The sequence below is a fragment of the Salmo salar genome, chromosome 07, assembly GCF_965601325.2.
Source record: "Salmo salar chromosome 07, fSalSal1, whole genome shotgun sequence".
Classification (NCBI taxonomy): Eukaryota; Metazoa; Chordata; class Actinopteri; order Salmoniformes; family Salmonidae; genus Salmo; species Salmo salar.
The window spans coordinates 37,937,915-38,010,003 of NC_138297.1; the positions used below are offsets into that span (position 1 = coordinate 37,937,915).

The window sequence follows — 72,089 nt, forward strand, 5'->3', positions numbered from 1 at the left end:
TGCAATCAATTTAAAACATTTGGCTGGGGATGAATGGAATATTTTACATCAATATATGAAAGAAAATAAACTAGAATATGACCATGTTAATATATATATATATATATATATATATATATATTGCCTTTAGTGTTGCTTTTTCAAGTGGCTAATGATGAATGAAGACATGTATTGATTTAAAGGTCAAATTATAAATGTTATTATGTCTGAAGAGTGATAAGAAGGAAGGCTTGAAAGAATTTTCACTCCTAATGTTGGTGAATCATATCAAATACAAATAATGATTAACATAAGAGTATTTCACGGATAAACATAACTCATTCAGAATGGACAAGTAAATGGGCACCTATGGATTTAGATGGCTGATAAGCTAGAGCTAATGTAGAGAGAAAAATATGATGAAATATAGCCTAAGAAGAGATGCTGTTCTACAGAAATACATTACCAAATGAAATAACATTATTTGTTCAATTGATTAGAAAATAAAAAAGAAAGAAATAAGATATTATATGAATCATATTTATATTTATATTCATTTGCCAAAAGCTTTTATCAATAATGAATTTCTGTACTTAAAAATATCCAAAATGCTCCCTGTGGCTCAGTTGGTAGAGCATGGTGTTTGCAACGCCAGGGTTGTGGGTTCGATTCCCACGGGGGGCCAGTACGGAGGAAAAACAAAATGTATGAAAATGTATGCATTCACTACTGTAAGTCGCTCTGGATAAGAGCGTCTGCTATATGACAAATGTAAATGTCTATCAGGCGTCAGGTAGTATTGTTAAAACTAGCCTTCCCTGTAGCTCAGTTGGTAGAGCATGGTGTTTGCAACGCCAGGGTTGTGGGTTCGATTCCCACGGGGGGCCAGCAAAAAAAATGTATGAATTGTATGAAATGTATGCATTCACTACTGTAAGTCGCTCTGGATAAGAGCGTCTGCTAAATGACTAAAATGTAAAATGTAAAAATGTATTTACTCAAATTTAGGTTGATACAACCTAAGATGTTTTGGTTTAATTTAGATAGCAAAATCAAAGATCAGAAAAATCTGCATGAAATGTGAATGGTAAAAGTTTTTCCTTAACACATTCTGTAATATGAAGTGAACTGTCTATTACAGAGTCAGACCTTTGTTGTAGCAGAAGTGAAGTGCTAACTTTTAATGAACTAATGTTGCTTTTCCTAAGTGGGAAAACAAAGTCTTACATTTGTTGGTTTTGGAAAAACAAAATTCTAAGTCTGATCATGATATTAAAAAGATACAAATATGTTGGAGGCAAATATAACTATATTACCTTAAATGGCTTATTTTCGACACTAGTTTACGTAAACTACCATTTAGGAACAAAAATGTATACCATATTATACATCTTTATTATTTTAATGTATTTAATTATTCAGGATTAGACATGTATTTTATAACACATACATGTGATATACACACTGGATATGAAGAAGTTGGAAGTAGTTGGAGACAAAAAAATGGCATTCGTGTGTAAATGGTTTTAATAAAATGTATAATTCATAAAAATTGTTATCACTATTTAAAATGAAGAAGAATAAACAGCATAAATAAAAAAGTATATTTGACCGTTTTTATAAAATTAACTAAAATGAAAAATGGTATAGCCTTTTACATAGAGTTATTAATTACATTCTTTTCAATTATTTGGTTTCAAAATCTTCTAAACTGCTGTTTAATTTTTTTTATGTCACTTTCAAAAACATGAAGGAGTCAACTTCTGCTCTTCTTTTTTTACTGAACATTTCTATAGTAAATTGAAAATCTGTGAAATCTGACCAAAATAGTTTTGCTGGTGCCGGAATACAATATACGTGTATTCTATAATACTTGTAACTATTTTATCACTTTTAAGCAACACAATTCTAATATCAAATAGTTGTATTATGTTTTGTTCACTACAAATTCAAGTAAATAATGTTGTGTCTTTCTATTGGTTAATTTTTTTGCACTTTGAAGATCAAACAATGAATGTTGGTGAAAGAAATAAATGGTGAATGACTTAAAGGAGAGTTTAGCAATAAGAAATAAATTATCTTGAAAGAAAACAATAGCTTGAGACTAAAACCACATACTAAAAAAGGTAAGTACAAAACGTGAAAGGTATAACTTTGTGATTCAGTCTGTTCTCTTTGATAATCAAATAACTCACCTTCAAAAACAGAAGTTTTACTTCTGTGAGAGCTCACTTGGCTGCTAAACAGAGCAAATGTTAACAAGGTAGAGGCTGGGACAGAATTGAACTGCTCTGAGCTGGAAATACAGGAAGTGTCCAGGACAGGACCGCCACACTTTAACCAGACAGACTGATCCAAACAACATTATTATTGGCCTCCTCACATATCTTTTCTTAGAACTCTTCTAATTAAAAGAAGATGCAAAATAATCGGCCTATACTTTGAATTTAACCATGCGACTACCATATTACATTATTTTCCACTTAGTGTTTTATTAGCACAAAACACTTACACTTGTATTCGTTTTTAAATTAGGAAAGCAAATTGTCTAGGACATAAATAAAATAAAAACCTTACCCATCACACAAAGATGTGCAGCTCTAATCCTTAGTAACGCTTCATGGAGGACATAAGATTAAATTGCTCATTATCGTGACTCCATATTTCATGTTGATACAAGCATAATATTGTAAGATAGAAAAAATTACAAGATAGGTTTGAATAGAAATATATATATATATTTTATCTGAACTACCTCTGAATTACTTGTGTCAAGGTAAAACATTTGAGAGATTCATGATTGTAATATATTCATAGTATTTGGAATGTGTGATTAACCGAAAGTGATAACTAATACATTGTCAATCATAGCAGAAACAGTTACGAACTCCACACATGGGAATTATTTTAACCCACTTATATCAAATGTAACTAATTTGAACTAATCACAGTCTTGTACAATCTGACAACATACCCCCACAACCCCATATCTTTGTTACCTGTAATTCTTACTGGGCTTATATCTTCTCTTGGTCAACCTCGAGTCTCGAAAAAAGCCCCAGAAAAACAGCAATGATTTCTTCCTCTTTTAGTACATTGTGTGCAAGCCAGGCAGGCGGGTCTAGGGGAGTGTGGGTCTAGGGGAGAAGTTCCCTCGGTTGTCCTTCTTAAAGACTCATGCCGTCCGTTGGTTCTGACACGTGCCACATCACGGCTATTCCAGCGCAGACAGGCCTGTGAGGAGAGGACTCGGCCCAGTCGAGCCCTCCACACCTCTACACCCCACACCCTCTACCTGTACTACACACCAGAACTACCCAGGGGGGCTCAGAGAGAGACACGGGCCCTTATTGACGAATTTTAAAAATTCATATTTCCTTCCTTCCTTCATCTGTTCCTTGAAGTGATAACTGATCTAACATCATGACTGAATAGGTGATGACTGGATTGGTGAAAACTAGTAACTGTATCCTAACTTGAACTTGTATCCTTACTTGAATTTATTCCACTTAACCCAACTTGTGTTAGGTCATTGATTACCTCAAGGAAGGAAGGAAGGGAGCATTTTTCAGAGGCCAATAGATTTAAACTTGACCCACACCCACGTTCTGGGGTAGCCAAATCCGAAGCGTAGGGCTCTAATTCATATCATAGAATGGAAACTTTCTCTCCTTTGACTATATCATAAGAAATCAATTATCTTGAAAGAAAACAATAGCTTGAGACCAAAACCACATACTAAAAAAGGTAAGTACAAAACATGAAAGGTATAACTTTGTGATTCAGTCTGTTCTCTTTGATAATCAAACAACTCACCTTCAAAAACAGAAGTTTTACTTCTGTGAGAGCTCACTTGGCTGCTAAACAGAGCAAATGTTAACAAGATAGAGGCTGGGACAGAATTTAACTGCTCTGAGCTGGAAATACAGGAAGTGTCCAGGACAGGACCGCCACACTTTAACCAGACAGACTGATCCAAACAACATTATTATTGGCCTCCTCGCATATCTTTTCTTAGAACTCTTCTAATTAAAAGAAGATGCGAAATAATCGGCCTATACTTTGAATTTAACCATGCGACTACCATTTTACATTATTTTCCAGTTAGTGTTTTATTAGCACAAAACACTTACACTTACTGTGTGTACACACTCTACGTAAATGTGGTTGTTAAAATGGGGTTGAAGAGCCAGCTAAGTATTCTTCCACAGTACAGATTATAAATAAACGGGATTGTGGTAAACCATATTTGAGAGAGCAATATGTTGTAACAAAATCATATATTTTGTTACAACATATTGTCACTTTCTATATAATTGGTTGATGATATGTGTTTAACAAGAAAAAGACAACTAAACACAATGAATGTGTTGCTCATAATAGCATCACCATTTCTTATCAGGACTTACCTAGCTGGTCAAGGGCATATCCTAAAATTTAAAAATTAAACAAATAGGTCAAAGTGTCTCTAGACAGCATCTAGTCTTTCTGTAGTATATTAGTTATTTGTCTTTAATTGGATTTTAGTGAGGGATCACCCTATGGAAATCAAGCATCTCATGAATGCCTATAAGATATTCTAAATCTTATATTTTTACTGTAGCTTGAGGCAAATTAACACTGTAATTAGAATGACTAAAACATTAAAACATGGGATTAACTGATTTTATTTCTATTCCACTTGGTCCTCTCTACCTATTCTACAGTATATGTGTAATGTACAATGCACATGCATATACGTTCATATGCATTTAAAATATATTTGAATGTATTTGTTTAATTTCTTCTGATTAAACATAATCAATACGAATCCAATTTAACCCCAAATTAAACAGTCAAGAGCCTACCTTTAATAGTTTTTTGTTTTGTTGTTAATTTGCTAATATGTTCAAATGTACATTTTTCTTATTGAAGTGGTGCATAATGATATAGCATGTTTTGTTGTTGTTGAGAAAAAGATATATTGTTCGAGTCATGATTGTAGCTCAGAATGTTTTTACGTAGTCTTAAAAATATATAAAAGGTCTGTCTTTTTGCTTTTAATTAGTATCCTAATGAACTTTCTACATAAATTATTTGTTTTGATGATGTAACTGTAGTCTATACCCAGTAGCGGTGCGTTGGTAAAATCACCCGGAAAGCCAATCCAGAAAAAAATGCCATATCACAACCTATGTGTTGTGATAATTGCATTGTTTGCTCTATAACCTGTTAGTGTCTTGACACCGTGATATATAGGCCTAAGACTGAGACAATAAGAAGACAGTGGCCAAATAAATTCAACAACACATTTGTTTCATTTCGAAACCGGAGAGCAACATCTTTCCTGTGAAGTCCACAAAACATATTGCATGTAACAAACAGTTACATGTCCTACAGCATAATCAAGCAAAGTAATGTTGCCGATATTTTCGGACTACTAAACAACTATTGATGTAGCACCATGGAGAGATAACACAAGTCGCAAAGAAAACAGGAGATGGATCCACTATTCCAGCACCATTTCAACTTCAACATTTCAACATCATCTAATCACCTATGCTTAGTCTAGTACAGTGACAACTAAACGATACCAAAAACTATTTAGTCCAATCAACATAAGCTAAATATGATGTGGCTGCCCGTGGGACTGATTTATGTGTGTGTGCATGTGAGCATACAAGTAGAAAAAACATGTTGACTCACCCTACTTGTAGAGAAATGCCAATGCCATCCTACTCTTTCATGCCTAAACGGTCTATGACTATGTAACAGTACACGCTATTAGTTTTTGTTGTCCTATACTACCTGGCTAAAATACTTGCTCGCTAGCCTAACTTCCTTTCATGGTCAACGATATGCCAGCCCAGCTAGTTAACCTTAGCATAACATTAGTTAATATTAGCATACTATTTCCATACTATTAAGTAAAACCACAAGTCCAAATCCCTATCTGTATAAAGGTTAAATAAATAAAAAATAATAAAAGTTTAGCTGATTGGCTATTATTTTATACTTTTTTATCAAGGGAGGCCAAATGCTCGCTGGCTTCCCTTGCATTCAATGTTATGGGCGGCAACAATGTCATACTCTTTCTGACCAGACAGCATCAGATAGATCTCTGCATGCAGAATTCTGCAAAAATATCCTCCGTGTACAACATAGAACACCAAATAATGCATGCAGAGAAGAATTAGGCCGATACCCGCTAATTATCAAAACAAATTCTACAACCACCTAAAAGGAAGCGATTCCCAAACCTTCCATAAGAAAGCCATAACCTACAGAGAGATGAACCTGGAGAAGAGTCCCCTAAGCAAGCTGGTTCTGCGGCTCTGTTCACAAACACAAACACACCCCACAGAGCCCCAGGACAGCAACACAATTAGACCCAACCAAATCATGAGAAAACAAAAAGATAATTACTTGACACATTGGAAAGAATTAACTCAAAAAACAGAGCAAACTAGAATGCTATTTGGCCCCAAACAGAGAGTACACAGTGGCAGAATACCTGACCACTGTGACTGACCCAAACTTAAGGAAAGCTTTGACTATGTACAGACTCAGTGAGCAAAGCCTTGCTATTGAGAAAGGCCGCTGTAGGCAGACATTCCTCTCAAGAGAAGACAGGCTATGTGCACACTGCCCACAAAATGAGGTAGAAACTGAGCTGCACTTCCTAACCTCCTACCCAATGTATGACCATATTAGAGACACATATTTCCCTCAGATTACACAGATCCACAAAGAATTCAAAAACAAACCCGATTATGATAAAGTCCCATATCTACTGAGTGAAATACCACAGTGTGCCATCACCACAGCAAAATTTGTGACCTGTTTCCACAAGAAAAGGTCAACCAGTGAAGAACAAACACCATTGTAAATACAACCCATATTTATGCTTATTTATTTTCCCTTTTGTACATTAACCATTTCAACATCGTTACAACACTGTATATATACATAATATGACATTTGTAATGTCTTTATTTGTTTGTAACTTCTGTATGTGTAATGTTTACTGTTAATTTTTATTGTTTATTTCACTTTTGTATATTATCTACCTCACTTGCTTTGGCAATGTTAACATATGTTTCCCATGCCAATAAAGCCCCTTAAATTGAAATTGAATAGATCTGCTACACATACTGAGACAGAGGGGCACTGTTTCGTTCGCTTGGATGCTTTCTCCGGTGAGGCATGCAGTCTCTTCCGAATTGAAGAAAATGTATGAAACACAGAGAGATGAAAGATTCATTATTTTCTATGTTTTTTTCTCTTTTTTTCCTGGGTATTTTTTTGTTGAGAAACCTGACTTCCCTTGTCACCCATGAATACACATCACAGTCTACACTGTCTTTTCAAAGAGGTGGGGTGGCTCAAAGGGGTTAAGATGCTAACAGTCATGTGCACGCCCCCAGCAACAAATGGTCCCCTATGTTGGGTGCATACAGATAAAGGAGCATCCTTTGTGTGCTGTGTTTCACATAACACAGGTCCGGCATAGGATGCATGCCAGGTCTGGGTCTGTCTGTCGACCCCTCTGACTGGAGAAACAGAGATTCACACACACATACACACACACAAAGGACAGGACAGACATATACTTCCTTACTGTGGCCACTCATACAACACATAGGAAATGCTTTCACGGATATGGATTAAGCTATGTATTCCTGGTTCAAAATGTAATAACTCTAACCCTAATTCAAACTAGTAAAATATCCTCATAAGGCTTGTATATTCGAAAAGAAAATATATCCATGACGATAAAACGTCTATTTCACAGATAGTGCTTCCAAAACCAACGATAGGCTAGGTATTGACAAGAAATAAAAGGTACTCACTACATATTTTGCTGGGATATTGCTATAAAATACTAAGTCTAAATGTCAGTGGTGATATTTGAGCTAATAATTTTGCAATAATTTCCTCCTAGTCTTTAATAAGCATAATAACATTCATCATGTTTGTAGCAAATCCATTTTGGAGAATTAGTAACCTCAAATTGCCCAGCGTTGTTCGCTGTTATTATATAAATTGTAATAAAACAATCGCAGGTTCAGGAAATTAGGTTTACAGCATCAATAGTTGCTGGGGGGGGTGTGGGGGTGGTAGGTAATCGTATTAAGATGCTTATCTACACAACACATACATGTCCATGCACAGAGCCCATTCCTTTGCTCCTATGTCTCTTATGTATGTTAATTCAACTTTTGTAAATACTGCTTCGGGATTACCATATCCTCATAAGGGCCCCCTTCCGACTACCGTATCGCAAATGGCACTAAATATGTTCATTTTCTCACACACCCAAGAAGAATACACACACAAAATAAGAGCAGAAGAGCCATGCCTGACCACCACACCACAGAGGGTAAAAAAAGTATATAAAGAGTCCCAACGAGTTCCTGGGCATGTTAGTTTGCTTCCAGGCAGTCCCTATTGACCTGTAAACCTTTGTGACTGCAACAAATGCAAATGGTGCTGACTTGCTCACACAGAAACACTAAAGGCCTATTCAAATGAGGGCATACCAACAATGCAGCAGCAGCGCTGGTGCCCGGCCTGCAGTACAGCCCCAGACTGGGGACTCAAAGGCCCAGGAGGTATTCCAAATGGCACCCTATTCCCTATAATTATGAACTATTTTTGTCCATGGCCCATTGTGGTAGTGCACTATATAGGGAATAGGGTGCTATTTGGGACACACATCTAGCCTCCCAGGAGCCTCACAGGCACATGGTTCACTCCTCCAGTTCAAGTTCCAGCCGTCTGGCACAGAGAAGAGGGACCATCCACTTCATTAATTCTCCTCCATGACTTCATATAAACACACCCATCTGAGCAGCTAACTCTGGCTGTGGAACTCTCTCTTAATAAGCAAACTGATAGTTAAAATTTGATATAATTCTTCTAAACGTAATTAATTACTTCCTGTCACAACTCCCACCGAAGTCAGTCCCTCTCCTTGTTCGAGCGGCGTTCGGCGGTCGAAGTCACCGGTCTTCTAGCCATCGCCGTTCCACCTTTCATTTTCCATTTGTTTTGTCTTGTTTTCCCGCACACCTGGTTTACATCCCCTCATTACTATACGTGTATATTATCCTCTGTTCCCCCCCATGTCTGTGTGTGGTATTTAGGGATCCCTACTGTTCCAGTGGTTAGGCCCTTCCCAGTTCACGCTCTGGACAGCCGACCATTAGGGTCCGGGTTGATTAGGGAGGCCACCACTCCCCTGGGCATGGTGACGCAGGGGGGTCACGAGGAAATAATCAGTCTCTTCCTCATTGACTCTCCTGCGTGGTGCTCTCCTGCGTGGTGCATTTCCCGTGGTGCTAGGCCTTCCCTGGTTAGCTTGTCATGACCCCACTATTTCATGGCAACAGAGGGCTCTCACGGGGTGGTCGTGAGAGTGCTCGGGGAGGTGTTTAGGAGTGTTCCGTTGGTGCTACTACGGTGGAAAGTCCAGACCAGGTCTCCACCGTGCTCATTCCCCCCAAATATTCCGATTTGTCTCTCGCCTTCTCTAAGAAGAGGGCGACTCAATTACCACCCCATCATCGAGGGGATGGTGCGATAAACCTCCTGGTAGACACCGCACTTCCCAGGAGTCACGTGTATCCCCTCTCACAGGCGGAGACGGAGGCTATGGAAACATATGTCTCCGAATCCCTGCATCAGGGGTACATTTGGTCATCCACTTCACCCACCTCCTCGAGTTTCTTTTTTGTGAAGAAGAAGGAGGGAGGCATGTGCCCGTGTATTGACTATCGAGCCCTAAACCAGATCACTGTGAAGTACAGCTACCCGCTACCTCTCATAGCCACAGCGATTGAGTCAATGCACGGGGCGCGCTTCTTCACCAAACTAGATCTCAGGAGCACGTACAACCTGGTGCATATCCGGGAGGGAGACGAGTGGAAGACGGAGTTCAGTACTACCTCAGGGAAGTATGAGTACCTCGTCATGCCGTACGCGTTGATGAATGCTCCATCAGTCTTCCAAGCCTTTGTAGGCAAGATTTTCAGGGAACTGCACAGGCAGGGTGTAGTGGTGTATATTGATGACGTTCTGATATACTCCGCTGCACGCGCCGAGCATGTGTCCCTGGTGCGCAGGGTGCTTGGTCGACTGTTGGAGCATGACCTGTATGTCAAGGCTGAGAAATGCCTGTTCTTCCAGCAGTCCATCTCCTTCCTAGGGTACCGCATTTCCACCTCAAGGGTGGAGATGGAGAGTGACCGCATTTCAGCCATGCGTAATTGGCCGACTCCCACCACGGTAAAGGAGGTGCGGCGGTTTCTAGGGTTTGCCAATTACTACCAGAGGTTTATCCGGGGTTTTGGTCAGGTAGCGGCTCCCATTACCTCACTGCTGAAGGAGGGCCCAGTACGTTTGCAGTGGTCGGCTAAGGCGGAAAGGGCTTTTGGTCACCTAAGGGCTCTGTTTACCTCGGCTCCCGTGCTGGCCCATCCGGATCCCTCTTTGGCGTTCACAGTGGAGGTGGACGTGTCCGAGGCTGGGATAGGAGCCATGCTCTCTCATTGCTCGGGAACGCCACCGAAGCTCCACCCATGTGCCTTTTTCTCGAGGAAGCTCAGCCCGGTGGATCGAAACTATGATGTGGGGGACCGGGAGTTGTTGGCTGTTGTCAAGGCGTTGAAGGCGTGGAGACATTGGCTTGAGGGGGCTAAACACCCTTTTCTCATCTGGACTGACCACCGCAACCTGGAGTACATCCGGGCAGCGAGGAGACTGAATCCTCGTCAGGCCAGGTGGGCCATGTTTTTTACCCGTTTTGTTTTCACCCTTTCCTACAGACCAGGTTCCCAGAATGTGAAGGCAGACGCACTGTACCGGCTGTATGACATAGAGGAGTGGCCCATGGATCCTACCCCCATACTCCCGGCCTCCTGCCTGGTGGCGCCGGTAGTGTGGGAGCTGGACGCGGACATTGAGCAGGCGTTATGTGCAGAGCCGGCTCCCCCCCAGTGTCCCGCTGGGCGTCTGTATGTTCCGTCTGCTGTCCGTGACCGGTTGATCTATTGGGTCCACATCACCCTCCTCTGGTCATCCAGGCATCGGTCAGACGGTGCGCTGTTTGAGTGAGAAGTACTGGTGGCCTACCTTGGCCAAGGACGTGAGGGTGTATGTTTCCTCCTGCTCGGTGTGCACCCAGTGTAAGGCTCCTAGGCACCTGCCCAGAGGGAAGCTACACCCCTTACCCGTTCCACAACGGCCATGGTCGCACCTGTCTGTGGATCCTGGTCGATGTGGATCATTTCTCTAAGTCCTGCTGTCTCCTCCCTCTGCCCGGTCTCCCTACGGCCCTACAGACTGTGGAGGCCTTGTTTACGCACGTCTTCTGGCACTACGGGGTGCCTGAGGATATAGTGTCTGATCGGGGTCCCCAGTTCACGTCGAGGGTCTGCAGGACGTTCATGGAACGTTTGGGGGGTTTTCACCCTGAGAGTAATGGGCAGGTGGAGAGAGTGAATCAGGATGTGGGTAGGTTTCTGCGGTCCTACTGCCAGGACCGGCCGGGGGAGTGGGCGGCGTTCGTGCCCTGGGCCGAGATGGCTCAGAACTCGCTCCGCCACTCCTCTACTAACCTCTCCCCCTTCCAGTGTGTACTGGGGTACCAGCCGGTTCTGGTGCCTTGGCATCCTGCGGTGGACGACTGGTTCAGGCGCATGGAGGAGACATGGGACACCGCCCATGTTCACCTTCAGCGGGTCGTGCTGCGCCAGAAAGCCAGCGCAGACCGTCACCACAGTGAGGCCCCGGTGTTCGCAGCGAGAGACCGGGTCTGGCTCTCGACCTGAAACCTGCCCCTCCACCTGCCCTGCCGGAAGCTGGGGCCGCTGTTTGTGGGGCCGTTTAAAGTCCTGAGGAGACTGAACGAGGTTAGTTACAGCTTCCCCCCGATTACAGTATTAATCCCTCGTTCCATGTGTCTCTCCTCAGGCCGGTGGTGGCTCTGGACATCGAGGGGGTCCCGGCGTATTCCGTTCGCTCCATACTGGATTCGAGGCGTCAGGCGAGGGGCCTTCAGTACCTCGTGGAGTGGGAGGGTAGAGGACGTGTTGGACCCTTCACTGCTGCAGGAGTTCCACCGTCGCCGTCAGGATCGCCCTGCACCTTGCCCTCCGGGTCGTCCCCGAGGCCGGTGTCGGCGCGGTGCTGGAGTTGTGCGTCAAGGGGGGCTACTGTCACGACTCCCACCGAAGTCGGTCCCACTCCTTGTTTGGGCGGCGTTCGGCGGTCAACATCACCGGTCTTCTAGCCATCGTCGTTACACCTTTCATTTTCCATTTGTTTTGTCTTGTTTTCCCGCACACCTGGTTTATATCCCCTCATTACTATACGTGTATATTATCCTCTGTTCACCCCATGTCTGTGTGAGGTATTGTTTGTTTCGTTACGTGTGTGACGCTTCAGGCTGGTTGTGCGCCGGGTTTTATTTGTAACCCGTGGTTTTGGTATTTGTACCATTCTGTGTAATTTTGTGCGCTATCACTTTTGTCCTTGGGCCGGAGTATTGTGACGCAGTTGCGTCCGGCTGTTTTCCTCTGCCTGATTAAAGTGTGCCTGTTCACTCATCTCTGCTCTCCTGCACCTGACTTCCTTCGACCTGTTGCGCACACTCTGACACTTCCACTGTTTTCGACTTCAAATAAATGTTCAGTATAATTGTAATAAACTTGCAAACTGCTAGTTGAAAAAACTTGCAATAAACTGAAAACTGAAAATGTATTTACTACACAAACATGATGAAAATGTGTATAAATTACAATATAACGTTAATATAATAGATGATCATTTCCAACACATTTGTGATGATGTGTACATTTCCAGCAGTAGGGATTTAATGGTGGACAGGGATCTGAAGTGATGAGTCAGCCACATCTGTAGAACACCTGCAACAAACAGCCACATGCCCCTAAAAGAACCGCCCAGGGGGGAGGAGGAGAGAGAGAGGAGGAGAGAAAGAAAAGGAAGTGGGGAGTGAGAGAGGAGAAAGGAGAAAAAGGATGTTGAGTCAATAAATCAAATCAAATTTTATTTGTCACATGCGCCAAATACATCACCTTACAATGAAATGCTTATTTACAAGCCCTTAACCACAAATGCTTCAATAAGTTTTAAGAAAAAAAAGTAAAAATAACAATAGCGAGGCTTATATACAGGGGGTACCACTACAGAGTCAATGTGCGGGAGCACCAATTAGTCAAGGTAATTGAGGTAATATGTACATGTAGGTAGAGTTAAAGTGACTATGCATAGATAATTAACAGAGTAGCAGCAGCGTAAAGGAGGGGTATGGGTAGCCCTTTGATTAGCTGTTCAGGAGTCATGGCTTGAGGGTAGAAGCTGTCAAGAAGCCTTTTGGACCTAGACTTGACACTGCGGTACCGCTTGCCGTGCAGTAGCGGAGAGAACAGTCTATGACTAGGGTGGCTGGAGTCTTAACAATTTTTCAGGCCTTCCTCTGACACCACCTGGTATAGAGGTCCTGGATGGCAGGAAGCTTGGCCCCAGTGATGTACATACCCACTACCCTCTGTAGTACCTTGCAGTCGGAGGCTGAGCAGTTGCCATACCAGGCAGTGATGCAACCAGTCAGGATGCTCTCGATGGTGCAGATGTAGAACCTTTTGAGGATCTGAGCACACATGCCAAATCTTTTCAGTCTCCTGAGGGGCAATAGGCTTTGTCGTGTCCTCTTCACGACTGTCTTAGTGTGTTTGGACCATGATAGTTTGTTGGTGATGTGGACACCAAGGAACTTAAAGCTCTCAACCTGCTCCACTACAGCCCCGTCGATGAGAATGGGGGCATGCTCTGTCCTCCTTTTCCTGTGGTCCACAATCATCTCCTTTGTCTTGATCATGTTGAGGGAGAGGTTGATGTCCTGGCACCACACGACCTCCTCCCTATAGGCTGTCTCATCGTTGCTGGTGATCAGGCCTACCACTGTTTTTTCAACTGCAAACTTGATGATGGTGTTGGAGTCATGCGTGGCCATGCAGTCATGAGTGAACAGGGTGTACAGGAGGGGACTGAGCACTCATCCCTGAGTGGCCCCCGTGTTGAGGATCAGTGTGGTGGATTTCTTGATACCTACCCTTATCGCCTGGGGGTGGCGGCCCGTCAGGAAGTCCATAATCCAGTTGCAGAGGGAGGTGTTTAGTCCCAGGGTCCTTAGCTTAGTGATGAGCTTTGAGAGCACTATGGCGTTGAACGCTGAACTGTAGTCAATGAATAGCATTCTCACATAAGTGTTCCTTTTGTCCAGGTGGGAAAGGGCAGTGTTGAGTGCAATAGAGATTGCATCATCTGTGGATCTGTTGGGACAGTATGCAAATTGGAGTGGGTGTAGGGTTTCTGGGATAATGATGTTGATGTGAGCCATGACCAGCCTTTCAAAGCACTTCATGGCTACAGATGTGAGTGCTACGGGTTGGTAGTCATTTAGGCAGGTTACCATAGTGTTCTTGGGCACAGGGACTATGGTGGTCTGCTTGAAACATGTTGGTATTACAGACTCAGTCAGTGACAGGTTGAAAATGTCAGTCAAGACACTTGCCAGTTGGTCAGCACATGCTCAGAGTACACGTCCTGGTAATCCGTCTGGCCCTGCGGCCTTGTGAATGTTGACCTGTTTGAAGGTCTTACTCACATCGGCTACGGAGAGTGTGATCACACAGTCATCCGGAGCAGCTGATGCTCTCATGCATGTTTCAGTGTTATTTGCCTCGAAGCGAGCACAGAAGTAATTTAGCTCGTCTGGTAGGCTCGTGTCACTGGGCAGCTCGCGGCTGTGCTTCCCTTTGTAGTCTGTAATAGTTTGCAAGCCCTGCCACATCCGACGAGCATCGGTGTCAGTGTAGTACGATTTAATCTTAGTCCTGAATTGATGCTTCGCTTGTTTGATGGTTTGTCAGAGGGCATAGCAGGATTTCTTATAAGCTTCCGGGTTAGAATCCCGCTCCTTGAAAGCGCCAGCTTTACCCTTTAGCTCAGTGCGGATGTTGCCTATATACGCTGACTCGGTGAGTGAGTTTATAAGGAAGTGCATTGGAGATGTTGTACACACTGTGGCTATTAAAACCTACCCTAACCAAAAAACATGGATGGATGGCAGCATTCGCGCAAAACTGAAAGTGCGAACCACAGCATATAACCATGGAAATATGACCGGGAATATGGCTGAATAAAAACAGTGTAGTTATTCCCTCCTCAAGGCAATCAAACAAGCGAAATGTCGGTATAGGGACAAAGTGGAGTCTCAATTCAACGTCTCAGACACGAGACGTATGTTTCAGGGTCCACAGGCAATTACGCACTACAAGCCACGTCACAGACACCGACATATTGCTTCCAGACAAACTAAACACCTTCTTTGCCCGCTTTGAGGATAATACAGTGCCACCAACGCGGCCCGCTAACAAGGACTGCGGGCCCCCCCTTTCCTTCTCTGTGGTCGACGTGAATAAGACATTTAAACATGTTAACACTCGCAATGTTGCTGGCCCAGACGGCATCCTAGCCGCGTCCTCAGAGCATGCGCAGACCATGGCTGGTGTGTTTATGGACATTTCAATCGCTCCCTATCCCAATCTGCTGTCCCCACATGCTTCAAGATGGCCACCATTGTTCCCATACCCAAGAAGGTAAAGCTAACTGAACTAAATGACTATTGACCCATAGCACTCACCTCTGTCATCATGAAGTGCTTTGAGAGACTAGTCAAGGATCATATCACCTCCACCTTACCTACCACAATAGACCCACTTCAGTTTGCATACTGCCCCAACAGGTCCACAGACGATGCAATCGCCATCACACTGCCCACTGCCCTATCCAATCTGGATAAGAGGAATACCTATGTAAGAATGCTGTTCATTGATTACAGCTCAGCATTCAACACCATAGTACCCTCCAAGCTCATCATTAAGCTGGAGGCCCTGGGTCTCAACCCCGCCCTGTACAATTGGGTCCTGGACTTTCTGACGGGCCGCCCTGAGGTGGTGAAGGTAGGAAACAACACCTACATTTCACTGACCCTCAACACTGGGGCACCACATGGGTGTGAGCTCAGCCCCTTCCTGTACTCCCTGTTCACCCATGATTTCGTGGCCATGCACGCCTACAACTCAATCATCAAGTTTGCAGATGACACAACAGTAGTGGGCTTGATTACCAACAACGACAAGACAGCCTAAAGGGAGGAGGTGAGGGCACTCGGAGTGTGGTGTCAGGAAAACAACCTCTCACTCAATGTCAACAAAATAAAGGAGATGATCGTGGACTTCAGGAAACAGCAGAGGGAGCACCCCCTTATCCACATCGAAGGGACAATAGTGGAGAAGGTGGAAAGTTTTAAGTTCCTCGGTATACACATCACCGACAAACTGATATGGTCCACCCACACAGACAGTGTGGTGAAGAAGGCACATCAGCGCCTTTTCAACCTCAGGAGGCTGAAGAAATTTGGCTTGTCACCTAAAACCCTCACAAACTTTTACAGATGCACAATTGAGAGCATCCTGTCGGGCTGTATCACCACCTGGTACCGCAACTGTTCCGTCCTCAACCGCAAGGCTCTCCAGGGGAAAACGCATCACCAGGGGAAAACGACCTGCCCTCCAGGACACCTACAGCACCCGATGACACAGGAAGGCCAAAAAGAAAATCAAGGACAACAACCACCCGAGCCACTGCCTGTTCACCCCGCTACCATGCAGAAGGCGAGGACAGTACAGGTGTATCAAAGTTGGGACTGAGAGACTGAAAAACAGCTTCTATCTCAAGGCCATCAGACTGCTAAACAGCAATCACTAACTCAGAGAGGCTGCTGCCTACATAGACACTCACTAGTCACTTTAAACAATGCCACTTCAATGTTTACATATCTTACATTACTCATATCATATGTATATACTGCATCTTGCCTATGACGCTTGGCTACCGCTCATCCATATATCTATATGTACATATTCTTATTACATCCTTTTAGATTTGTGTGTATTAGGTAGTTGTTGGGGAATTGTTAGATTACTTGTTAGATATTACTGCACTGTAGGAACTAGAAGCACAAGCATGTGATCAATAAAATTTGATTTGATCCATGGCTTCTGGTTGGGGTATGTACATACGGTCACTGTGGGGACGACGTCATCGATGCACTTATTGATGAAGCCAGTGACTGATGTGGTGTACTCCTCAATACAATTGAAAGAATCCTGGAACATATTCCAGTCTGTGCTAGCAAAACAGTCCTGTAGCTTAGCATGTGCTTCATTTGACCACTTTCTTATTGACCGAGTCACTGGTGCTTCCTGCTTTAGTTTATGCATGTAAGCAGGAGTCAGGAGGATAGAATTATGGTCAGATTTGCCAAAAGGAGGGCAAAGGAGAGCTTTGTACGGGTCTCTGTGTGTGGAGTAAAGGTGGTCTAGTCTTTTTCCCTCTGGTTGCACATTTAACATGCTGGTAGAATTGAGGTAAAATGGATTTGAGTTTCCCTGCATTAAAGTCTCTGGCCACTAGGAGCACCGCCTCTGGATGAGCGCTTTCCTGTTTGCTTATGGCCGTATACAGCTCATTGAGTGCAGTCTTAGTGCCAGCATCCGTTTGTGGTGGTATATAGACAGCTACAACAAATACAGATCTCTCTTAGTAAATAGTGTGGTCTACAGCTTATCATGAGATACTCTACCTCAGGCGAGCAAAACCTCGAGACTTCCTTAGATTCGTGCACCAGCTGTTTATATACATAGGCCTACAACCCTTGTCTTACCAGAGGCCGCTGTTCTATCCTGCCGAAAAAAGCTTAAAACCCGCCAGCTGTATGTTATTCTTGTCGTCCTACAGCCATGACTCTGTGAAACATAAGATATTACAGTTTTTAATGTCTTGTTGGTAGGATATACGTGGTCGTAGTTTGTCTATTTTATTATCAATTGACGTTGGCTAATATGATCGTTGGTAAAGGTAGATTACCCTCTCAGCGTCGGATCCTTAGAAGGCACCCGGACCTTCGTCCCCGATTCCTCCGTCTCTTTCTCCTGCGAATAACGGGATGAGGGTCTAGTCGGGCGTCTGAAGTAAACCCTTGCCGTCCGACTCGTTGAAGAAAAATTATTCCTCCAGTACGGGGTGAGTAATCGCTGTCCTGATATCTAGAAGCTATTTTCGGTGATAAGACATGGTGGCAGAAACATTATGTACAAAATAAGTTACAGATAACGCGAAAAAACATACACAATAGCACAATTGGTTACGGGATCGTAAAATGGCAGCCATCTCCTTTGGCGCCATTCTTCTCCATAAGGACTGAGTCTCAGACAGAAAGAAGGGACAAGAAATAGGGGAGAGAGAGAGAGATACACAGACTCAATGATCATAGCTTTGCGATTGAGAGAGGCCGCCATAGGCAGACCTGGCTCTCGAGAGAAGAAAGGCTATGCACCCACTGCCCACAAAATGAGGTGGAAACTGAGCTGCACTTCCTTACCTCCTGCCAAAGGTCTTGAACATTATTATAGAGACATACAGTGCATTCTGAGAGTATTCAGACCCCTTGACTTTTTCCACATCTTGTTACATTACAGACTTATTCTAACATGGATTAAATTGTTTTTTTATTTCATCCATCTCCACACAGCACCCCATAATGACAAAGCAAAAACAGGTTTGTAGAAATGTATTAACAATTAAAAACAGAAATATCACATTTACACAAGTATTCAGACCCTTTACTCAGTACTTTGTTGAATCATCTTTGGCAGCGATTACAGCCTCGAGTCTTCTTGGGTATGACGCTACAAGTTTGGCACACCAGTATTTGGGGAGTTTCTCCCATTCCTCTCTGCAGATCCTCTCAAGCTCTGTCAGGTTGGATGGGGAGCATTGCTCCACAGTTATTTTCAAGTCTCTTCAGAGATGTTCGATCAGGTTTAGTCCGGGTCTGGCTGGGCCACTCAATGACATTCAGGGACTTGTCCCGAAGGTGAACCTTCACCTCAGTCTGATGTCCTGAGCGCTTTGGAGCAGGTTTTCATCAAGGATCTCTCTGAACATTGCTCCGTTCCTCTTTGCCTCGATCCTGACTAGTCTCCCAGTCCCTGTCGCTGAAAAACATCCCCACAGGTTGATGCTGCCACCACCATGCTTCACCGTAGGGATGGTGCCAGGTTTCCTCCAGATGTGACACTTGGCAGTCTTAGGTGCCTTTTGGCAAACTCCAAGCATGCTGTCATGTGCCTTTTACTGAGGAGTGGCTTCTGTCTGGCCACTCTACCATAAAGGGCTGAATGGTGGAGTGCTGCAGAGATGGTTGTCTTTCTGGAAGGTTCTCGCATCTCCACAAAGGAACTCTAGAGTTCTGTCAGAGTGACCACCGGGTTCTTGGTCACCTTCCTGACCAAGGCCCTTACCCCCCGATTGCGCAGTTTGGCCGGGCGGCTAGCTCTAGGAAGAGTCTTGGTGGTTTCAAACTTCTTCGATTTAAGAATGATTTGAGGCCACTGTGTTCTTGGGGACCTTCAGTGCTGCAGAAATGTTTTGGTACCCTTCCCCAGATCTGTGCCTCGACACAATCATGTCTCGGAGATCAATGGACAATTTGGTTTTTGCTCTGACATGCACTGTCAACTGTGAGACCTTACATAGACAGGTGTGTGCCTTTTCAAATCATGTCCAGTCAATTGAATTTACCACAGGTGGACTCCAATCAAGTTGTAGAAACATCCCAAGGATGATCAATGGAAACAGGATGCACCTGAGCTCAATTTCGAGTCTCATAGCAAAAGGTCTGAATGCTTATGTAAATAAAGTATTTCATTTATATTTTAAATTTTTTATAAAAATCTGTTTTCAATTTGTCCTTATGGGGTATTGTGTTTAGATTGCTGAGGGGAAAAAGTTCGAATAAGGCTGTAACGTAACAAAATGTGGAAAAAGTCAAGGGGTCTGAATACTTTCCGAAGGCACTATATTTCCCACAGATCACACAGACTCCAAAATTATTTTAAAAGAAATCAAACATTGATAAACTCCCATATCTGTTAAGTGAAATAACACAATATGCAATCGGAGCTTAAAGATTTGTGACCCGTTGCCATGACAACAGGGCAACCAGTGGAGCACAAACAACATTGTAAATACATCCCATATTCATCTGTTTACTTAACTTCCTCTACTATTCGTGCTACAACTATTTACACATTGTTAAAAACACTGTACCAAGCTCATAATATAACATTTTAAACTTCTTTACCCTTTTGAAACCTTAATGAGTGCAAAGTTTACTGTATATTTTTTTGTTGATGTTGTTTTTTGTTTCTTCTCACTTTTGTTTATTGTTTATTTTACTTGCTTTGGCAATGTAAACATATGTTTCCCATGCCAATAAAGCCCCTTTGAATTAAATTGAGAGAGAGAGAAAGGGAGGAGGAGAAAAAGGATGGTGCGGCGGCGATAAGGACTGATTCTCAGACAGTGTAACGCTTTAGGTTTGGAGACGTAGCGGAGTCAGGCGCAGGACACAGGTTGAGTTCAAAACAGTCTCGTTTACTCAAAAACCAAAGTCAAAATCTCCAACAGCAAAATAACAGGGTGAGGAGAAACACCTCCAACAACCACTGACAAAGAACAATCACGGACAAAACAGAAATGGAAGCCAGAGGGTTAAATAGGGAACATAATAAGGGAATTGAAAACAGGTGTGTATAATTAAGACAAAACAAAACGAACAAGGAAACATGGATCGGTGGCGACTAGTAAGCCGGTGACGTCGACCGCTGAACGCCGCCAGAACAAGGAGAGGGGCCGACTTCGGCGGAAGTCGTGACAGACAGAAAGAAGAGGGAGAAAGAGAGCGAGATAAATAGTGAGATAAATAAATAGCAAGATAAATAGATAAATGATGGGGACTCAAGAGGACTCAAAAGTCTGAAAAAAGGTTATATTAACCAGTCGTATTCCCTCAGTATACCTGGCCCCCTTTGCCTGAAAAATGTCCTTCTCCTAAAATATGCCATAACTGCCTTCTGTCTGTCCTTCACAGGAGCATGCTCACATTCATTTTTAAAGGACACTGACTTGTCCTTGATGTCATCCAACTGGCCCCAACTGAAACCCCATTTAATGTTATTCCAGTGTGCAGCTCTTAACTGGAATCCCTAAAGCTTTGGTTCCCAAGTTCCCAAAATGCCAATGATACATTCAGAGAAAGACAAAAACCACTCCCCGGAAAACCAACTTCAATTTCAAGGGTAAGACATAACTTTTTGATTAATGTTTTGAATTGAACATTGTCAGGCTGTAATAATCATCTACAGAGAAAATATATTACAACCAACCATCATCATCTCAGTTCTGCCTTGAGTTTCTGTCTCGGCTAAATCCACCATGCTCAAATCCCCTCCTAACTCTCACGCACTAAAGGCATTCTAAAACCAGAGGGGCCTATTTGGTCGCAGTTCTAATAAATGCTGAAGGCAGTTCAGAGTGTACAGTAGTACTAACAAAAAATCAGCTTGATCAAAGGTAACAATTTAAATAGCTCTACATGTCAATTATAGTATACACTGAGTGTACAAAACATTAGGAACACCTTCCCTTTTCATGACATAGACTGACCAGGTAGATCAAGATGAAAGCTTTGATCCCTCATTGATGTTAAATCCACTTCTATCAGTGTAGATAAAGGGAACGAGACAGTTTAAAGAAGGATTTTTAATCCTTGTGACAATTGAGACATGGATTGTGTATCTGTGCCATTCAGATGGTGAATAGGCAAGATACAATATTTAAGTGCCTTTGAACAGGGTATGGTAGTAGGTGCCAGGCACACTGGTTTCAGTGTGTCAAGAACTGCAACGCTGCTGGGTTTTTCACGCTCAACAGTTTCTCGTGTGTATCAAGAATGGTCCACCACCCAAAGAACATCCAGCCAACTTGGCACAACTGTGGGAAGCATTGGAGTCAACATGGGCCAGCTTCCCTGTGGAACGGTTTCGACACCTTGTAGAGTCCATGCCCTGACGAATTGAGGCTGTTCTAAAGGCAAAAGGGGGTGCAACTCAATTTTAGGGAGTTGTTCCTAATGTTTTGTACCCTCCGTAGTAGTAAAGGAATAAAATTCCCAGAGTTTTTTTTTTTTAAACACTGAAGCTGAAGCTAAAGTTGCTTCAGTACAGGGGGAGTGGACAGTCCGGCCAAAGTTGCTTCAGTACCGGGGAGTGTACAGTCTTGCCACCTTCAATGCATACATGGTTGTATATTGGTATACCTGCATTGCACTGGAGTGGGTATGTCTTCCTTGTGGTCTGGTCTGTCTCCATAAATGGCCTCTGTTGTGCTGAGAAATACAATGCAGGGAAAATATCAAAATTGTAAACATCTAAACCATTCCGCAATTGACTATACAAACTCCTAGCACTGTATCACTCATCATCGCTCTTTCCAAAGCTCAGCCACCTCTATTGTGAGAGAATTGTAGAGAATACAAAAAATGTCACAGAGTATTTTATGCACTTCTCCATGTACTATAGTGTTTTAACATGCCAGATTTTCATCCATGTCAGTTTCCTTACAGGTATTTTTATATACACAAAGACATTCTCTAAAGATTGACCACATGGTCTAGATATCATAAACATGCATAAAGTCATACAGAGAGTGTGTTATTTTTTCCAGTGTGTAACTATGGGTCAAAGATCTCTCTGGAATTGAGAACCAAACTGGAAGAACATGCAGTGCTCCCCACGGAGATGTGTTTAATTTGCTTACAGGATTCATGAACTCTGCTTTTGACTCAGGAACTCAACTCTGCTCTCACTCACTATATCCTATCCTATAAAAAAAAGTTTTCTTGGCAAGAATAAGGGGAAAAAAACTTTGCAAACTCAGCCAAAATAGAAAATAAAGCAGTATAGGGGAGAAGAGAAAAACATGCCAGATTGCAGAGGGTTGATACAGTGCAAGGCAGCAAAGCCTTTCTCTCCCAAATGATTCACAGTGGAAAGAAAAGCCCTTTCCCTGTCCTCGCATGAACTTGAACATGAGCTTCCTGTTATATGCTGGGAGGAGGAAACACCCAGAGCAGAGAGCGAGTGGAGAGAGGCAGAGAGCAGGGTCATATTCACTAGGCACCAAATGGAAGAAAACAGACTCAAACAGGGAGGGACTATACCTATACGTGTCCAAAAAGAAACACATGTTTTCGTTTTCCATTGCAAAACCTTTCGCTACGGTGTCCACTATAAATACGACCCAAAGCTGAACAGAGCGGAGCGAGAGCAGAGAGCTCAGTCACACTGGTTGACAGAGGCAGGCCTTCTGTGTTTCGCCCCCTCCCTGGAAGAAAACTAACATGCCAAGGATCTCTCTCTCTCTGCTGCCTGAACTCTTCACCGAACGCCTAAGAAATTAGGTCAAAGCTGGAATCCGTTTGCAAAATTACAACAACAAAGAAGTTACCGCATTGCAAGTGTGATAAAAGAGAATTGCACGCTGCCCTATGTTTGCAACATACTTCAGTCTGAGACTGCCATCATTGAAGTCGTTTGTGGTGACGTCAAAATGAGGGGTTGCTGCTTTACCCACAGGTGTTCTGGCTCTGGCCCAACCCATCGGTTTCTGGGACCAATCAAATCCAAAAAGAAATCAAATTAAATGTTATTGGTCACATACACATGGTTAGCAGATGCTATTGCATCAAATGCTTGTGCTTCCAGTTCCGACAGTGCAGCAAAATCTAACATGTAATCTAACAATTCCACAACAACTACCTAATACACACAAATCTAGTAAAGGAATAGAATAAAAATACATCTAAATATATGGATGAGTAATGACAGAACAGCATAGGCAAAATGCAATAAATGGTATATATAACAGTATATAAATATGAGACGAGTGATTAAAGTGGCATTATTAAAGTGACTAGCGATCCATTTAATAAAGTGGCCAATGATTTAAATTCTGTATGTAGGCAGCAGCCTCTCTGTGTTAGTGATGGCTATTTAACAGACTGATGGCCTTGAGATAGAAGCTGTTTTTCAGTCTCTCAGTCCCAGCTTTGATGCACCTACACTGACCTCACCTACTGGATGGTTGTGGGGTGAACAGGCAGTGGTTCGGGTGGTTGTTGTCCTTGATGATCTTTTTGGCCTTCCTGTGACATTGGGTGCTGTAGGTGTCCTAGGGGGCAGGTAGTTTGCCACCGGCGATGCGTTGCGCAGACCGCACAACCCTTTGGAGAGCCTTGCAGTTGTGGGCGGTGCAGTTGCCGTACCAGGCGGTGATACAGGCCAACAGGATGCTCTCAATTGTGCATCTGTAAAAGTTTGTAAGGTGACAAGCCAAATTTCTTCAGCCTCTTGAGGTTGTAGAGGCGCTGCTGCGCCTTCTTCACCACACTATCTGTGCGGGTGGACCATTTCAGTTAGTCCGTGATGTGTACGCCGAGGAACTTAAAACTTTCCACCTTCTCCACTGTTGTCCTGTCGATGTGGATGGGGGGTGCTCCCTCTGCTGTTTCCTGAAGTCCACGATCATCTCCTTTATTTTGTTGACGTGAGAGGTTGTTTTCCTGACACCACACTCGGAGTGCCCTCACCTCCTCCCTTTAGGCTGTCTTGTCGTTGGTAATCAAGCCCACTACTGTTGTGTTGTCTGCAAACTTACTGATTGAGTTGGAGGTGTGCATAGCCACGCAGTCATGGGTGAACAGGGAGTACAGGAGGGGGCTGAGCACGCACCGTTGTGGGGCCCCAGTGTTGAGGATCAGCGAAGTGAAGGTGTTGTTTCCTACCTTCACCATCTGGGGGTGGCTCGTCAGGAAGTCCAGGACCCAATTGTACAGGGTGGGGTTGAGACCCAGTGCCTCAAGCTTAATGATGAGCTTGGAAGGTACTATGGTGTTGAATGCTGAACAGCATTCTTACATAGGTAGTCCTCTTATCCAGATGGGATATGGCAATGTACAGTGTGATGGCGATTGCATCATCTGTGGACCTATTGGGGTGGTAAGCAAATTGAAGTGGGTCTAGGGTGACAGGTAAGGCGGAGGTGATATGATCCTTGACTAGTCTCTCAAAGCACTTCATGATGACAGAAGTCAGTGCTACGGGGCAATAGTCATTTAGTTCAGTTACCTTTGCCTTCTTGGGTACAGGAACAATGGTGGCCATCTTGAAGCATGTGGGGACAGCAGACTGGGCTAGGGAGAGATTAAATATGTCTGTAAACACACCAGCCAGCTGGTCTGCGCAGGACGTGGCTAGGGATGCCGTCTGGGCTGGCAGCCTTGCGAGTGTTAACACGTTTAAATGTCTTACTCACGTCGGCCACGGAGAAGGAAAGCCCACAGTCCTTGGTAGTGGGCTGCGTCGGTGGCACTGTATTATTCTCAAAGCAGACAAAGAAGGTGTTTAGGGTTGGGTTTAGGGGTGGTGTCTGTGACGTGGCTGGTTTTTCTTTTGTAGTCCGTGATTGTCTGAAGACCATGCCACATACGTCTCGTGTCTGAGCCGTTGAATTGTGACTCCTCTTTGTCTCTATATCGACATATCACTTGTTTGATTGCCTTGCGGAAGGAATAACTACACTGTTTGTATTCTGCCATATTCCCAGTCACCTTTCGATGGTTAAATGTGGTGGCTCATACTTTCAGTTTTGCGTGAATGCCGCCATCTATCCACGGTGTCTGGTTAGGGTAGGTTTTAATAGTCACAGTAGGTACATCTCCAATACACTTCCTTATAAACTCACTCACCGAATCAGCGTATACATCGATATTATTCTCTGAGGTTACTCAGAACATGTCCCAGTCTACGTGATCAAAACAATCTTGAAGAGTGGATTCTGATTGGTCAGACCAGCGTTGAATAGTCCTTAGCACGGGTACATCCTGTTTGAGTTTCTGCCTATAGGAAGGGAGAAGCAAAATGGAGTCGTGGTCAGATTTGCCTGAAAGGAGGGCGAGGGAGGGCCTTGTATGCATCGCGGAAGATAGAGCAGCAGTGATTCAGTGTTTTTCAAGCGCGAGTGCTACAGTCAATATGCTGATAGAATTTAGGTAGCCTTGTTCTCAAATTTGCTTTGTTAAAACCCCCAGCTACAATAAATGCAGCCTCAGGATATATGGTTTCCAGTTTGCATAAAGTCCAGTAAAGTTCCTTGAAGGCCGTCGTGGTATTGGCTTGAGGGGGGATATACACGGATGTAACAATAACCGAGGAGAATTCCCTTGGGAGATAATACGGTCGGCATTTGATTGTGAGGAATTCAAGGTCAGGTGAACAAAAGGACTTGAGTTCCTGTATGTTGTTACAATTACACCATGAGACGTTAATCATGAAACATACACCCCCATTCTTCTTCTTCCCGGAGAGATGATTATTCCTCTCGGCGCAGCACACAAAGAATCCAGGTGGCTATACCGACTCAGACAGCATATCCCGAGAGAGCCATGTTTCCATGAAACAGAGTATGTTACAATCCTTGATGTCTCTCTGGAAAGCAATCCTTGCCCTAATTTCATCTACCTTGTTATCTAGAGACTGGACATTAGCGAGTAATATACTCGGAAGCGGTGGGTGATGTGCGCGCCTCCAAAATCTGACCAGAAATCGCTCCAGACTCATTGCGGAGAAGAAACTAAAGCGTGTGGCGTAGCACTTGGCCATAGCAAGGACTTTGGGAAGCCAGGCAACCTCAGCTCAGCAACTAAAACAATAACAACGGTGGGCGGCCAGTTTTCCCTGCAAAGATATTATAGACAGAAAAAAATGTGTTGCACGCATACTGTAGTGTAGAAGCATGTGTAAAAGACGTCACAGTGCTTGCTTTGAAAGAACCACTTCCTACCGATTCGACCCATACCTGGCGCAAACTCTGGGCCTCTGCCTTGCTAGCACACATGACTGCCCTCCTGAAGTGTCTTACCAGTCACACCATGCGAAAAGCTAGCTATTCGCTGGCACAAGTGGGGACACTTCAGGCTGAGGAGTAAGTTTCACACATCCCCATGTGCTACACATGCACACACACACATACACACACACACACACACTGCAGCTAACTACACACAAAAGTCGTGTCACAGGGAAATCGTCTTACCAGGGAAATCGTATTACCAGGTGAACAGTGAAATATAATCTCCATAGACTACACTAGCTATATTTTACAGCGTCTGAGACGATTATCCCTACTTTAGCTTCACACTGCTACGGAAGGCTTTGTAGCATTTAAAACTACTGTCACAAGTCAAAACAAACTACTTCTGCACACATTCTGCAGAAACCTGGCTGAGCCAAAGCTGCAGCATCCTCCCTCTTTGAAACATCTGTTCTTCTTTCAAATTAAGACATGTTTATGATGCAGAACAGAAAAGCTCAGAACAGCACAGTCGTCCTCCTTTCCCTGACCTGAAATGGCCTCACAGGGACACCATCCAATGCATCATCATCATATCTAGTAAATTATTCATAGAGAAGAATATCAGGGCTCTGTGCCTGAGTTTATGTTTCAATCAATTTCTGGGGGTGAAAACAACAGTCGTACGGTGGATAATGGTCAGGACTGGAGAAGTGAGAGAGACATACCCTTGTGTGACTGATCTCCTGTTCATTCCAATCAAGACATTTTCTTGCTATGCTGTTCTAGAGTAAACTGAGGATAAATCAGTCCACTGACAAAGTCATGCCAATCACAAGTCCACAGGCTTTCTCTTTTTCTTTACTGCTTAGGATCTGAGAAACAAGCCCTTGTCCATTGTCTCCAGCCACCTGTGTTTGCCTCGTTGCCTCGTTTTCCAGAAAGCACAATGATTTTCCTTTTTATAGCCACAAGTGTGTTTTAGAAACATGCAATATACTGGTTATTAATATAGTACATTAAAGATGTCTATCTCCCTGAGCCATCGGGAGCCACAGGGTCATGTTGATCTGCTACATACTTGGCCCCTGTCTGCTCCTCTTTCCAGAGAGCAGCGAGGAGAGGAGAGAATGTGGCCGAAGACAAATGCCAAGGTTCTGTCATCCGTTGCTGCGGCTCCCAGAATTTTGGGAAACATCGCTGCAGTGCGATTGACAGGCTGAGTTCAGCACCAGAGTACCAGAGCACCAGGCAAGGCAACAGAAGAAGCTTCCAGTTGCAGACGCAGCACTAAAACAGCCAGATGTGCAGAAAGAAAACCTACGACAGTCTTATTAGGCCCGTCCGGCCCGGTCCAGGCCATGACACTTTTAACTTCGATTGTGTAAAATAAAAAAAAGCTTCCCAAACCGAATGTCAGGAGGAGCAAATTGAATGTTATCTTTCATAAGCAGGAGAACAGTGAGAGACAACTAATTAACAAATAGAAATGAAGGCGACAGATTGATTTCCCAAGTGTTGTCAGATAGAAAAACTTTCCCTTAATACTGTCCCTTAATGCTGTCAATTAGAAAATGTTTGATTTAAAGCTGTTGATGTAAATTAAGGCGGGGCATTACCCCTGAATATTGCTAATTATTTAAAGAGTATATATATATATATATATATATATATATATATATATATATATATATATATATATATATATATATATATATATATATACGGAAGTATATATATATATATATATACACACTTCCGTTCAAAAGTTTGGGGTCACTTAGAAATGCCCTTGTTTTTTAAAGAAAAGCTAATTTTTTACCCATTAAAATAACATCAAATTGATCAGAAATACAGTGTAGACATTGTTAATGTTGTAAATAGGGTTGCACATTTGGGGAATATTCAGAGGTGGAAACTTTCCGTGGGAATTAACGGGAATATATGGGAATTAACAGAAATATATGCACATTAATATTAATACCATTTAAATATAGATGTATTTTCCATTGGATATATTTACCATATCATATGGAGACAGAAACATAAACCTTTTACCTTATCATAAGTAGACATAATTGCAAATGATTAAAGCCTTCCAATAGAAATATAAAAAAAAGCATTTGTTACGAATTGAACTTTAACTAAATTAGTTGACTCTTCACATGGGATGATTTCACTGAACAACAAAAGAAAGGGAATATTGAATGATCCCCAATGATCCATCTCATCTCCCAAAAATGTTTTCAACATACATCTGTAAAATGATAGTCTATAAACTAAAGCTTTGGCTGTCTTCCTCTCAGGCTTCCATGTCTTCTCCCTGGACCTCCTCAATGTCCACCTCTTGAACATCAGACTCTGAGGCCTCAACTTCACTGTCACTTTCCAAGCTTGTTGAGGATGACAAGTTGTCAGGCTCAAAAAGCCTGAAATTTGCCCGGATGGCCACCAATTTTTCAACCCTTGTATTGGTCAGCCTGTTGCGTGCTTTGGTATGTCTGTTCCCAAACAAGGACCAGTTGTGCTCTGAGGCATCTGATGTTGGTGGGATTTGAAGGATGATGGAGGCAACAGGGGAAAGAGCTTCAGATCCACAAAGTTCCTTCCACCAGGTGGCTGAAGAGATATGTTGGCACGACTGCCATATTGCATCACCATTCCAAAACCCATGCTTGGAAGTATACTTTGCCAGACTGCCAAGAACCTTGCCCTCATCCAGGCCAAGGTGGCGAGACACGGTAGTGATGACAACATAGGCCTTGTTGATCTCTGCACCAGACAGGATGCTCTTGCCAGCATACTTGGGGTCCAACATGTACGCTGAGGCATGAATGGGCTTCAGGCAGATGTCTTCACACTTTTTAATGTATTTCAAAACTGCAGTTTCCTCTGCTTAGAGCAACAGTGAAGTGGGCAGGGCAGTACGGATTTCTTCCGACAGGATGTCATTGTCTCCCTCCATCCGTGCAATGGCTATTGCTATAGGTTTCAGGCTGCTTACCACTCTCTCCCAAAATACATCATCCAAGAGGATCCTCTTGATGGGGCTGTCCATATCGGCCATTTCTTGGAGAGACTCCTTCCCCTCCAGGAGACTGTCAAATATGATGACAACACCACCCCAGCGGGTGTTGCTGGGCAGCTTCAATGTGGTGCTCTTATTCTTCTCACTTTGAGAAGCAGTAGATTGCTGCTGTAACTTGATGACCCTTCACATACCTAACAATTTCCTTGGCTCTCTTGTACAGTGTGTCCATTGTTTTCAGTGCCATGATGTCCTTGAGGAGCAGATTCAATGCATGAGCAGCACAGCCAATGGGTGTGATATGAGGGTAGGACTCCTCCACTTTAGACCAAGCAGCCTTCATGTTCGCAGCATTGTCTGTCACCAGTGCAAATACCTTCTGTGGTCCAAGGTCATTGATGACTCTCTTCAGCTCAATTGCAATGTAGAGACCGGTATGTCTGTTGTCCCTTGTGTCTGTGCTCTTGTAGAATACTGGTTGAGGGCTGGAGATGTAGTTAATTATTACTTGCCCATGAACATTCAACCACCCATCAGAGATGACTGCAATACAGTCTGCGTTCTCTATGATTTGCTTGACCTTCACTTGAACTCTGTTGAACTCTGCAACCAACAAATGAGTAGATAAAGCATGTCTGACTTGAGGGGTGTATGCTGGGCGAAGAACATTCAGAAATCTTTTCCAATACACATTGCCTGTGAGCATCAGAGGTGGACCAGTTGCATACACAGCTCGAGCAAGACATTCATCTGCAATTCTCTGACAACGTTCCTCCATTGAGTCAAAAACACTTCTGATTCCAGGAGGACCATGAGCTGTTGCTATCAATAAGGTGTCACCTCGAATAGAAGTCGACTTTTGTCAGACGTTGCTTGTTGTGAGCGCTGAGGGAACTTTATGCACTTGGCCAGATGAGTCTGCATCTTTGTTGCATTCTTCACATATGATTTGGCACAGTATTTGCAACTGTACACAGCTTTTCCTTCTACATTAGCTGCAGTGAAATGTCTCCACACATCAGATAGTTCCCGTGGCATTTTCCTGTAAAGATTAGACTTTTTTTTTTTTAAAACAACAAATACAATTCCATGTACAGATAAATAGTTAAGCAGTTAGGTTAAACAACTCCTTTGTAAGATAAATGTTTTAAAATTAAACATGTATGGAAACAGGTGAATTAACATCCCTCAGTTAGCAGGCTCAAGCAAGCTAAAACCCACATGGTAGAAAAAATTAACTAACAGTAATTGTTAACAAGTTAGAAATTATTTAAACACACTTCGCTGTAGGCTACTATTTACTCGTTAACAAAAAATAATGTATGTCATGTAAAATATATTCACCCCACCCAGTACTGTAATCAAAACTTACCAGAAAGCATGTAGTCCTTGGCTCAGACAGTGTAGTAGTGTGGGCTCAATAGCGAATCAGCTGTACATGTGATGGAAGAGTGCACTGCAGATGTGATGGAAAAATGCACTGTGCATGCAGAGGGTTGCAATTCCATTGAATTGGGGATAGTTTAACCAAAATATGCCACAAGACCTAGAATTGACTTTGGTGTATCCCACAAAAAAAGGTTCACTGTTATAAGATCATTTTTTTGATGAATTTAAGCGAAACTTCCCAACTTCCCGGGCTTAACTTCCCATGGAAAATTTCCAGAAAAATTCCAGAAATTTACCGGAAAGTTTCCGACCCTTTGCAACCCTAGTTGTAAATGACTATTGTAGCTGGAAATGGCAGATTTTTTTATGGAATATCTACATAGGTGTACAGAGGCCCATTATCAGCAACCATCACTCCTGTGTTCCAATGGCACGTTGTGTTAGCTAATCCAAGTTGATCATTTTAAAAGGCTAATTGATCATTAGAAAACCCTTTTGCAATTATGTTAGCACAGCTGAAAACTGTTGTCCTGATTAAAGAAGAAATAAAACTGCCTTTCTTTAGACTAGTTGAGTATCTGGAGCATCAGCATTTGTGGGTTTGATTACAGGCTCAAAATGTCCATAAACGAAGCACTTTCTTCTGAAACTTGTCAGCCTATACTTGTTCTGAGAAATGAAGGCTATTCCATGCGAGAAATTGCCAAGAAACTGAAGATCTCGTACAACGCTGTGTACTATTCCCTTCACAGAACAGTGCAAACTGGCTCTAACCACAATAGAAAGAGGAGTGGGAGGCCCCGGTGCACAACTGAGCAAGAGGACAAGTACATTAGAGTGTCTAGTTTGAGAAACAGACGCCTCACAAGGCCTCAACTGGCAGCTTCATTAAATAGTACACGCAAAACACCAGTCTCAACGTCAACAGTGAAGAGGCGACTCCGGGATGCTGGCCTTCTAAGCAGAGTTGCAAAGAAAAAGGGTTTTTCTTTATTCTTTACTATTTTCTACATTGTAGAATAATAGTGAAGACATCAAAACTATTAAATAACACATATGGAATCATGTAGTAACCAACATCTTTTTAAACAAATCAAAATATATTCTAGATTTTAGATTCTTCAAAGTAGCCACCCTTTGCCTTGATGATAGCTTTGCACACTCTTGGCATTCTCTCAACCAGCTTCACCTGGAATGATTTTCCAACAGTCTTGAAGGAATTCCCACATATGCTGAGCACTTGTTGGCTGCTTTTCCTTCACTCTGTAGTCCAACTTATCCCAAACCATCTCAATTGGGTTGAGGTCGGGTGAATATAAAGGCCAGGTCATCTGATGCAGCACTTCTTGGTCAAATAGCCCTTACACAGCCTGGAGGTGTGTTGGGTCATTGTCCTGTTGAAAAACAAATGATAGTCCCAATAAGCGTAAACTAGATGGGATGGCGTATCGCTGCAGAATGCTGTGGTTAACTGTGCCTTGAATTATAAATAAATCACAGACAGTGTCACCAGCAAAGCACCCCCACACCATCACACTTCCTCCTCCATGCTTCACGGTGGGAACCACACATGCGGAGATCATCCATTCACAAACTGCATCTCACAAAGACTCATCAGACCAAAGGACAGATTTCCACGGTCTAATGTCCATTGCTCGTGTTTCTTGGCCGAAGCGAGTCTCTTCTTCTTATTGCTGTCCTTTAGTAGTGGTTTCTTTGCAGCAATTCGACCATGAATGCCTGATTCACGCAGTCTCCTCTGAACAGTTGATGTTGAGATGTGTCTGTTACTTGAATTCTGTGAAGCATTTATTTGGCCTGCAATTTCTGAGGCTGGTAATTCTAATGAACTAACTCTGGGTCTTCCTTTCCTGTGGCGGTCCTCATGAGAGCCAGTTTCATCATAGCGCTTGATTGTTTTTGCGACTGCACTTGAAGAAACTTTCAAAGTCTTGACATTTTCCAAATTGACTGACCTTCATGTCTTAAAGTAATGATGGACTGTCATTTCTCTTTGCTTATTTGAGCTGTTCTTGCCATAATATGGACTTGGTCTTTTACCAAATAGGGCTATCTTCTGTATACCACCCCTACCTTGTCACAACACAACTGATTGGCACAAACACATTAACGAAAGAAATTCCACAAATTAACTTTTTTTCAAGGAGCACCTGTTAATTGAAATGCATACCAGGTGACTACCTCATGAAGCTGGTTGAGAGAATGCCAAGACTGGTACTGTATATACATTATTATTGTTATTATGTATACAAAATACATAATCTCTCTCTCAGTTTAATTGTGCAACTGACAGCTTTGGCTGTGAGAGTCAACCTGTCATGTTGGGCTCCCGATTGGTGCAGCGGTCTAAGGCACTGCATCTCAGTGCAAGAGGCATCCCTACAGTCCCTGGTTCAAATCCAGGCTGAATCACATCCAGGTGTGATTGGGACTCCCATAGGGTGGTGCACAATTGGTCTGTGTTTGGCCAGGGTAGGCCATCATTGTCAATAAGAATTTGTTCTTAACTCACTGGCCTAGTTAAATAAAAAATTGAGGGCCTACTCTGAGTACTGACCCCAGCACTTGTGCACACCTGTGCACTTAACACAGAAAATATGTGCCGTGACTGACAAGGCTCAAATGAAGAAGTAATCAACATTTTCTGCCAAGTTTACAGCAGATATTTTGAATCATTGTCTCTAAACATAAGCCTTTTCAGATAGATGAAGGATGGTCAGGGGGTATAGTCAGAGTATGTGATATTTTTCACATGAACAGGTTTTCCCACTGACTATTTTATTTACAAATGACAGGCTTATACATTCTCCATAGAACTAATAACCATTACTTGGTAATCATTATAAATAAGAAATGAAAGTTTCACTCAATGTTTTTCATTTGTAATGCAGCACTTAAAATGTAATGCATTATGCACTGAATCATATTACAATATGTTTCACCCAGCAATCACAGTACAGTAATTTAAAAAAGTCAAATGCGACGTAAATCAGAAAAATATTTTGGCTGATTTCTCATTACGATTTAAACTGTTTTCATGTCCCTGAATAGTTACATAATAAAACAATTTTATACCTACCTGTTATAACAATGTCTATAACATGCATTCTTCAAATCTTTGACTTTCTGTTGATCTGAAATGTCCACTTCTTCAATGTCCAAGGTTGAGCAGCCAGCACAGAAAAAGAAAGCACAGCACATTTTAGCACTTTTATAGAAATACCCTTGTATCTTTGCATCTGAAAATTACAAATGATCACCATCAAAAAAGGCAAATAGTGAAAATAGGCTATTTTCTTCCACAGACACACAGGATGCATTGCTGAGATTATTATCAACATCATAGCAAAACACCAACTAATTTCAACTCCTCAAAGAAGGCAATTGTCTCCCAACTTTCAATAGATCTCTTTTTGTCCCATACTATGTGAATCATTATAAGACTCAAGGACTGAATAGCCTGCTAAATATATACAACCAAACACAAAACGTCCATATGGGCTCTTCTCGAGTCTAAAATATATTTTTAAATTGGTTTAGGCCTATAGAGGCCAAATGTGACATTTGGGCTTCAAGCCTCTATAGGCCTAAACCTATTTAAAAATATATTTTAGACTAGAGAAGATCCCATGTGGATCCCACGGAACAACATAACATTGTTGGGGGCTATTTAGTTTGCGGTTGAAATAATTACCCGCGAAAACGTAATTCCCTCTTGCCTACGGACGAGACGAGATTGTTGACCATCTCAGTCTCTGATTCGTGTCATCCACTGCACTGAAAATACATGCTATCCACCGGCAGACAGCACACGATTTGAAACGGCCATTCCCTACAATAAATGCGGTTTGTTTTTATGGAGCACATTAACTTACGTTTAGTTGCTTGTCTTCAAAACATCTGTATTTTCCTTATATCTCCTCGTAGTTTGTCATTGAATCACAGAAAATATATATTTCTTATGGAAAAAAGATGAATGTCGATTTGACAAGGACGCCAATTTCAAGATGAAGTTCAAGTTCAAGTCCAAGTCTTGAGCGACCATCACCCTGTCTCTCCCTCACGTCCAATTCCACTCCCCCGTAAGTATTGTGTCCTCGCTGCACGGTCGCAACAACGATGCGAGTGTGAGAAAAGAAGACTAGGCTGTGTAGTGACACGCGCTCTGAGTAGATACATTGTAACATTGTAGCAAAGTAGGCCTATATAACCTTCTGCAAAGAAGCATCGATAGCAAAATAAGATGTGATGAGTTCGCCGACTCTTTTAAAAATATTAATTGAGAATAGGCTACCAACATTTCCTCGCTTGCCACATCGGTGGCGGGGCCGGACTATCAGTAGACCCGACAAACTCACTGTGTTCCTTCTGCCATTGCTGAAATAGATTTGCGAAGTTCAGCTAAGGTGAACTGTGATTCGCAGCTGCCTGCCTGTCGCTGCACTATCTCAGATATGAAAACCACTGGACCTAGCATAGTCCTACTACAATTACATATTTACAAAAGATAAGAGGTGTCGATAGTGTGGAGCATTAGCCTACTGCAAACAAACAGCCATACACACGCATCCGTTTTTATTGAATACATGCATGCAAAACTATTTAATATAGCTATAAAAAACTCGAGGCACCACGTTTTGGCTACTCCTGTTCATTTCTTTATTACACTCGTTTTTATTACACGTGTTACCACATTGAAGTTGTTCCATAATAAAACATGGAACACATTGCTTTTCAATAACGCAATCAGAATTTGTTTGGTCTATTCAAGTGTTAAATGGAGTCCTTCACTTCCAATGTATACCTACTAGAATAGACCTGACACTCGTGTTCATATAGGCTAGCCTAGCCTACTGTCGGCATATTTTGTCATTTTACCGAGGCAGTTTCAAGTAAATGCAAATGAGAAGCATAGGTCTAGGTCTCAAACACAAGTTCTGTCAATATAGGCCATCATATCAATTTCATAATAATTTCCAGGCATTTGGGCCTAGCCTATTTTCCAAAAATACCTTAGCCAAAAAGGCACCCAATAAACGAGTAGGCTAGGCCTATGCACAATGCACCTGTTTAATCTACCTGTGTCAACTGGAATAAAGCATGTGCTGTTGTATATATTTTTCCCCTCCAGGCATGGAGTGTCAAGTGATTTCATGCCTGGACTTGTGATTAGGCTATATGATTTCATGTCAACAGATATGATTTAGCTATTGTATTCTGTTATATGAGGGTTCAACATGTTTATAGGAATTCTAGATGAGCGGTAGCTAATTTGTGGTATGATAAAAGTATTGTAAAGTATTATTTGTAACTGCTTTGCTTTAAATTATTGTGCAAGACAAGACACTTTTCCCCATAATTAGCCTCGGGCTAGAAGACACTTTTCCTCATAATTAGCCTATGGCTATAACACACTCTGGTGACTTTACAGGCTATAGACTACTGTGCTCCCGTTATTTAAATTGGATAACAGGGTTCCCATAGGCCTGTAGTTCAGGAAAAAATTCTACACATGTATTTGGTTTTAGATTTTTTTTAATAAGTATTCACACTCCTGAGGCAATACTTTGTAAAAGCACCTTTGGCAGCGATTACAGCTGTGAGTGTTTATGGATAAGTCTCTAAGAGCTTTCCACACCTGGATTGTGCAACTTTTTCCATTATTCTTTTCAAAATTCTTCAAGCTCTGTCAAATTGGTTGTTGATCATTGCTATACAACCACTTTCAGGTCTTGCCATAGATTTCCAAGTAGATTTAAGTCAAAACTGTAATTCGGCTTTTCAGGAACATTAACTGCCTTCTTGGTAAGCAACTCCAGTGTAGATTTGGCCTTGTGTTTTAGGTTATTGTCCTGCTGAAAGGTGAATTCATCTCCCAGTGTCTGGTGGAAAGCAGACTGAACCAGGTTTTCCTCCAGGATTTTGCCTGTGCTTAGCTCCATTCGGTTTCTTTTTTATTCTGAAAAAAATCCCCAGTCCTTAATGATTACAAGCATATCCATAACATGATGCAGCCACCACTATGCTTGAAAATATGGAGAGTGGTACTCAGTAATGTGTTGTATTGGATTTGCCCCAAACATAACACTTTGTATTCAGGACAAACAGTTAATTGCTTTGCCACATTTTTTGCAGTTTTACTTCAGTGCCTTGTTGCAAACAAGGATGCATGTTTTGGAATATTTGTATTCTGTACAGGCTTCCTTATTTTCACTCTGTCAATTAGATTAGTATTGTGGAGTAACTACAAATGTTGTTGATTGCTTCGTGCTTCTACACCTGCATTGCTTGCTGTTTGGGGTTTTAGGCTGGGTTTCTGTACAGCACTTCAAGGTATTGCTGATGTAAGAAGGGCTATATAAATACATTTGTTTTGATTTGATTTGATCCATCCTCAGTATTCTACTGTCACACCAATTAAAATTGGCCTCATGGTGAAATCCCTGACCGGTTTCCTTCCTCTTCAGCAACGGAGATAGGAAGGACGCCTGTATCTTTGTAGTGACTGGGTGTATTGATACACCATCCAAAGTGTAATTAATAACTTCACCATGTTTAAAGGGATATTTTATGTCTGCTTTTTATATTTTTACCAATAGGTTCCCTTCTTTGCAAGGCATCTGAAAAACTTCCTGGTCTTTGTGGTTGAATCTGTGTTTGAAATTCACTGCTCGACTGAGGGACCTTGCAGATAATTGTATGTGGGGGGTGCAGAGATGAGGTAGTAATTCAAAAATCATGTTAAACACTATTATTGCACACAGAGTGAGTATTATGTGACTTGTTAAGCACATTTTTACTCCTAAACTTATTTAGGCTTGCCATAACAAAGGGGTTGAATATTTATTGACTCAAGACATTTCAGCTTTTAATTTTTTATTAATTTGTAAACATTAAAAAACATAATTCCACTATGACATTATGGGGTATTGTGTGTAAGCCATTGACCAAAAAAATCTTATTTTAATTTATTTTAAATTCAGCATGTAACACAACAAAATGTGAAAAAAGTCTGGTGGCATAATAAATCCTATTAACGAGATAGTAAGTAATAATAATGAGATACTAAGTAATAATAATGAGATACTTAAGCAATAAGGCATGAGAACCCAGGGATTATTGTGTGATAACTCCTAACTAAGGGCTGTTCTTAGGTCCGAGGTGAAACCTAAATCTGATGTCAACCAGATGTCATCAAACAGGCACATCAACAAAACTCTCCAATACATTAATATAACAATATCACCACAAACTCGCTCGCTCGCACGCACGCATGCAAACACACACACACAATGTGAGATTGATTATAGGATATACATACGGTTATGCTTGAAAGTTGAGGAGGACCTGATGCAAAGTGCACATTGAATTCATGTGATAGAGACCGCCTAAAACGCATCTCATAATAATGACTTAGCATCTCATAATAATGACAACCTATCTTCTAATTATGACTTAGCATCTCATAATTATGATTTAGCATCTCATAATAACGTCTTAATATCACATAATTACACAACACAATGCCACAGATATCTCAAGTTTTGAGGGAGTGTGCAATTGGCATGCTGACTGAAGGAATGTCCACCAGATCTGTTGCCAGAGAATTGAATGTTAATTTCTGTACCATAAATCGCCTCCAATGTCGTTTTAAAGAATTTGGCATACGTCCAACCAGCCTCAAAACCGCAGACCACGTGTAACCACGCCAGGCCAGGACCTCCACATCCACCTTCTTCACCTGCGGCATCATTTTACATTTTTTTTTACATTTTAGTCATTTAGCAGACGCTCTTATCCAGAGCGACTTACAGTAGTGAATGCATACATTTCAAACATTTCATTTCATACATTTTATTTATTTATTTTTTTATTTAATTTTTTTTCCTGTGCTTCGTCTGAGACCAGCTACCCGGACAGTTGATGAAACTGTGGGTTTTCTCAACCAAAGAATTTCTGCACAAACTCATAAACCGTCTCAGGGAAGCTCATCTGCATCCTCGTCATCCTCACCAAGGTCTTGACCTGACTACAATTCGGCGTCGTAACCAACTTCAGTGGGCAAATGCTCACTTTCGATGGCTACTGGCATGCTGGAGAAATGTGCTCTTCACGGATGAATCCCGGGTTCAACTGTACCAGGGAGATGGCAGACAGTGTGTATGGGGTCATGTAGGCGAGCAATTTGCTGATGTCAATGTTGTGAACAGAGTGCATCATGGTGGCAGTGGGGTTATGGTATGGGCAGGCATAAGCTACGGACAACAAACAAAATAGCATTATATCTATCGCAATTTGAATGCATAGAGATACCGTGACGAGATCCTGAGGCCCATTGTCATGCCATTCATCCGCCACCATCAACTCATGTTTCAGCATGATAATGCACGGCCCTATGTTGCAAGGATCTGTACACAATTCCTGGAACCTGAAAATGTCCCAGATCTTCCATGGCCTGCATACTCACCAGACATGTCACCCATTGAGTATGTTTGGGATGCTCTGGATCGATGTGTACGACAGCGTGTTCCAGTTCCCGCCAATATCCAGAAACTTCGCATAGCCATTGAAGAGGAGAGGGACAACATTCCACAGGCCAAAATCCACAGCCTGATCAACTCTATGCGACGAGACGAAGACGTGTCACACTGCATGAGGGAAATGGTGATCACACCAGATACTGACTGTTTTTCTGATCCACAACCCTATGAATATCTGTATTCCCAGTGATGTGAAATCCATAGATTAGGGCCTAATGAATTTATTTCAATAGACTGATTTCCTTATGTGAACTGTAACTCAGTAAGATCTTTGAAATTGTTGCATGTTGCGTTTATATTTTCGTTCAGTGTAGTATCATTCCGTATGTCAGTAAGATTACAGTAATATCCTGGGTCTGAGTTAAGTGGACTGCACTCAGTGACCCTACAGTATAGATCCCTACCGACAAATGTAATGAGCTTAAAGATGTGTGTCAAGTGTGTGTGTGTGTGTGTGTGTGTGTGTGTGTGTGTGTGTGTGTGTGTTTTTGTAGAGCAGGTTCCGATGATGCAGGACTCTTGTTTATCCGTGCATTAAGAATAAATTAGATCACACAGTTTTTGCTAACATTGCAAAATACTGTGTCATTCACATATTCATTCCAAATAGCAATGTTTGCAAGATCACACAGTAAGCCTATGAGGCAAATGAGAAGATATTATCTGCATTTAACCCATAATAAATTATTCAAAATGATGTACATGCCCACTAACTTATACTGTATAAATTAGTGGACAATAATTTAACAACAGTTTACAAGCAAAAACAAATTACATGCTCTGATTTAGATTCACACGATATTAAAGTAAATCTTGATTTCTCAAATTTCACGAATTGAGTTGAATAACTTCTATCAAAGACTCAAAACCTGTAGCTTTCACAAGACTATTTCTCCCAATTTCCTCCAGCACCAACTGTATCTGAGGTACAGAGGGAAGGAGTGAATGAAGGAGGAAGGGGATAAACTGGAGGGTGAGGGTAGCTCCATTTCACACTAAGGCCTGTGCTAATTTGCAATCAGACACTCTCTTTGAGTTCTCTCTCCATGCCTCCAGACAGTGTAAATGGCAGCTGAGACAAAGCAGCCATTCTCTGGGGCCTGAGCAGCCGACCAGCCAGGGCCCTAGCTAGCTCGCACTTTTATTTCAGGCCATTGCTCTCAGACGGAGACCATTCTGGGACGGGAGAGAGTTAAGGGATGGCAACGACGGCCAAGGAGGCGGAACCAAAGCAGGACAAACTGCAAACTGAACTTCCCCCCTCCATTCCCTCCTTTCCTCCTCACCAAAGACATGCTGAGGTGCCACACCCTAGGGCCTAGGCAGGCACTGTGTGTTCAGGCCTCTGGGGTAGTTCTACTCTTTTAACATCTAATATCCATGGTTATGTAATCAGGTTTTATAGCTCTGCTCTGTTACAATATCTGGTATCCAGGTCATGGATTTATTCTGTGCCTCTTGGCTATGCAGTATTACATTATGCACTGTGTTCATGTTGAACTGACATTGTGAGGGAGAGGTCACTCTTGGAAATGAACCTTATGTCAGAAATCTACACAGAATAAACTGCTAATCACTCTTATTTCTTCAGAAGAACAGAGGCCTCCCAATAACCTGTGCTATTTCACATAGAATAAAATAGAATATATCTTTATTAAATGGACCTGCATCATTTTCCGTATTACCAACACAAAGTATAGAAACCATCTGAAAGTCAAATATACCTATAATTTAAAAAAATCATTAGGACTAAATGTGACAGACTATGACAGAGTCGGCCTAAGCTTTCACTGATAAGGCAGTCAAAAGTCTGTCTGTGTGACTGTCAATAACAGGTCACCTGTGTGTGTGTGTGTGTGTGTGTGTGTGTGTGTGTGGTGTGTGTGTGTGTGTGTGTGTGTGTGTGTGTGTGTGTGTGTGTGTGTGTGTGTGTGTGTGTGTGTGTGTGGTGTGTGTGTGTGTGTGTGTGTGCACCTCCAGTGCTGTTATTGCCCTGCTATCTATTGGCACTGCGGGTGTCTGCTGTAGCTCTGTTGCCACAGGTAACAGGTGAATGATTACCTAGGGAGCCCCGACCAAGGGAGGCTTTCCTCAGGAACAGGTCACGGCCTAGCCATCAGGCTCACCACACTGTGACAGAGACCGAGACACAAGCAGAACCATGCATAGTTGGGGTGTGGTAGCTAACCTACTGCCAGTAGATTTAGCTGTATTTAACTGTCTGATGATAACATATTTTTCATTTGTGTCTATTTGTTATTGTTAGCAAGGGCAATGCTAGCTGTATGCTAGTCTTGTACCTTTTTGGTTACATACATGTTGTGAACCATAGTGACATATTGAAGTTTTGCATTATAAAAGTTAATTGAGCGTGTCTAGCTCTAGCTGATTTAATAGAACTGGAATAACTAGGTATTCAACTCTTACACTACGAGGTCCGGAGCCTGCTGGATTTCTGTTCTATCTGACAATTAATTGCACCCACCTGGTGTCCCAGGTCTAAATCAGTCCCTGATTATTTTTAAATTAGAGGGGAACAATGAAAACAAACGTAGTGGAACTGGCTTAGAGGTCCAGAGTTGAGTTTGAGGGCCTTGTAGGATACATTATGTTAAAAGAGTCACAGTCACAACCTGACTTGTACATTATAAAAAAAGAGTCAAAGTCATAGTTAAATTTCATGCCAGACAAAAATAACACTCCCTGAACTGCGTCACTTTTCCCTTGGACTGAGTCCCACAGGTTGACATAGTTTCTGCCACCCTGCGCTGGCTCTGAGGCTCTCTGGGACTCTCTCACTCAACTCTACCCCACTCTACACAATACCCCTCACACCGACACTTACAAACTACAATGCCAGGAATGGATGCGTATTTGCAGAAACCTATTCAGAAATATCCCCTGGCCTTAATTAATTCCATTTCTCCTGCTGCCAAGCCAGCAAAAACTACCCTGAGTAGGACCTGAGGACTCGACTGGAGGGGAGTCAGTCTACAACTGCAAGCAAAGCTAAAAGTTTATCTTCATCTTATAATCACATAATCATTATTGCAAAGGACAAGGGAATTGATAGAGTGACTGACTGGGAGCATTATGCCCTTGAGGTGACCCCACTAGTGCAGCAGCAATGAGCCACACACACACACACACACACACACACACACACACACACACACACACACACACACACACACACACACACACACACACACACACACACACACACACACACACACACACACACACACACACACACACACACACACACAGATATGGCCTGGTCTCTGAGCAGCAGTGAGTGAACAGTACAATTACTGTATAGCTTGCCTCGGATGACCACAAACACTCATTGTCACAGCATACCGCAGGGAACAATTGACTTCTTATACTGCGGATAGTCAGGGGATCGGAGGATAAATTTGAGCATTGCAACAACTTCACAAACAAGCTACAACCCTGTGTGTGTCCCCTTGTTTAGAAAGCACTGCTTTGTGTTGTGCTGCTATTCAGCATATTTACACAGTAACTATCCCTTGAGCTTAAACAGTGATGATTTTGTAGATGCACATAGGATTTTGTAGATAATACAATTGTTTACAGTTATTTGCCCTCTAGGGTTGTTGCTATAAAGTTGCTGCATTATAAAGCACTATAAATGTATATATCTGCATTTTTCATCATATACAGTGTGTTCTTTATAAGAAATAACTTAATACTGGGCTGCAGGGCTGAAGAGGAGCAGTGACTGAAAAAGAGTTCCCTCTCCCCCTCCCTGCTTTCTCTGCCCGCCTCCCTTCCCTTTTCTCTCCCTCACTTGGATCAAGGCTCCGCCAGTCCGCTGTCCTCCCACGCTGGCTTCTTTTGCTCCACCCCTCCACACACCCTATCCCTTTCTGCATGACATCATCGCACATCTGTTGTCCCAACAGGGCGCTGATGACAAGGGCCACAAAATGACTAGCCTCTCTTTATCTTTCTTTCCTTTGCCCCTTCACTCTTTTTCCCTCTCCCAGTCTTGCTGTCTTTCTCTTCCACTCATCAACACACCATCATCCCAGACACCCTGAACCAACTCCAATTACCACCCCAACTTATCCACAGATGACGCAATCTCTAATGCACTCCACACTGCCCCAAACTACCTGGACAAAAGGAATATCTATGGAAGAATGCTGTTCATTGACTCCAGCTCAGCATTCAACACCATAGTCCCTCCAAGCTCATTACCAAGCTCAGGACCCTGGGACTGAACACCTCCCTCTGCAACTTGATCCTGGACTTTCTGATGGGCCACCCCCAGGCGGTGACGGTAGGCAACAACACACCTGCCACGCTGACCATCAACACGAGGCCCCTCAGGGGTGTGTGCTTAGTCCCATCCTGTACTCCCTGTTCACCCATGACTGCGTGGCCGCGCACGACTCCAACACCATCATCAAGTTTGCTGACGACATGACGGTGGTAGGACTGATCACCGACAACAACCTATAGGGAGGAAGTCAGAGATCTTGCAGTGTGGTGCCAGGACAACAACCTCTCCCTCAAGGAGCTGATCGTGGACTTCAGGAAACGGAGGGTCAAGCACACCCCCATCCACATTGATGGGGCTGTAGTGGAGCGGGTCGAGAGCTTCAAATTCCTTTGTGTCCAAATAACTAAGGAATTAACATGGTCCACACACACAGTTGGGAAGAGGGTACGTCACACATACACACACACACACTCACCACATACGCTGTTGCTACTGTTTATTATCTATCCTGTTGCCTACTCACTTTACCACTACCTGTATGTACACAGTTACCTCAATTATCTCGTTACCCTGCACAACGACTCGGTACTGGTATTCCCTGTTGTTACTTTACTCGTTAATTGTTATTCGTTATTCACTGTGTATTTACTGTGCATTTATTTATTCCTTGTGCCACTATTTTTATCTTCATAGTAAACTCAGCATTGCTGGAAAAGGACCTGTAACTAAGCATTTCACTGTTAGTCTACACCTGTTGTTTACGATTTAGCCAGTTGTTTGATTTAGCCAGTCTCTCTTTCTCTGCTGAGTCGAGTACTGCAAATAATCGGGCTACATACATTAGCATGTCTGCTAGTGTTTTCTCCAGCATGTGCTTTGAGAAGCAGAAAATGGTTGTTAAAGTTAAAACAAATGACCTCTTCAGCTGACCTCAGAGTTGACCCATGTGATTATAAGCAATCTCAATCAGCAAGGTCAGCACTAATGCGACATGACTCTTAAAACTTTTGCCTTGTGGGTTGAGCCATTAGAACCTGCTAAAACCTGTTAAGCAGTGCAGTGCAGTGTCTCTCTCTCTGTGTGTGTGTGTGTGTGTGTGTGTGTGTGTGTGTGTGTGTGTGTGTGTGTGTGTGTGTGTGTGTGTGTGTGTGTGTGTGTGTGTGTGTGTGTGTGTGTGTGTGTGTGTGTGTGTGTGTGTGTGTGACTGACTGACTGACTGACTGACTGACTGACTGACTGACTGACTGACTGACTGACTGACTGACTGACTGACTGACTGACTGACTGACTGACTGACTGACTGACTGAGTGAGTGAGTGAGTGAGTGGGGGGGAGAGAGAGAGGGGGGGAGAGAGAGAGAGAGAGAGAGAGAGAGAGAGAGAGAGAGTCTGTATGTTTCAACAAAGAAATCTAGCCCTGTGGACTAATGGCACTCAGTATATTCAAGAAAGACTTACATAAATCTGATATGTGTTTGTTTCCCAAATCCCCTATTTTGTGAACAACCAGTTCATAATGGGGACCAACGATCAGTACATAACTATAACTTCACAATGTAATGCTGTTATATAAGGGCCTTTACTTTTCCTGTCCTTGCTTTTGACATTTTGCCCCAAAAAGGGACAGTGCAAATAAACGTTTGCACTTTGCAGATAGTTACATAAAGGTGAAAAGATGTCTTTAAACATCCAATACTCTTTTCAGGAAGTAATAATACGCCCAGTGGAAAATCACAGATTCAGCTATGAACTGGTTAGTTGTGTATCAATAATACCGATGCTCACTCTCTTGCCAAGGTGGGAATCAAAATGGCGGAACCATTGCAAGGCAGAGTCTCTCTGGTTTGGAGGGTGTTGAACAGTATGATCTCCAGCACTTTTTCTGCTGCAAATATGGATGAGAAGAGACCTCATGTGGACATTTAGAGCATTGCTTTCACACAGAGACAATCCAGAACTTAATTGGCATAATTCTACTTTAATATGGAATATACTGAAATTCAATGGTACTACATTAATAAAATATGAAAGTTGAAACATAAGTGGAAACAATGACACTATGTATGGGGTAGAGGTAAGGGAGATTGAAAAGCTGGAAGTTTAGGCTATATCATCTGAGCTCAGACATTCTTAAGTGTATTGTCTCTCTCTATTGGTAAAAACCATAAGGGAGAAGACATCAGTTTCTTAGATCAGTTTCTGGGGGCAACTTAACTTCATCCTACATCATCATGGCACCATTTTCTTGCTCTGTCTTGAACTAATAAATGTCCGGCACAATGCATGCGTATCCCGCATTATGTTTTAAGATTCAAAGGATTATTTTGGAAGCTTAGACTTTCCATTCTGATTAACTGTAATAACAGTATAGTAAATAGTTGACTTACCAGTGAACTACACGTGTCTACGTTAATATAAATAATACATATTTTATGTTGACCAAAAGGGGTCTTTCCTGAACGTTAAAACCTTGTAACAATTGCTTACTTGTCTCAAAAATGTTTGTTTGAGAATGTATCTAGCTCACACAAATGCTAGCACATGCACTTTACACACATGTGCATGGTAATATTGTTGTATGGTGGTATCATACATTTTGTATTGTAGATATGTAGTGGTGTAATAATGTTAAATGATGTACTGTTTTATTTTTGGTTTTATGTTAATGTAAGTGCCTTAATGTGTTTGGCCCCAGGAAGAGTAGTTGCTGCCCTGGTATCCTTAATAAATACAAATAAAAATATGCAACAGGTTTGAAACTCAAAGTGATATGTAAAATGCATAAATCCTAGCAATAGCTTGTATGGAAAGGGATAATTTCCATAGACATTTATGTGCAGCATATTACAGTTTTTTTCAATTTCTAACATGCATTGGTCAAAACTGAAGTGACATTGTCAAAACTCTTCACACAGTCAGCGAAACAGAAGTGTATGTGGACCAAACTGTGAATAATTTTCATTGCTTTCACACACAATACATTCAATGACCACATTCTCCGAAATCCATTAACTATTTTTTTCATTCATACTCCACCACCTGCAAAACTATATATTTGCAGTACGTTTTCAAATACTAACACACTGTTTCCAAAACTGTTAAAAACACATTCCACACAGAATGATGGCAAATGTTGTGCATTTCTGCAAAACCAGATTGAAACATATAGAAAATCTAAGCAGAATATTTAATCATTCCATACAGCTGATTGTAATTGCAGCTGAAAGTAACCCAAGTGTCCTGTTTTTAGTCTCGTTACCAAACAGACAAAAGAGGATGGCTTCGGAATTACTTAGTTTGAAACATGGATCAAGGAAGACAGGTTGGTGGGGAAAGAAGGTGGCAGGGTTGGATTAGACATTCCAGAAGATACTTTCCAAGATGCATCGCCAGAGAAGACATAAGATGTGATGTTGATGAGAACTTGTAGCCAAATGCTGGACAGGGGGAGAACTAGAACCCTCACAGTACTGTACAGTATGAGTGATTGCACTATACATGTTGTTTTTTTGTCATTATTATTGCAGACCTGGAATGTCAGGAATTTGTTTTGTTTCAACTTTTTATTTTTTTCAAGTATATTACTATATGCAAAGATATAGAAAAAATAAAGGAGAGCCAAAAAGACACTGTTAGTGTTTTTTAGGTCAGTGTGTTATGAGTGACAATGTATGCTTTCTGAGTGAGAATTGTTGCCAGTGTTATGGTCGAACAAGCTTATTTTGAGATATCTATGAAGTGGTTTGTGTAACGTCTGCTTCCAAATCACACTCAACCACAAAGATCCCCTGAACGCAGCTCACTTTCCAGTCCACTTTCCAGCTCACACACTCAAACACATAGATCCCCTGAACACAGCTCACTCTCCAGATCCCAATCACCTGAATTCTGATCACCTGTTCACACACCTGTATGTCATTATCACACACTATTTAGTTAAGTTCTTTGCCCACCATCATTGTGAGGTATTGTTTGTTTTGTGACATGCTATTTGGAGTGTTGGGTTTCCTGTAATGTAATCCTCCCATATATGATAGTTTTAGCCTGCCTCACTAATGATGTCTTTTGCCTATTCCCTGCCTGTATCTATCGGAGTTCCTGTTATCAACCTATTGCCTGATCTCCTGGATGACGTTACTAGCCTTTTTCCTGCCTGTACTGTTGCTTTTTTGGACCCCCTGTGTATGACCTTCAGCCTGCCCCTGGACCCAGCTACATGCCTCCACCTGTGGTCCTTTACAATTAAACACCTGCTGCGGCCTGTGCTTGAAACCAGCTCTGTCTCCCATTGTTCATTAGTTTGAGGTGAGATTAACTGTTTGGCTGAGATGCATGTTGGTAACGCAGACTAAAGAGTTTTGAAAAAGGGGCTTCAGTATTGACCAATGCTTGTTAGCAACTGAGAAACTGTAAACAATGTTTCCTATCATCTGCTTTTAAAAACCTTCAAGATGCTGCAAGGACAATGGCCCAAAACATGGATTTGCATAGTGTTTTTTTTACCCCCTAAACATTGTGTCGTGACGTTGTATTAGTTAATGTGACGACTGTTGCTCATCGAATTATTAACTCATCAACCTGGGGCACCATGGGAACAGTATTTTGATTGAGTTTCTATTTCCCAAATTAACCTGTTGGGGCTCGGGGGCAGTATTGAGACATTTTGAAAAAAATATGTGCCCATTTTTAACTGCATCCTACACCAACTCAGAAGCTAGGATATGCATATAGATAGAAAACACTCTGAATTTTCTAAAACAGTTTGAATGGTGTCTGTAAGTATAACAAAACTCATATTGCAGGCAAAAACCTGTGAAAAATAGATAAAAAAAAAATGTGAATTTTGTGACTGTACTATTTAGTGTCATTGTTTTATAGATACCATAGTGAGAAAGGATTCATTTCGCAACACCTACGGCTTCCACTAGATGTCAACGATCTTTATAAAGTTGTTTGAAGCGTCTATGATAAACAGAGAGCAAATTAGAATCGAAGGAAGTTGACATGTCATCACTTCATTTTTTTGCGCCTGCGCATAAATCTGAGAAGCGTGAGTTTGTCATCATTGTTTATCTAGACATAGGATAGGTTGTGTGAAAATATTACTGATGTTTAACGTTAAAAATGGACCAAAAGATTAATGCTAAACAACATTTGACATGTTTGAACGGACGTAAATAGATTATTTACTAGGTTTTTTTAGCTTTTCGGTGTGATTTTACACTCCCCCCACCACGTTTTGTGGGAGGATAATGAACGCTAAGTAGTTGGTGTTATTTGGACATAAATTATGAACTTTGTCAAAAGAAACCACATTTGTTCCGGACCTGGGATGCCTTCCGGACCTGGGATGCCTGCCTTCTGATGGAGATAATCAAAGGTAAGGGGATATTTACAATGTTATTATCGATTTTAGATGATGCTAACTGTATAGCATAGCCTGTTGTTCTTAGCATAGCACCCCGTTTATTGCAAAATGTGATTTCCCAGTAAAGTTATTTTGAGATCTGGCCATTCGGTAGCAATTACGAGATAATAATATATTATTCTTTGAATGACAATACTATAATTTACCAATGTTTTCGAATAGTAATTTTGTTATGTTCACCGGAAGCATTTCAGAGAAGAAAAAAATCTGAATTTCACGCTACTGTAAAATGCTGTTTTTGGATATAAATATGAACTTGATGGAACAAAAAATGCATGTATTGTATAACATAATGTCCTAGGAGTGTCATCTGATGGAGATTGACAAAAGTTAGTGCATAATTCTAGCTGGTTTCTGCTTTTGGTGACGCCTGACCTTGAATTGAAAATGGATGTTTGTACTTTTGTGGCTATGTACTGTCCTAACATAATCTAACTTTATGCTTTTGCCGTAAAGCCTCTTTGAAAATCGAACAATGTGGTTAGATTAAGGAGATGTTTATCATTTAAATTGTGTAAAATAGTTGATTGTTTGAGAAATTGAAATTATTAGATTTTTGATGTTTTGAATTTCCAGCCTTGTTAGCAATCCCGACTCGGGGTTCATTGCTAACCTGTAGCCCCAACAGGTTTTAACTCAAAGGATATCAGAATATCGATTTTACAACAGTCGCTAAATTAATCAATTTCCTCTACAGTCTCATTCTGAACGTCGCATAATCCGGGAATCTGCACGGACCAGGGCTTCACCAATGAGTTTACCACACCAATCTTAGTTGATTATTTATTTACTAGCAAGCTAAAATTATGATAAAAATACACATACACAAAACACAGTCTAGCTATTGATTAGGACTTAGTATAACGGGCCAACACACTACGGCGCGTGTTACCCAAAATGGGGATTTAAAAGAGAGAGAAACCAAGAAAGTACACGAGAGAAATATACATTTGGGTTCATTTGTCAGCCATGCTTATTTAAACCTAGCCTTGCCCCGAACTGCCGCTCTTATGGGTCAGAATATAATGATGTAATTACGTGTTGGAGGTCTCAGGTGGGAAGCTCCGCGTGTGTCGTTTAGGCTTCTCAATGACGCACTTCTCCGGCGCAACTCTCTGGTTGTCCTCACGATGTCAGTGTCCTTCTTGGCTAAGTGGTCTGATCCCTCGCCCTTGATCTGAAAGGGGTCTTCTGAGGACAGACAGCTCTGTAGCTCAGAGCTCACAGCTTCGCACTCGAACGGTGTATATACCACGATTCAATGGAGAGTGGAGGCTGGGTGGTTCGGCTTGAATTCACCCGCTTAGACACAGCTACTCGTCCGTAGCTCGTGTAGAAAAAGATTTCTTTGTCTTCAACCTTGTGTTTCGTTTTGGGGTTCGTTGACTTTGTTAGACCTTCGCTGCAGCTTGGGGTCAATTAGTCTCCTATGTTAATTCTTCACTCTCCTGTCTTATACCCTAGGGTCAGAAGTGGGTTTAACCGCCTTTAGGGCAATTCTCTGGGCGGACCAAGTTAAGGGGCAAGGCCTAGATTTGACTAAAATCCTATTTTAGACACTACCTTCACATCTCATCTTTACCAAAACATTCTCTTTGATTTGGATATTTTCCACACAATGTACAATGTATAAACATCAGGCATATACTGGGAAAACTCTTAAAGGTACAATGTTTTCATAATAACGTCATCTCTTAACCTTTAATAACAATTCAAAAGTTACATACATTTTCATATTCCACCTCTCGTCATGACCACCATTGTGGCTGACGGAAACCATTGTTCCAAAGTCCCTTTATTGCATGTTTTAAAGTTCTGAGTCCAGTTCTCCATAGTGAGAGGACAAAGGAATTTCTCAGTGGCCTAAGGTTTATTATGGGCGTGAGGTGTCATAAAACCCCCCACATCTTCAGACCCCTAGATCTCTCCTCCTCTGTTGGGGGTTTGGGAGATAATCTGTAGGGTGGTGGTCTCCTGTACCCTGACCTGATCAGGACAGTCATGACAATTGCAACAATTTTCCTCTTAGTTTAAGGATTTCTAAATAGTGTAAATTAGATTTAATTACAAAGCAGCCACTTGGGTTTGTCGTAAACACTCCCTCATACCAACGCCCCCCTGGGTTAGTTTACTTTTCATCTCCCATACTGTGTATGTGTAATTTACAATCTCATTGGAGCAGAGGGGGATACAGGTTCCTGACTGTTAGTTCGTTTTTTCCTTTTACATATAAGCGATGCCGTGTGTTTGTCCATGCATATTACTGATGAAAAATGCCTCTGCTGTTTTGTAAAGGATAACAGCTAAGCCAGTTCTGTAATTGTCAACATGGTGGTCTGACCTCGTATGGTCTTTTAGGCTGTATGGAGGAGTTGAGATTACTTAAATGTGCTGGTTGGTCTCATCTTTTCCTACACTGTATAGTGTTTGGGGTGAATAGGATGAAAGTCAAGTGATATTTGGTGTGTATGGTACCAGAAAAAAATCCCTTTATGGCATCAAATTTTAACCCATAAAGTCTTAGCAATTGTTCTATAATATCTACTATCTTAACATATGATTAATAACATGACCCTCTAGCTATTTGATTCTCTATCTTTAGGGCACCTGGGGGTATTGGAAACAAATGTGTAAAAGTTATTTGATGACTACTGGGGTGGATTTCCACTTGACACATGCAGAAAGTCCTAGTCCAGGGGTTACCAAACTTGTATTGAACATTAGCTTAAATTGGCACTAGAATATCCAGGGGTCCCAACTTGGAAAAGTGATATCCCCTATTTTAATGCTGTTTGTTCATATTCACTCAATGTTAGGTGATGCTGGCTGTTCAGAGACACAATGACATGAAAGTAAAGTCTTATAGTATAAGAGGTTCTTAGTTGACACTAGAAGGTTGTATTATATACACATTTGAAGAGAAAATGAATTTGTTTGGTAAGATTAGATTTTCTCAGGGGACCCCATTTCAATTTTGGGGGTCTCCACATGGGGTCCCGACACCAAGTTTGGGAACCACTGTCCTAGTCACAAGTGGCTACACTGTAGCGCTCAAATCTGTCAAATGCCAAAAAGATTCATATACATGGCTAACAGGGACATTGGGAGAATCTCAATTGCATACTCCTCACATTCTCTCCTCGCCTCCTTCTCAAAACCCATTGGATGAAAGAGCCAGAGGTGAGGTCCATTCTCTTCCAATGGGTTTTGAGAAGACAATGAGAGAGGCCACGAGATGAAATTGAGATTCTCCAATGGTATCCTGACTGTCACTATCCCTGTCCTTGGGTCAAGTTCTAAGAGAGGATAGAGGCCATCTTGCACCAAACAAGTTCTCTATCCTTCTGTGAATCCATCCCCGGTGGTTGCTAACCAAAATTATTTGAATTCCTTTCCTTTCCCTTCTTCCCTTCCCTCCCTTACAATGTAAAAATATGATAAGAAACATACCATTGTCCAGAGCAGTCGAAACAGTGAGTTTGCTGCTTAAGTGCTGTCTTGGCTTTAAACGCAGTGGTTAAATACACTAACAATGGATACGTCCTAAATGGCACCCTGTTGTCTATATAGGGTGCCATTTGAGATGCACACTCAGTCTGCTGTGTTTTGTGCAGGCCCTGATCAGAAAGCCAACGGTGTTATCTGTGAGATGTCCGCTGGAATCCAAAGTAGGACACGAGTTGTGTTTTTCTGACAGGCTTTGTTGGAATGAAAGATATTAAAGCCTGGATTGAGGCGTTATCAGCTATAGAATTCAATCTAAGGTTTGTTGGTGGAGGTTTTAGACTGTGTGAATCTGAGTCTTTGTGGTCACAGATCTGTAGCGTTATATCTAACAGTCATGACCAAGAGGTTGGCAAATAAGTTCAAGTAGGAAGGGTGTAGTGCCGTGGTTCTCAACTCCGGTCCTCGAGTACCCCCAACACCACACATTTTTGTTGTAGCCACAGACAAAATCACCTGATTCAACTCATTGAGAGTTTGATAATAAGTTGAATCAGGTGTGCTGTTGGGGTACTGGAGGAGTGGGGAAACACTGGTGTAGCGGGTTGCCTTGCCTGCCTCTTAAAAAGGGTGAGTCTGTCAGTCTCAGCTTGGTGTGGTTTCTCTGGTCTGATATGAATAAAGAATGTGAGATATTATTTATTGATTAAAACAAAGCGTGCCTTTCATACTTATATGACTGCTCAGTGCTCAGCTGGTCCGGTTTGTGCTAGCAGAGCAAGACGAAGAGCACAACAGTCAGAGAATGTCTTCAACACTTCACTAACATGACAAGACATCTCTGAAAAGGAGAGAGAAGAGACATGGGCTTTGCCCTCAGCCATCATCCCATGAGAGAAGTATCCTTGCAAAATGGTCCATGATTTGAAGGTTGTTTGAAACTAAACAGCACCATCCCCACCCATTGAACACTTTTACTCACACAAAGTTTCTAGGCAAACAAGCTGTTATTTGCATGGAACATCTTTAAAGGGGAGACTGCAAATATGTCTGTCTTTGTTTCTCATCTGATATTTTAGAGCTTTTGGTGGTTTTATTTGCATGTCTTGGAAGTTTTCAACATGTGGCAACATGGGCCTGTTTGAGAAGAATCACTCAGCTTAGATACAGTTTTGTCTTTATGAACTAGTAAATGATTCCTGACAAGATTAATACCAAGGAAAATAAATAATAGCTTCTTTCTGCAGTTTGTGTTCAAGATCACAACTATTTGACCTCCTTGAAGTTGAGTGATGGCAATGCAATCTAACTTTGAACCACATGAGGGTATCATTGAGATCTAAAGACCATTGCGAGAGCAAGATAATTCATTGTATCCTCAAAGTAGCCTACATTCTTTCTATAGTTGTTATTTAGGGGTTGAGTTGTTATATTGTGTCATCCCATGTGTGTCCTACATGTTTCCACAACAACCAATGTTATGGTGTCTCTTATCGGTTGAAATGAACTGGACACCTGTCCTGCATACCTGCGCAGTCAATTGGTGGTTTTACACGTGTTTTTTTACGCGCGCCTTTTACTGAATGGAACGTGATGAGACCTGTTGAAGACGGAATGTCCAGAAATATTAGTCTACCTAACACCATAATAACAATATACAATCATAAAGCACATAACATGTTTAAGACAGTATTGGTCACATGGATTCATTGATTGAAAAAATATATAGCTGGGAGCTAAATAGTGGAAGTCTCGTCTCTCTACCGTTGTCCCGTTTGGTTTTAACAGGGGGGTGGGCGGTATAGCACTGTCTGTCTACCTCTGCCAATGATAAAACAGCGGCACATACCTGCTGTCCCGGACTCTAAAATCCACCACATCAGTCTAGGAGGACAACCACATTAACACCACTGCCGCCAAGTGATGACCCGTCCAGTCTCCTCGTCCTCAGCCAACGCTACTACCGGGGGGCTTGGAGCTGCATAGCACCAACGCTCCGCGGACTGACCCCAAGAACTAGACGCGATTACCCCAAAGAAGCGAACAGAGATTTGTTTGATACGAACTCCAAGGACTACTTATCTTCTAAAGGAATTATCTAACTAATTTCATTTCCCCCCTCACTCAAGCAAGCAGCGGCCGTTGTGTTCAATGACACCATGCTCATTGTCTCGTCCCGCAGTGCGCTGCTGTCCGTCTACTATCCCCAGATCTTCCTCATCCTAACCAGCGGTAGCTACCTGTAGGTTGGCACGTGCTTTTTAACCTTCTCTTCTACAGGTGCTTGTACAGCCATGTGATGGTGTGCATTTGTAAGATCTCTACATTTTTTTTCTCTTATGCACTAATTTAATTACTTTGTTGATTGGGACATTTACGCACGTGGAAATTATAGAGCATATGTGGTTTATAATACAATTTCACTATAAAATGAACAACTCAAATAAACTTTTGGAACTTAGATAATAGCCTTTTGTAAAATACTGGGATTGATATTGGCCTTTACATGAAATTGTTGGTGGCAAACAATATCTGTTTGGTTTTGTGACTGAAAATAGAATATTAATAACAAGACAACCTCTTAACAAGAATAAAATTGTTTAATGAACATTTTACCTGTCTGAAGAGCTTAATTTAAACTTCGCTGACAAAATGTATTTTACAACTAGCTTAAAAGTCTTAGTCAATGGAGAGGTTCACAATAACAACTGCTACAACTTCCCAAAATAACAAATTACATTAAAAAAAATATTTTGATGGACTTATAAATGACTTATGTGGTATTCAGTGTTCAATAAGTAAATTGATGAGCTTACCTGATCAGTAGGATTTACACATTGCAACATGACCATGTTCTCTACATGCGATATTTGTAAAGCAACATATGGGAAAGAGCAACATGTCGCTGGATGACATCCTGTGTTCTGAAGACATAAAACTGTACAAGTTGTTATTTCTTATTACATTAAAAGACCTGGACCCTCACAGAACATATGATTAGTGCAGATATATCCCATACTTGCACAGACAGACCTGACCAATACCTAAAACAGCCCTAGTTGAGGATCATGGCTTTAGTTAAAATGTGGGCTTAAACGGCTATTAGCCAGAGTTGGTTTGTTGTCTGTTCTTCATTGGCTAAGCATTGTTTGCTTTTGTGCATTTTAAAATCTGATTCAATGACTTGAAGTAAATCTTACACACAGTGGACCTTTAAAATGTATGAGGGTCAAGTTGCTTGGCTCAGATCTACAAGGTCACAATAAACAATCTCAGTGACCTGTGAGCTTGTCTCGAACCAGTCGTGTGTCTTAAATCAGCTGTGTGTATTAAGTGCTCTATCTAGATTGTTAGCAGAACCAAAACCTGGCTGATGTGAGGGAACACTGTAGCTCATGGGGGGACCTATAGAATCTGTAGCTACAATACAGTGCCACGCTGACTCTGCCCCGCCGACTCTGCCCCGCCGACTCTATGCCCCGCCGACTCTATGCCCCGCCGACTCTATGCCTTGATGTTTAGTGAGCGTACTATTCTTTCACCATCATCCTCCTTCAATAACCACAGTGAATACTGTACTTTGACTCCATAATATTAGGAATACGGGAACAGTTAAAACTTGAAGCCGTGTTGCTAGTGGGGTTTCAATCCTACAACAGTCTTTCCTACACGTGACCTCGTTGTGTAGAAGTCTGTCCTGCCTCTGGGCTTGAGTTTGGTTTGTGAATTCATTCTTACAACACTGACTGTCTTAAATACAGTAGGTCTGTATTAATTGTGTGAAAATGAACTAGAAAGTCCTTAGAAGTGCAACCTTTCCTAACTATCTATACTCATAATCTCTAAACATTGCTCTGATCTGGTTTTAGTCAACATTCCCCTATTATTTTATTTCCCACAGCGCACTAGTCGTATTGATTGGTCTTAATACGGGCTCTCTTATATGAATTGTCTATCAGTCAGAAAGGTTTTATTGCAGTCTCGCTGTGGTTTGGGAACTGTGTTTAATCCAACAGCTCTGGGAACAATCACTCCTCTCACAGACAGGCGGACCGCTGGATCCATTTAGTTATTTTGTTAGAGGAAAGGAAATGTATCTATTCCTCTGTTCACCTTGGTGTGTTAGGGTTATGGTGTGTTAGGGGGTTAAATGGGACACTCAGCTTGTCCCTCTACTGGTTGTATGTGTTGGGAGAGATTGATATGACAAGAACTCTGTCGATCTACTGGAAAGTTATGGTAGGACTCATCTCTTGGGTTGTTGTTGGTAGTGATGAGATGTTGGATTGGTCATTCAAAGGGCCTGGGCAGGCTGATCCTATGGTCAGTTGATCCATTTGAGTTCATGCATGTGTAAAGGAGTCACGTTTAAAAAAAAATATATATATATATATATACTGCTCAAAAAAATAAAGGGAACACTTAAACAACACAATGTAATTCCAAGTCAATCACACTTCTGTGAAATCAAACTGTCCACTTAGGAAGCAACACTGATTGACAATACATTTCACATGCTGTTGTGCAAATGGAATAGACAACAGGTGGAAATTATAGGCAATTAGCAAGACACCCCCAATAAAGGAGTGGTTCTGCAGGTGGTAACCACAGACCACTTCTCAGTTCCTATGCTTCCTGGCTGATGTTTTGGTCACTTTTGAATGCTGGCGGTGCTTTCACTCTAGTGGTAGCATGAGACGGAGTCTACAACCCACACAAGTGGCTCAGGTAGTGCAGCTCATCCAGGATGGCACATCAATGCGAGCTGTGGCAAGAAGGTTTGCTGTGTCTGTCAGCGTAGTGTCCAGAGCATGGAGGCGCTACCAGGAGACAGGCCAGTACATCAGGAGACGTGGAGGAGGCCGTGGGAGGGCAACAACCCAGCAGCAGGACCGCTACCTCCGCCTTTGTGCAAGGAGGAGCAGGAGGAGCACTGCCAGAGCCCTGCAAAATGACCTCCAGCAGGCCACAAATGTGCATGTGTCTGCTCAAACGGTCAGAAACACACTCCATGAGGGTGGTATGAGGGCCCGACGTCCACAGGTGGGGGTTGTGCTTACAGCCCAACACCGTGCAGGACGTTTGGCATTTGCCAGAGAACACCAATATTGGCAAATTTGCCACTGGCGCCCTGTGCTCTTCACAGATGAAAGTAGGTTCATACTGAGCACATGTGACAGTCTGGAGATGCCGTGGAGAACGTTCTGCTGCCTGCAACATCCTCCAGCATGACCGGTTTGGCGGTGGGTCAGTCATGGTGTGGGGTGGCATTTATTTGGGGGGCCGCACTGCCCTCCATGTGCTCGCCAGAGGTAGCCTGACTGCCATTAGGTACCGAGATGAGATCCTCAGACCCCTTGTGAGACCATATGCTGGTGCGGTTGGCCCTGGGTTCCTCCTAATGCAAGACAATGCTAGACCTCATGTGGCTGGAGTGTGTCAGCAGTTCCTGCAAGAGGAAGGCATTGTTGCTATGGACTGGCCCGCCCGTTCCCCAGACCTGAATCCAATTGAGCACATCTGGGACATCATGTCTCGCTCCATCCACCAACGCCACGTTGCACCACAGACTGTCCAGGAGTTGGCGGGTGCTTTAGTCCAGGTCTGGGAGGAAATCCCTCAGGAGACCATCCGCCACCTCATCAGGAGCATGCCCAGGCATTGTAGGGAGGTCCTACAGGCACGTGGAGGCCACACACACTACTGAGCCTCATTTTGACTTGTTTTAAGGACATTACATCAAAGTTGGATCAGCCTGTAGTGTGGTTTTCCACTTTAATTTTGAGTGTGACTCCAAATCCAGACCTCCATGGGTTGATAAATTGGATTTCCATTGATTATTTTTGTGTGATTTTGTTGTCAGCACATTCAACTATGTAAAGAAAAAAGTATTTAATAAGATTATTTCATTCATTCAGATCTAGGATGTGTTATTTTAGTGTTCCCTTTATTTTTTTGAGCAGTGTGTGTATATATATATATATATATATATATATATATATATATATTTCACCATTATTTAACCAGGTAGGTCAGTTGAGAACAAGTTCTCATTTTACAACTGCGACCTGGCCAAGATAAAGCAAAGCAGTGTGACAAAAACAACAACACGGAGTTACACATGGGATAAACAAACGTACAGTCAATAACGCAATAGAAAAATCTGTATACAGGAAATCCAGGAGGTAAGGCAATAAATAGGCCAATAGTAGCGAAGTAATTACAATTTAGCAATTTACACTGGAGTGATATGAGGATGTGCAAGTTGAAATACTGGTGTGCAAAATAGCAGAAAAACAAATATGGGATGAGGTAGGTAGTTGGTTGGATGGGCTGTGTACAGCTGCGGCAATCGGTAAGCTGCTCTAACAGCTGACGCTTAAAGTTAGTGAGGGAGATATGTCTCCAAGTGATTTTTGCAATTCGTTCCAGTCATTGGCAGCAGAGAACTGAAAGGAAAGGCAGCCAATGGAGGTGTTGGGTTTGGGGATGACCAGTGAAATATACTGGAGCGCGTGCTATGGGTGGGTGTTGCTATGGTGACCAGTGAGCTGAGATAAGGCGGAGCTATACCTAGCAAAGACTTATAAATGACCTGGAGCCAGTGGGTTTGGCGACAAATATGTAGCACAGACAAGCCAACGAGAGCATACAGGTCGCAGTGGTGGGTAGTATATGGGGCTTTGTTGACAAAACGGATGGCACTGTGATAGACTGCATCCAATTTGCTGAGTAGAGTGTTGGAGGATCATTTGTAAATGACATCGCCGAAGTCAAGGATTGGTAGGATGGTCAGTTTTACGAGGGTAAGTTTGGCAGCATGAGGAGGCTTTGTTGTGAAAAACGAAGCCAATTCTAGATTTAACTTTGGATTGGAGATCCTTAATGCGAGTCTGGAAGGAGAGTTTACAGTCTAGCCAGACACCTAGGTATTTATAGTTGTCCACATATTCTAATTCAGAACCGTCCAGAGTAGTGATGCTAGTCGGGAGGGCGGGTGCGGGCAGAGATTGGTTGAAGAGCATGCATTTCGTTTTACTTGCATTTAAGATCAGTTGGAGGCCACGGAAGGAGTGTTGTATTGCATTGAAGCTCGTCTGGAGGTTTGTTAACAGTGTCCAAAGAAGGGCCAGATGTGTACAGAATGGTGTCGTCTGTGTAGAGGTGGATCAAAGAATCACCCGCAGCAAGAGCGACATCATTGATATATATATATATATACAGAGAAAAGAGTCGGCCCGAGAATTGAACCCTATTGCAACCCCATAGAGACTGCCAGAGGTACGGACAACAGGCCCTCCAATTTGACACACTGAACTCTATCTGAGAAGTAGTTAGTGAACCAGGCGAGGCAGTCAATAGAGAAACTAAGGCTGTTGAGTCTGCCGATAAAAATACAGTGATTGACAGAGTTGAAAGCCTTGGCCAGGTCAATGAAGACGGCTGCACAATACTGTCTTTTATCGATGGCAGTTAGGATATCGTTTAGGACCTTGAGTGTGGCTGAGGTGCACCTGAGACCAGCTCAGAAACCAGATTGCATAGCGGAGAAGGTAAGGTGGGATTCGAAATGGTCGGTGATCTGTTTGTTCACTTGGCTTTTGAAGACTTTGGAAAGGCAGGGCAGGATGGATATAGGTCTGTAACAGTTTGGGTCTAGAGTGTCTCCCCCTTTTAGGAAGCGAGGGTCCAGATTGTCTAGCCCAGCTGATTTGTAGGGATCCAGATTTTGCAGCTTTCACAACATCAGCTATCTGGATTTGGGTGGGGGGGTGGGGGGGTTGGCCGGGGTTGGAGTAACCAAGTGGCCAGCAGGGCCAGCCGGTTGTCAAGAAGTTCCTCTTCAATCACTTATTTTGATTGACCTGCAAGGACAGAGAACATAACTATTGAGTGAGACCAGGTTTCTGTCTTGACCACTAATCAAGGTCAGCTACAGCAGTTAGAATACCAACAACAATGGGACCAGTCATGTATTGCTCTGTAATGAAAACACATTTATATGCTGGGGACGAAGTTTGGCAGCTCGAGGAAAACATTCACTATTCTACATTTACCGAAAGGTCTGGTTCCCTGGTTCAGACTGATGAGAGAAGAGTTCAGAGATAGTTTAAAGTTATGGATCAGGGAGCCACAGAGCTAATGGGATCTATGACTGAGTTTGTCAGGTTGGAGAGAAGCCACCCCATTGCCTTCCACTAGTCGCCATGCATTAATACTCAGGTTGTTGAGGAGAATTGAAGCCAACATAGTATCTTGATTTGAGGCGGGATATATCCTATTACAAGGACAACACAATAGTAATGTTATATACAGTAATTCATTTTCTTTCCATGAGGTAAATGTTAATGTGTTTGTTCTGAAATGGAAAGCTTGCCATTTGAAAGGCTCTTGCGGGTAATCATCGTTGCTCTGACGGTGTAGTTTGTGTGTTTAACTTCTTATAAATAATTTACAAGACGTTACACTACATCCATAAACAACTCGTCTAGAATGAAGGTAGTGAGCTCAATAACACTACATTGTGAGCTATAGAATGACATGTGTTGGCTGAAACAGAAACCAACTGGCACACATTAAGTGCACTTATAGATAGGATAATCTACGCTAAACAGAAACGTAACATGTAAAGTGTTGGTCCCATGAGCTGAAATAAAAGATCCCAGAATTTTTCCATACGCTAAAAATATTATTTCTCTCAAATTTTGTGCACAAATTTTGTACATCCCTGCTAGTGAGCATTTCTCTTTTGCCAAGATAATCCATCCACCTAACGTGTGGTATATCAAGCTGATTAAACATGATCATTACACAGGTGCACCTTTTGCTGGGGACAATAAAAGGCCACTCTAAAATGTGCAGTTTTGTCATTCAACACAATGACACAGATGTCCTCAGTTTAGGGAGTGTGCAACTACCTACACACATTCAGTATGCACTATCAACACTACCTACACACATTCAGTATCCACCCATCAACACTACCTACACACATTCAGTATCCACCATCAACACTACCTACACACATTCAGTATCCACCATAAACACTACCTACACACATTCAGGATCCACCCATCAACACTACCTACACACATTCAGTATCCACCCATAAACACTGCCTACACACATTCAGTATCCACCATCAACACTACCTACACACATTCAGACTACAGGAATGTCCACCAGAGCTATTGCCAGAGAATCTAATGTTAATTTCTCTACCATAAGCCACCTCCAATGTAATTTTAGAGAATTTGGCAATATGTCCAACTGGCCTCACAACTGCAAACCACATGTATTGCGTCGTGTGGGCGAGCGGTTTGCTGATGTGAACGGAGTGCCCCATGGTGGCTGTGGGGTTATGGTATGGGCAGGCATAAGCTACAGACAATGAACACAATTGTATTTTACTGATGGTCATTTCAATGCACAGAGATATCGTGACGAGATCCGTGCCATTCATCCACCGCCATCACCTAATGTTTCAGCATGATAATGCACGGCCCCATGTCACAAGGATCTGTACACAATTCTTGGAAGCTGAAAATGCCCCAGTTCTTCCATGACCTGCATACTAACCAGACATGTCACCGTTGAGCATGTTTGGGATGCTCTTGCTCAATGTGTACGACAGCATGTTCCAATATCCAGCAACTTCGCACAGCCATTGAAGAGGAGTGGGACAACATTCCACATGCCACAGTCAACAGCCTGATCAACTCTATGCGAAGGAAATATGTTGCGCTGGTGGCCACACCAGATACTGACTGGTTTTCTGATCCACGCCCCTACCTTTTTTTAAGGTATCAGTCATCCAGTCATCTGAAATACATAGATTAGGGCCTACTGAATGTATTTCAATTGACTGATTTCATTATATGAACTGCAACTCTAATTGTTGCATTTATATTTTTGTTCAGTGTATATATACTATAGTACATATACTACTATAGTACATACAGCAGTTTTTACTGTATCTGCTGTACAGATACAGTAAGGCTCCTCTGGTAACCAGCAGATGTCACTTTGGTTTTATCAATGGAATCTTACCCAGCCCTCCTGTTAAAAATTAGGGCTCTGACGAGAGTCCGATAGACTGAGAGTATCAAATAAGGAATGGTAGGTATTTATTAGCCTGTTACAGCTTAATTACATTACACTAGTATAAGACCGAACTGCAGTCAGGTCACCCAGTAATGTAAAGTGTGGATACACTTTGTTGTAGTGGGCCACAAGCCTTTCATTAGGCCACAACATAAAATACTGTACTGTAACAAACTCATACTATGTACTGTAATGCACTACAACTTACCTAGGACTAGTGCAAGTTAACTATTTGCCCCTCTCTCTCTCCTCCCCAGGTAGCCGAGAGGCGGCATTCACCTATGCCATCACGGCGGCTGGCGTGGCCCATTCGGTGACAGCAGCGTGTAGTCAGGGCAACCTGAGCCAATGTGGCTGCGACTGGGCTGCGACTTAGCCTTCCCTGTAGCTCAGTTGGTAGAGCATGGTGTTTGCAACACCAGGGTTGTGGGTTCGATTCCCACGGGGGGCCAGCACAGAAAAAAAAAAAATGTATGAAATGTATGCATTCACTACTGTAAGTCGCTCTGGATAAGAGCGTCTGCTAAATGACTAAAATGTAAAATGTAAATGGGAGAAGCAGGGCTACCATGACCAGGAGGTGGGCTGGAAGTGGGGAGGCTGCTCGGCCAACATCAAGTACGGTGTGGAGTTCTCCAGACACTTCGTGGATGCCCGAGAGATCAAGAAGAACGCCCGACGTCTGATGAACCTGCATAATAATGAGGCAGGACGAAAGGTAAAGTGACTGACACTGCTTGTCTTGTTGTCTGGGGTTTTAACACACCTAACAAAAATGTAGTTGTTTCTGTAGAGATCTAGAATAGAAGACAATAGAATATAATACAACTCCATCAGAAAAGTATACTGAACAAAAATATAAATGTTTCATGAGCTGAAATAAACGATCTCAGAAATGTTCAATATGCACAAAGTGTAATTCTCTCAAATTTTGTGCACAGATTTGTTCACATCCCTGTTAGTGAGCATTTCTCAGTTGCCAAGATAATCCATCCACCTGACAGGTATGGCATATTAAGAAGCTGATTAAACAGCATGATCATTACACAGGTGAACCTTGTGCTGGGGACAATAAAAGGCCACTCTAAAATGTGCAGTTTTGTCACACAACACAATGCCACAGTTTTGAAGGAGGGTGCAATTGGCATGCTGACTGCAGGAATATCCACCAGAGCTGTTGCCAGATCATTTTATTTAAATTTCTTTACCATAAGCTGCCTCCAATGTCGTTTTAGAATTTGGCAGTACGTCCAACCACGCCAGCCCAGGACCTACATAACCAGCTTCTTCACCTGCGGGATCGTCTGAGACCATCCAACTGGACAGCTGATGAAACTGTGGGTTTGCACAACCAAAGAATTTCTGCACAAACTGTCAGAAACCGTCTCGGGGAAGCTCATCTGTGTGCTTGTTATCCTCACCAGGGTCATGACCTGACTGCAGTTCGGCGTCATAACCAACTTCAGTGGGCAAATGCTCACCTTCGATGGCCACAGACACGCTAGAGAAGAGTGCTCTTCACGGATGAATCCCGTTTGTTTTCTCTTGATTGATGTGTTTGACAGCGTGTTCCAGTTCCCAGCAATATCCAGCAACTTTGCACAGCCATTAGAGTGGGACAACAATCCACACGACACAATCAACAGCCTGATCAACTTAATGCGAAGGAGATGTCATGCCAGATACTGACTGGTTTTCTGATCCAGGCCCCTATCTTTTTTTTTAAAAGGTATCTGTGACCAACAGATGCATATCTGTATTCCCAGTCATCTAAAATCTATAGATTAGGGCCTCATTTATTTATTTCAATTGACTGATTTCCTTAAATGAACTTAACTCAGTAAAATCTTAGAAATTGTTGCTAGCTGCATTTATATATTTTTCCAGTGTAAATATAAGTTCAGCGGAGACAGCATCGCTGTGCTAAATGATGCTATACTAGTTTAAAAACAGAGGGTTTCAGAATGCATGTGTCGGTGTGTGCGTGTGTGTGTGTGAGTGGAGGGAATGCAAGGCCAGGCAAACCGGCTGCCAAATGGAGGCCTGCCATAACCCTGCAGTACCATTTTATTGAATTACAGAGCATTAAGTCAGGATACAGGATATTATTGCAGTCTCTCTCTCTTCCTCTCTCGGTGGCAGCTCCCAAAACCACGCTGCTGCACCACTACACACACTGAACTAACCTAATCATGAGCCAATTCCCCTAACTTGATAGCAGGGCAGATCAAGAGCAACAGGCGTGATACACTGATACACTCGTACATGATAGGCAAGTAGGCTACAGTACTGGCCACCCAGTTAGACGTTTTACTTTAATTCCTATAGACAATGTATCTATGCAACACTGATAGATATTGCATTGTGTTAGAAGTTGCTATAATTTTGGGTTGAACATTGGGCTACATAAACATTTCCGATTTGGTCAAAACTATATAACTCAACCCTAAACGGTAAACTGTCAAATGTGTCCACTGAATATATCTGTGAGGCATCAACTTAAATTGCACATGAAACCTCAGTACAACGTTATACATGGTTCTGGTCGTTTATTCTGTCCATTGTGGTCTTTAGGAAGGTCAAGTTAGTAAGAGAGTAGAGGCTTGAACCTGGCATCACTGTCCAGTTGGGGGATTTGAAATATGTACTCCATATGGACTTTAGGCTATATTGCAGGGGATGCCCTTAGTTAACCTCCCTGGGCAAGGCGGGACGCTTGCGTCCCACCTAGTCAACAGCCAGTGGATTCGTGTGGCGCGAAATACAAATACCTCATAAATGCTATAACTTAAATTTCTCAAACATATGACTATTTTACACCATTTTAAAGACAAGACTCTCGTTAATCTAACCACACTGTACGATTTCAAAAAGGCTTTACAGCGAAAGCAAAACATTAGATTATGTCAGGAGAGTACCCTGCCAAAAATAATCACACAGCCATTTTCAAAGCATGCATATATGTCACAAAAACCAAAACCACAGCTAAATGCAGCACTAACCTTTGATCTTCATCAGATGACACTCCTAGGACATTATGTTATACAATACATGCATGTTTTGTTCAATCAAGTTCATATTTATATCAAAAACCAGCTTTTTACATTAGCATCTGATGTTCAGAACTAGCATACCCACCGCAAACTTCCGGTGAATTTACTAAATTACTCACGATAAACGTTTACAAAATACATAACAATTATTTCAAGAATTATAGATACAGAACTCCTTTATGCAATCGCGATGTCAGATTTTAAAATAGCTTTTTGGCAAAAGCACATTTTGCAATATTCTGAGTAGATATCACGGCTAGCTAATTTGACACCCACCAAGTTTGGCCCTCACCAAACTCAGATTTACTATAAGAAAAATTGGATTACCTTTGCTGTTCTTCGTCAGAATGCACTCCCAGGACTGCTACTTCAATAACAAATGTTGGTTTGGTCCAAAATAATCCATCGTTATATCCGAATAGCGGCGTTTTGTTCGTGCGTCCCAGACACTATCTGAAATGGTAAATCAGGGTCGTGCGCATGGCGCAATTCATGACAAAAAAAATCTAAATATTCCATTACCGTACTTCGAAGCATGTCAACCGCTGTTTAAAATCCATTTTTATGCCATTTTTCTCGTAAAAAAGCGATAATATTCCGACCGGGAATCTCCTTTTAGCTAAACAGAGGAAAGTAAACAAAGCTTTCGGTCGACGCGGGCACGAGCCTGAGTCTCACAGTACTGTAACCAGCCACTACCCAAACGCGCTACTTTTTTTCAGCCAGAGCCTGCAAAGCCACGATTCAGCTTTTTACCGCCTTCTGAGACCCTATGGCAGCCGTAGGAAGTGTCACGGGACAGCTAAGATCCTCACTCTTCAATAAACAGAGACAAGAAGAACGACACCTTGTCAGACAGGCCACTTCCTGCATGAAACCTTCAGGTTTTTGCCTGCCAAATGAGTTCTGTTATACTCACAGACACCATTCAAACAGTTTTAGAAACTTTAGGGTGTTTTCTATCCATATGTAATAAGTATATGCATATTCTAGTTACTGGGTAGGAGTGGTAACCAGATTAAATCGGGTACGTTTTTTATCCAGCCGTGAAAATACTGCCCCCTAGCCATAACAGGTTAAAATACATTTTTATGTGATGTTTCTCGTAAAATAGCGATAATATTCCAACCGGGTGACGTTGTATTCGTTCAAAGACTGAAAGAACAAAATGGAGATTTCACATGAACGTGCATCTCCAGTGCCACTGTCCCCAGGCAGGCCAGTAACAAACTCTGCTGCTGTTTTTCGCCCAGAGACTGCAGAGCTCTCATTCCACTTTCTGGCGCCTTCTGAGAGCCAATGGAAGCCTTAGAAAATGTCACGTTACAGCAGAGATGCTGTATTTTTGATAGAGATAACCTAGAAGGACAACAAATTGTCAGACAGGGCACTTCCTGCATGGCATCTTCTCAGGTTTTGGCCTGCCATATGAGTTCTGTTATACTCACAGACACCATTCAAACAGTTTCAGAATCTTTAGAGTGTTTTCTATCCAAATCTACTAATTTACATTTACATTACATTTACATATTTGCATACTAATGATATGCATATTCTCGTTTCTGGGCAAGAGTAGTAACCAGTTTAAATTGGGTACATTTTTTTTATCCAGCCGTGAAAATACTGCCCCCTAGCCCCAACAGGTTAATAGACGTAATGTATTGTAGATCGGCTACGTCCTGAAAAAGCGCTACGGTGAGGCGGTCCAAGTTGAACCGGTCCGGGCCGTCAACCCTCCTTCCTGCGTTTGAAGGAGTCGCGGGGGTACCAGAAACCCACGGACACAGATCTGGTCTACCTGGAGAGGTCTCCTAACTACTGTGAGGAGGACACAGTGACAGGGAGCACAGGGAGCACAAGGACGCGGGGGAGGCTGTGTAACCACACGTTACCCCATACCGACGGCTGCAATCTGATGTGTTGTGGTAGAGGCCACAACACCCACCAGTACACCCGCGTGTGGCAGTGCAACTGCAAGTTCCAGTGGTGCTGTTTTGTGAAGTGTAACACGTGCAGTGAGAAGTCTGAGGTGTTCACCTGCAAATAAAGGATGGATGGATGGATGGAGGGGGACGGAGGGATGAAGGAGGGAGCTGGGACAAGGGACAGGGCAAGGCCATGAGAGAGGATACAAGGAAAGGAAAAAAGGATATTAGGACGTGGACTTAGTGGGGAAGGACTCTTCAGGATGTACTCTACAGTGGACTTGGAAATTGTTAGATTCTTCATGGCTTCATTTTGCACATTGGACATCCTATTTGTTTTTAAAAACAAAGACAAAAGATTAAATTAACTACATGACTTTGAGAGAAAGTACATTGAGAAGTAGGCAAATAATGTTTTCTTCTCATGCGCTGACTGGAAAACTGTGATGCAGATATACTATGTGTTGCAGGATATTGATGAAGTGAAAGGATTGTGGATGTTCATTTTTCTGTCTCCAACCAAGCAAATCTGTTATTGGAAACATTGTGGACCCAAACTTTATCAAGTGCAGTTTTCACCTCCTTAGTAACACTGCTCAAAAAAGCTCAATCTCTTGACATCTGAAATGGAGGAGAAAAAACTGACCAACTGACAAAATAACAACCTCAAACTGGAAACGGTACATCAGCAAAATGCCTTTTGACGTTGATGCAAGACGGACGGAGAGAGAGAGAGGAGCATGGTTTCAATAGGCTGACGTTGAAATGGTGGCGTACCTTAACTATCCAATCACACTGTAATTACAGTGCCTTCAGAAACTATTCACACCCCTTGACTTTTTCCACATTTTGTAGTGTTATAAAGTGGGATTAAAATGGATTTGTCATTTATTGTCAACGATATACTCAAAATACTCTGTCAGTGGAAGAAAAATTCTAACATTTGTAGAAAATTCATGAAAAATAAAACACTCATACATCTTGATTAGAGAAGTATTCAACCCCCTGAGTCAATAAATGTTAGAATCACCTTTTGGCAGTGATTACAGCTGTGAGTCTTTCTGGGTAAGTCTCTAAGAGTTTTCCACACTTGGATTGTGCAACATTAGCTCCATTCCATTTATTTTTATCTGGAAAAACTCCTCAGTCCTTAACAATTACAAGCATACCCATAACATCATGCAGCCACCACTATGCTTGAAAATATGGAGAGTGGTACTCGTAATGTGGTGTTTTGGATTTGCCCCAAACATAACACTTTGTATTCAGGACAAAAAGTGAATTGCTTTATGGCAAAAAATGTGGCATCACTTACTAAAGTGATGCCACATTTTTTGCCATAAAGCAATTCACTTTTTGTCCTGAATACAAAGTGTTATGTTTGGGGCAAATACAAAACACCACATTACGAGTTGCAAACAGTTGCAAACAGGATGCAGGTTTTGGAATATTTGTATTCTGTACAGGCTTCCTTATTTTCACTCTGTCAATTAGGTTAGTATTGTAGTGTAACTACAAAGTTGTTGATCCATCCTCAGTGTTCTCCTATCACAGCCATTAAACTCTGTAACTGTTTTAAAGTCACCATTGGCCTCATGGTGAAATCCCGGAGCAGTTTCCTTCCTCTCCGGCAACGGAGTTAAGAACGACACCTGTATCTTTGTAGTGACACACCATCCAAAATGTAATTAATAACTTCACCACGCTCGAAGTGATATTTAATGTCTGCTTTCTACATTTTTAACTATCTACCAATAGGTGCCCTTCGTTGGGAGGCATTGGAAAACCTCTTTTCTTTGTGGTTGAATCTGTGTTTGAAATTCACTGCTCAACTGAGGAACCTTACAGATAATCGTATGTGTGGGGTACAGAAATGACGCTGTTAAACTTGTGACTTGTTAAGCAAACTTTATTCCTAAACGTATTTAGGCTTGCCATAGCAAAGGGGTTGAATACCTATTGTATCATAACATTTCAGCTTTTAATTTTTATTGTTTGTAAAACATTTCCAAAAACAGAATTCCACTTTGACATTATGGGGTATTGTGTGTAAGCCAGTGACAACATCTCAATTGAATCCATTTTAAATTCAGGCTGTAACACAACAAAATGTGGAAAAAGTCAAGGGGTGTGAATACTTTCTGAAGGCACTATGTTTGAACACTGAAAATAAATGATTTATGTTACCTTCAAACTAAATGTCTTTTTATAAGCTCAGCAAAAAAAGGAACGTCCCTTTTTCAGGACTCTGTCTTTCAAAGATAATTCGTAAAAATCCAAATAACTTCACAGATATTCATTGTAAAGGGTTTAAACACTGCTGAGCTTATAAAGACATTTAGTTTGAAGGTTGCTTGTTCAATGAACCATAAACAATCAATGAACATGCACCTGTGGAACGGTACTTAAGACACTAACAGCTTAAGACACTAACAACTAACAGGCAATTAAGGTCACAGTTATGAAAACGTAGGACACTAAAGAGGCCTGTCTACTGACTCTGAAAAACTCCCAAAGAAAGATGCCCAAGGTCCCTGCTCATCTGCATGAACGTGCCTTAGGCATGCTGCAAGGAGGCATGAGGACTGCAGATGTGGCCAGGGCAATACATTGCAATGTCCGTACTGTGAGACGCCTAAGACAGCGCTACAGGGAGACAGGACGGACAGCTGATCGTCCTCGCAGTAGCAGACCACGTGTAACAACACCTGCACAGGATCGGTACATCTGAACATCACACCTGCAGGACAGGTACAGGATGGCAACAACTGCCTGAGTTACACCAGGAATGCACAATCCCTCCATCAGTGCTCAGACTGTCCGCAATAGGCTGAGAGAGGCTGGACTGAGGGCTTGTAGGCCTGTTGTAAGGCAGGTCCTCACCAGACATCACTGGCAACAATGTCGTCTATGGGCACAAACCCACCATCGCTAGACCAGACAGGACTGGCAAAAAGTGCTCTTCACTGACGAGTCATGGTTTTGTCTCACCAGGGGTGGTGGTCAGATTCGCGTTTATGGAATGAGTGTTACACTGAGGCCTGTACTCTGGAGCAGGATCGATTTGGAGGTGGTCTGGGGCAGTGTGTCACAGCATCATCGGACTGAGCTTGTTATCATTGCAGACAATCTCAACGCTGTGTGTTACAGGGAAGACATCTTCTCCCTCATGTGGTACACTTCCTGCAGGCTCATCCTGACATGACCCTCCAGCATGACAATGCCACCAGCCATACTGCTCGTTCTGTGTGTGATTTCCTGCAAGACAGGAATGTCAGTGTTCTGCCATGGCCAGCGAAGAGCCCGGATCTCAATCCCATTGAGCACGTCTGGTACCTGTTGGATCGGAGAGTGAGGGCTAGGGCTATTTCCCTCAGAAATGTCCGGGAACTTGCAGGTGCCTTGGTGGAAGAGTGTGGTAATATCTCACAGTAAGAACTGGCAAATGTGGTGCAGTCCATGAGGAGGAGATGCACTGCAGTACCTAATGCAGCTGGTGGCCACACCAGTTACTGACTGTTTGATTTTGACCCCCCCCCCCCCCCCTTGTTCAGGGACACATTATTCAATTTCTGTTAGTCACATGTCTGTTTATGTCTCAGTTGTTGAATCTTGCTATGTTCATACAAATATTTACAGATGTGAAGTTTGCTGAAAATAAACGCAGTTGACAGTGAGAGGACGTTTCTTTTTTTGCTGAGTTTAGTATGGATAGCAATGTTTAATATAATTTTTTGCAGTGGTTGAAAAAGTACTCAATTCTCATGAGTAAAAGTAAAGATACCTTAATCGAAAATGACTCAAGTGAAAGTCATCCAGTAAAATACTACTTCAGTGAAAGCCTAAAAGTATTTGGTTTTAAATACTGTATACTTAAGTATCAAAAGTAAATATAGTTACCGATAGCCAGGGTCACACTCCAACACTCAAACATAATTTAAAAACAAAGCATGTGTTTAGTGATTCCGCCAGATCAGAGGCAGTAGGGGTGACCGGGGATGTTCTCTTGATAAGTGTGCGAATTGGACCATTTTCTGTCCTGCT

At 42.3% G+C, this 72,089-nt stretch overlaps 1 long non-coding RNA gene across 1 annotated transcript; it reads right to left on the reverse strand.

Annotated features, from left to right (window-relative positions):
* Positions 1 to 18,535: 18,535 nt before the first annotated feature.
* LOC106609101 (uncharacterized) lies at positions 18,536 to 35,742 on the reverse strand. The gene is made up of 3 exons (XR_006770625.2): positions 35,176 to 35,742; positions 34,380 to 34,449; positions 18,536 to 22,339 (listed from the first exon to the last, which is right to left on the reverse strand). It is a non-coding gene; the product is annotated as an uncharacterized LOC106609101 (long non-coding RNA).
* Between the last annotated feature and the right edge of the window lie 36,347 nt (positions 35,743 to 72,089).